Raw genomic sequence first — 72,089 nt, forward strand, 5'->3', positions numbered from 1 at the left:
AAACACTGCAGACAAGGTATGGATGGATGGATGAAGGGAGGGAGGGAGGGATGGATGGATGTCCTATCAACTCCACTTGTGATTACATGGAGCAGCAGCTCTCGCTCTGCAGCCTCCATATGTTCATGTTGCATTAATAGTATCACTTTATTGAAACGAGCCTGTCCTTGACAGCCCCTGTCAATCATCCTGCTCATACACACCCACCCGTTGAACCCTCCTCCTCCTCCTCCCCTACACACTGTTACCCGGGATGTGGGTTTATTTTTGCCCGAGCTGCCATCAGCTCACTCCGGCGTGACAGTTGCAGTCGCTCCGCTGCTTGAAAGTCAATCCCCCGGTTAGACAAAAGCAGCATCCATCCATCCATCCATCCTTACATCCCTCCTCCTCCGCGTGCACCTCCCCGGCCGTGGCCTGATTGGCTGCTATCACCCTCCCTAATCAGGCGGCCGCTGATTGGTCGGCTGCTCTCCTCTCTCCTCCACCGTGGAGAGAGACGCAGAGCAGAGCAGAGGAGGCATCGGCGCAGAGTGGAGCGGACGGAGCGGACGGAGCTCGGCGGAGCTTCAGCAGCCAGGACAGAACAGGACAAGTTGTTGCCGGCAGGACACGGAGGACAGACAGCGGTAGGTGGGCGGACACGGCTTAAAAAAGAAGAATAAAGGGGGAAAAATGTCTGCTTTACCTCGTGTGTCACGCTCAGTCGCTGTTAGTTGCTGCAGCCGCTGCAGCTCGGACGCTGATTTAAGTGAAATTGAGTTAAACGTGTCTGTGTATGTGCGTGTGTTTGTTATCTATGTGTTTAGTTTGTTCATTGTTATGTTTTGGCTCTAACGTGGTGAAGGATGCGTTAATATTAACAGTAAGACGTGAAACTTGATATTGAAGCTTCACTTTGGATATTTCCTTTTTTTTTTTTTTTTTGTGTGTAGCCTATGTGTGTGTGTTAGAGGTGTGTAGTCTCCCCGCTTCACTTCCTCTGTCATGCCATTGGTTTAAATGAGAAGAAGCTCAGTGGTGTGTGTCTGTCTGGGCTTATTGCCATTGAAACGTGTGAGAGAGAGAGCGAGGCAGAGACCAAATAAATCCAGATAAGTAGATGAGGACATTGTGCATTTCATAAAGCTGTGTGCACTTTATGGACTATAACATGGAGCATGGGGGCTACAATGATTTATCTGGCTGCTAATCCACGTCACTTAACATGAGCTAAGTGAAATCCATCAGTCCTCTGTTTCATTGCATAAAGGGGTGATGAGTTCCCCCCCCCCACGCTGGGTTTTTATCACTCTTCCTCCTCCTCCTCCGTGGAAGTGAAAGAGACAGTGGAGATGGATGTAACCCACTGTGGCAAGCTGCTCAATGGGATTTTTACCTTGTAGTCAAGAGGTCATAACAACAACTCACAGCCAGTGTCTCCTGCTCGCTGTGAGCAGTATGGCTAAGCCTCCAGAAATCCATTTCTAGCAATTTATTTTGACAGCTTGCTTTGAAACACGAATGCCACGGATCTGAAAACGCAGGACTGATCCTCTCTTTCTTTTTCTTTCTTTTGCCTTTTTTTTTGGAATTACAGCACCCCCTTGAAGTGGTTACATCAATACTGCTCTACACTGTTTCTTGTCGTGGAGTAATCCCAGAGAAGCCAAGTCCATCTCTTTTGTGAGCAACCGTGGCTTTCAACCTTACAACGCCGCCTATGTCGTTAATACCGGCAGCTCTGCCAAATTCTCTCATTTAAGCCTGTGTGTTGGCGCGCGACCAGGTAGCCTACTGATATTGCACAAACCAGGAAAAAAAAGAGAAAAGAAACTGCTCCATTTAATTTCATAAAATGTCCCACAGTCCTCCGGTCACCTCCCCCATGACACAAAACACAGTGGGTTAATCTCAATTAGGCGATGACACATCAAAATGGGCACCTGGCACACATGGGTGATCTCAGCGGGGAGCGATGGACAGACGCGGCCTTGGACCTCTTCTCTGGTCAATCAATCAATTTTGCTCTTGGCACGTGGCAACGTCACAGCAGTGTCACTGTGGAGGCACTTCCTGTCACTGCAGCTCCACAAAACTGTTCACATGTAGAAACTGTTTACGTCTTAGAAGTTCCTGATTCCTCTCTGGGTTGGCTGAGGTAACTTCAGGGTATGATCTACTTCTCAGACATTGCTATATTTAGACTTTTCCTTTTTAAGAAGTTAGAATGCTGCTAACCATGTATTCGTTAAAGGGATAGTTCATTATTTTGGCAAATTGGCCCATTGCCATAATCCCTATAGTTTTAGGAGTAGGTTTGTTACCTTTAATTGTCGGTGCAAGCTATTTTTAGAACAGTGGAGCAGAGCCACGAGCTGCTCAGAGCTACGCTACAGAGGCTAATGGGATTTCTTGGTTTCCCTCATCAAACTCATCAAATACACAATCCAACAACTCCAAAACGCTCTGGTGGACAAGTTGTGACCTGCACATTCACCACGCTATGAGATAATAACAGAACATTACGAGACAGAGTTGTTTTAGAGGTAAATTCATGCAAAACCGCTGATGCACGTTCCCGTCGGGGGCAGTTTTTCAGCAAGCAGTCTCTGCATTTACCTCTAAAACAACTCTGTCTCGTAACGTTCTGTTATTATCTCATAGCGTGGTGAATGTGCAGCTCACAACTTGTCCACCAGAGCGTTGTGGAGTTGTTGGATTGTGTATTTGATGAGTTTGATGAGGGAAACCAAGAAATCCCATGAGCCTCCATAGCGAAGCTCTGAGCAGCTTGCGGCTCTGCTCCGCCGTTCTAAAGAGAGCTTGCACCGACAATTAAAGCTAACGAACCTACTCCTAATGTATTTTCCCAATTAAAATTTGACCAGAAGCACAATACAGATTGGGATTCAGATGTTGAGTTGTAGTTCTACCCCAAAAGAAAAATTATTATGTGAGCTTTTTGACTGATCGTCCACCGTTAACTCGTCATTACCTGTTAGTTAGGGTTAGGATCAATAATTTACTGTTAAGTCTGAAATGAGACCCTGAGAGTTTCCCCTGTAAGCCCACCCCCCCAAATCAATGCTTTTCACCGCCTCTCTTGAATTCCTCTACACATTAAATCACTATTAAACACATCTAAGTCTTACCACAGCCTTTATACATATAAATAGGCTGTTTACATCTGCTGCGTTGTAAACTACATCTTATTGACATCCTGTGAGAGGAAGCAAGCCCCTGGGTGTGCGACTAATAGTCCTCGTTTTTAACTCATTTAACCCTCGTGTGGGGGTTTTATATGTGAAGGCGTCCCGCCTGTCAGAGTTATTGGCCGAATTTAACACACAGAATTGATCTTTTTAGATGTTGTAAAGTAAATAACTTGATGCCGTTCGCGTTAGTAGCACAGAGGAGGGAACTGAAACAATTTTTTTTTTTTTGCAGGAAGCCCTCAGGCCGGACCGAGCCTCTTAATTATATCATATTTTTGTCCAGGAAGTGATTGGGCTTCGATTTATAGTGTGTCGTGGCGCTCCCTGATGTGATAAACCGCATGTGTCAGTGATGAATGGCGATTATAAAGCACGCGATAGAAAAGTGCATTACAAAGCAGCTTATTAACTCGTCCACTATTTCAATGCACTCACTGCGATTTTGCTTTTCATGTGGACACAGTTCTGAGGAGGGATCGTCTGTCAGTCGCTGGGTCGGTGTTTGGTTCGGCCCTCGGGGAGCAGATTTCTTTCAAGTGCACAACTTGGCTCGTCAAATGTCACTGTTGTTTCATGAGGAGAGGACCTTTACTTAATGTTGAACTTAGCCTTTTTTGTCTACGTTTTTCTCTGTCAAGAAGATCATTGATTTAATTTTATTTTTGGCAAACATTCTGCAGGATTTATCATCATCAGTCCGTCAAAGTCTTTGTGCACTGACTGTCAAACAGAGAGGAGGATGGGATGCCAATCTCTGTTGCTGAGTTAGGGGGCACGACCGCAATCATAGATACATCCAGATGTGCATGGACTAGTTGGCAAGTTAGCAACGATGTGATTGGCGGCACATCAGAGATGAAAGTGAAGCAGAATATCACAACTTATTGGACATACTGTATGTATCTGCACCAAAAGTAATGGTGCAAACATTGAAAGCGCCGTGCTGTGGTGTTTTTTTCACCGCTTTCCCAGACCCTCATCTCCTCTCAGGTGACAGTGAGTGACAGCGATGACATGATAAATATACATTTATGGGAAATGCATTTTCCTTTCTGCAAGGCCCTGAGGCATGTGAGCCAACATGTCAGTAATGTATTCCCTCTTTTCACGCCGTCATTTTAACACTAACTTTGCAAACACAACACTCTTCAGTGTAATCAGTTGTGATTTCTCCTACATAAACACTCCCTGTGGCCACGTGTCAGTCTCCCTCCGCTCTTCAGCAGGTAGCTCAGCAGCTGTTGAGTGCAAACAAGACAGTTTGGGAGCTTAAAAACCATGAGCATCTAATTGTCGGGAGCGTAGATCCTTTAAAAGCCACAAATTCACAACTCAGACCTCTAGGATTCGGCGCCGTGACGCAGCTCATCCCATCGCTCCATGAAACTGATGTTAATGCTGGATTAAGCTGCTGCGCTGCACAGCTGTCAACGGTTTCATTAGGCCTTGCCTCCCAAAAAAAAAAAATCCACTTGTCAGACTTGCCTTAGCGCCATAAGTGGTGGCCTCCACAGCTGTTATCAATAAATATAATGTCTCTTTCTATTGATATGATTGTGTAATATCTGAATCAGGATGAGCGAAACAAGCTGCAGCGTTACTCATAATGACTTGGCCCCATTCTGAGCTCTGTAATGTTTAATATATAAACAGATACAACTTAAATGTTGATTACATCTGACATAGTGATAACAGCTGGAGCCGCCTGATTTCCCTCTAATTATAAATTGATTTTATTATTACCAGACAGGGAGGATAAGGGTGTGATTTTAATTCAATTTCAATTTCAGTTTTTTTTGTCAGGCTTTTTTCATTTGTTATTTGTATCGTATAGAAACGGACAGATGTGATTCCTAAAAAAGAAGATGTGTCACTCGGTTGGAATTGTTGGACACAGTGTTTTTCAGCAGGGTTCAGGAGATTTGACCCACTCCTTGTAGATTTGCCATCTAGTCTGTTTTTAGGGATGCACAATAGCTATCGGTACAGATAATTATCGGCCCGATATTGGATGATAATTAACGGCCAAAATAAACAGATTTTTTTCCATTTTAGAGCCAATCTACGTTGATTTGTTCTGGTCTTTGTTGTGATTACAACTGTAGTGATGTCGGTTATATTATTTGGTAAAGTCGGAGGCAGAGCTGTAATGTAAAACTCATCTTTACTCACTATATCTTAGCTTTTCTTATCCTCAGATGTGAATATAAACTAATAAAAAAGTTATTGGTTATCGTATCGGTGGAAAAAAAAAGAGTTATAGTGCATCCCTATCTGTTTTCTTGTGTGGCATCTTTGCAAATGTTATATTTACAGTACATACGTTGTTTTTTTGCTTTTCTGACTTTGTGAGCTGTTTGGGGTTTCTATGGTAATGCATACTGTATTGGCGTTGTGTAGGTGGAGAATGATCTCTGTGATCGTCAGTGTTCAGTTCGATTACCAATACCTTACACCTTCACCAGCGTCAGGCAGATTCTGGACTCGTTTGTATTGACCTGTGATTGAAGTGCCGTCTGTTGAGTGTGTGTGTGTGTGTGTGTGTGTGAGTTTAACACACTTTAACACACGTCATCCTTGTCTTTTATTCCTGTGACATTGTGAAGCGGTCACAGTCACCTCAGCTGGAGGTCACTGTGATGTTTTTTCAGTTCATACATTAATTATGTCATGACACCGCCTCTCATCCAAAAGGTCAGAGGTCAACATCATCAATAATGTTCTGCTTAAACACATCTGGCTGTTCTGTGGCGCTGTGACCCAGGAGGAGGCTGTCAGACTCAGCACCGCTCGCACATATTGTCTGGTATTTGTTTTTTTAGTTGTTTTGGGTTGCAAATAGAACCTTTGGTCCTAACAGCGACGTGGAGGGACGGTCAACAACACAGAGAGAGGTCTGCCTGACATAAATCTGTTGCTCTAAGGGGAACACGACCCCCTATGAATGTCAGAAAGCATCCCTCAAGGCTAGAAGCTGTTAGCTCCAACTTTGTCCACTTGATAGGAAAGATAACAGACTTGTTCAGGGTCATTTGTGCAACATAATGTCCTTATTGTTGTTAATATTAGATATTTTTTTCCAGTTTGTTGTGGAGCCAGGAGGCAGCGGTAGAGGAAATCCTTGGAGGTCACCGACCTTTCCCGGAGGCGGGGTCAACCAACAAAAAAAAAGCCCATTTCCCTCGGGGGGGCATCAGTAAACTCTTGCATTATTGTTATTCACTTGACCTTTATGAATAATTAATGACTGTATTATTCAATTTAATTGCAGCAGGGGGGAAGCAAAACCCAGTTCCCCGCCGTTTTCACCTAGAATGAATGGTTTCTCTGCAACAACTCATAAATTACGACGCATTAGATTTTTATAACCGTCTGGCTGCGCTGGAGTTCCAGATAGCAAGAGGCTGTAACTTAAAACGCTGTCATCTTTTATAAGGTCTCGAGTTGTGCGCCGCTGTGGGTGTAGTGTACGATTCCTCTCTGATTCTGTTCTTTCTCCGAGGGCGTTCGCTGGTTTTCACATTGATGTGCTCTGGCCTGTGCTCCCCCCTCCTCCCTCCCTCCCCCTCCCTCCCCTCTCCCTCTCTCTCTTGTGTGGGTCTCTGTGGAGAAGGGGTTTGGGAAAGCTACACAGGCGGAGCGGCGCGTTTCATCTGCCGATCTCAGCGCGTTGTGATCATGTCTGTGTCTGCCCGTCCAAACTTTACTGGATCATTTGATGAGCACGTTGGCTGGGGCTCAGCCTTGTGTGCCCCCCCCCCCCCCCCCCCCAACCGCCTCCATCCCCTAGCTGCTACACGGTGGGCACAGATGATCCAACATCAACAGGCTGTGATCATGCTCACCCACCACTCCTCTTTAAACAACATGGCACATGAATAAAACAGGGAGCAACAGCCTGCTTGGTGGTTGTTATCTGGCCACAGTGAAATGACTGTAATAGCAGAGCCAAGCAGGAAATGTGTTGTCATCCATTCTCCTTTTTTTTCTTTTTTGTTTACGAAAATGAGAAATGCTAAGGAATGACAGAGTAATAAGTGGTTGTTAGTCAGACACACACATCCTCATCACTGGTAGATTTCAGGGGTCACAGGTGAATTGCATCGTCCCTGCTGACTTGCGTTTTATTCCCTTTGCGCGCGGCAGCACCGAGGGTCACGGCCGCTCATCTTTCTGATTATTCTAGACAAAAGGAAGCTGCTGCTGCTGCACTCACTTCAGGCACACACACCGAGCCAGGAAGGAAGTTCAAACGATCGCTGAGGATTGTGTTTGGATGTAAGAGAGGAAATGTGTTTTGTGTGTGTTACCTTCAGTTTGTTTCAGAAAGATGAGTGTAACCCACATGTGTTCTGCTCCTTTTAGATTTCTTCTGTCAAGCACCTGGAGCGTCCGGTGTAGCAGCAGCAGCCACCAGGACGGGTGAGTCAAGTCAAGTGTGTGTGTTGTTTGTGTGTTATACTGTATATTCCTGCAGATTCCTTTTGTTGAGCAACGATGAGTTGCTGTGGTTTGTGTCTCAGTAACGCATTAACGCAAATACAATTTTAACGGCATCAATTTTTTAGCGCAAGATTATCGTTCTTTGTGACCTACAGTAGTAAAGTTGTAGTTTTTTCATACAGTAAGCTGTGTTTACGGTTTCATGCAGGGCCGTTGCATAGGGGAGAAAGGCGATGACAATTCTAGGGGCCCACAGCCCAGTAGGGCCCATAAAACCCCCCCAGGAGACTGATTTTTTGTGTGACTAAATTCCTCTTATACACAGTCAATCAAAAAAGTGGTGATGAAAAGTCAGGGGGTGGGGGCCCACATCAGTATTTTTTCAGGGGGCCCAGAATTCCTAGCAACGGCCCTGGTTTCATGTGTCATAGTTCTGATGGTTGGACAGATGAATTAGTCCTCTAACACATCCTACAGAGTTTTTCAGCATAGAAGCAACTCAGGTTTAAGTGTTGGGATGAAAGTAACAGCTGTGATATCGTCCCTCTGCACATGAACAATGAGCCTGCCTGTTACTCTGCTGTTACCGCGGTTATTGATTAAAAAGCACACTATATAGCCTACTCAGTGTATACAGAGCTGGAGCTGTGGGCCTGCTGTCTGTATGTGACTGAACTCTCTCGTCTTTTTTTCATAATCGTTCTCATCAGATGAGTCAAAACTCTCAGCCTCTGCAGCGCCGTCATCCTCCGTTTATTGATACACAGTGTTACATCGTGTGAGATTCTGCTTCAAATGTGAATGACTGCTCAAAGTGAGAGTGTTAGTGTGAAATATAACACTACACGTTGTTGTTTTCAATAGAAAACATTTGCATAAAGCGTATTAAGGGGTATTAAAATGATAATTAAAGGGACATTTAGAAAATGTGCGAGTTGACTATGACATTCTGTTAAATATTTGAATTGATTGACAGCACTAAACCGGATGCAAGTCTCTCCTGTTTATGCTCGTAGTGGTATCACATGGACGGTTGGAGGGAGGGAGGGAGCGCCCCCCACACCCTCTTATCTCCTCTCCTAGTCTACCAGATGTGGTTGCACGTTGGCTGCCGTCGCCCCCTCCCCAACAAACACACACGAGGCACACACAGCCTCCGCCACCGCACTTGGCATGGGATGAGTGCAGAGCTGCGTCTCCTCGCCCTGGGTTTTTTTAATTGGGTTCTGATGATGGGACTTTGCTGGTTTGCCAAGCTGGCCGCTCCGACTGTTGATGCCTCCCAGTTCTCCCCCTCGGTCAAGGAGATGATTGGATTTTCATTGAAATGCTCAAAAATAAGTAAATAAATAAATAAATCAAACTAAAAGGTGGATGGGTGAGCCCTGCTAACTGGTGGAACTACAGGCTGTTTGGCCTCCAGAGCACTGGATATATAGACATGATACAAAGACGCTTTGTCTCCGTCAGGGCCAAGCTGTCGCCTTATCTCTGCTGCCGTATGGAAACCATGTCACTCTAATTTAGAGCTTGTGAATGGAAAGTTTACGTGGCCCATTATGAGGAGCGCGTTTGAAAAAAAACCCTGTGGCTCATGAAACCATCGTTTCCAATATGAAAGCCTTTTTTTTTTTTGCTCAACGTCAGACAGCAGCATTATGCTTCTACTACAGCTTTAAAGCTTCATCATGTTTCTCGGTTTCTGTCTGACCCCTCCCCCTCCTGATGTTAATCCTCTTTATGGAAGCCCAACATGGTTTTGTACTGATATTTATATGATTGTGTGTGTGTTGTGGGGGGTTGCTGTTTTTAGTTTTTCATCAAAATTAATTAAATAGCGAATCGCCACAGAGGAAAGTGTTTAATTTTTATTTTCGGAGGCTGTATGTTTAACATTTTGTTCTGCTTTTGGCACAACTCTGGAGGTGATATTAATATCTTGCTGTATGCACGGTTGATTTCAATCAGCATCTGCTCTGAATGAGCACACATTCCTCTGTGGACCTGACTAACCCATTTGAATAGTTGCTTGTTTGACTCCTAGGCCTAATTATAGAGCATGCACTATTCTATGTACACAAACACCATACAGAGCATCATTAATCTCAGACTGAGCAGATGCAGTGGTAATTATTTCAGGTATGTTTGATACACTTGATGCATGTTTAAGCGTCCTTGTCCTCTGAGGCTTGTATGTAAATTTGACATTTTGCTTCTCAAAATGATGCGAAGCATATTGAGTTTAAGGGCAGGGAGCTTTAATGCAGAGCGGTCTTATCCCCGTCTCATCCCTGTTGGTCTTGTTAACAGTCTCCGCTCTCGGCTGCGAGCAGAGAAATGCATTTTTACGAGACCGACAGACCCAGATAATAAACTTTCCGAGTTGACCTTCTGCTCTGAACAGATGCTTCCTTTCCAAAAGGTAAGAGATTGATCTTGATCTCTTCTGCCTCCACTCCGCTTGATGGAATGAAGGTGCAGTGGGTTGCCATATGCACATTGTGTTAAATGTGGAGCACCACGGGGGCTTTTGTGCTGCTCAGAGCTGTAAAAGCTGTAATTGACAGATTTGTACATGTGAAGTTTCTGGTACTAGCGGAGACAGCGTTGTGCTTCATGTTGGTGGGGCATCACTGGAGAAGTCAATATCCAGCTCTGATTCGCTGCCTCCACTCACATGAGGGCGTTTTGTTCAGCTCAGTATTGATGACTGTGAAAAAGGAGGAATTATTCCCTGAAAAGTTGTGAGGGGGTTGGAAATCAGGCCAGAAAATAGATCCTGGGTCCAATTTTCTGTCTTATCACCCCCAAGAGAGCTCCATTTTCTCCTGGTCTGCAATTTCATCAATTACTAGTTTATGTTTGTTTCATCTAAAAGGCCCATCACGAAATAGTCAGAATTATCCATCATGCTTTTTGTTTGTTCCATCTCCTAAAAACCCAAAATGCTGCAGTCACTGTCAAATAAGAAAAGCAACAAATCTTCACAAATTGGAGGCTTAAATTTTAATTATTATTGGATTACTAATGAAACTGCTGTTTTGCTGTCCATGTAGTAGTGGATAATGTTATACTCTCTAAAGCAAGACCCTTGCTATATAAAAACCAAACAAATTTTATTTTATAACGATTATACACCTATAGAAATACAGTATATTCATGGGTAGTATATTCAGATTTTGCTAATAAACCTAGCCAAATATTACACACTGGACCTTTAAGTCAAAACCTATCCTAAAAAAAACATCATACATCCTGATATTTGAACTGTATTTGCACACTGCACCAGCCTGCTTGGACCTAGATCTGATTACCACCTTGAAATACGACTTGCTCCATTTAAGTGTAATTGATAAAAGCATATCCAACTCCCTCAGGTGCTGCATGGTGATGGGTTCAATCTGGCTGTGGCCTTGCAGTGGGAATAACGTCTTTTCATATAAGAGCATGTTGATGCTGAGTGGCCAGCCCAGCCGGTCTCTGCTTTACATTGCACTATATAATATTTATAGTAGTAAGTCTTGTTTTTACATGTATAGGTGCTCATAGGCTGAAAGATGGAGGGCGGATGTGTGTCTTCCCCTTCTGTGATTGTTGCCTCATTTATTGGTTTCCTTGCCTGGGAACAGCTCGGAGAAAAAAAGCTTCAAAAGGTCAAATCACACAAGTTAGGCTGCCTGAATGATAATGGGAGAAGATTTTTTCATTCAGCGCATGTTTTTGCTCCGGCTCCATTATCTGTACTTTTTCCATTTTGTATTAGACCTAGCTCGTATGTGAAGAGAAGTGGAGCTGCTCGTTCGGTTGTTTATCTATGTATGTATGTGTGAAAATGCTCATCTTCAATCCTTTTTTTTTTCTCATCTGTGAAGTGGTGTAGAGTTTTTTTTTTTTTTTTTAAAGGGAACAAGCCTTTGAAATCATTGGCCTGCTGAAAATCCGTGATAAACCAGTTGAGTAGAAGGTGCTGCGATGGTTTTCAGCATCCACGTCAGGGATCGTACTTTATCTCCATGTGCTGTGAGCCTGGCCGGTTGTTTGTCTCTATATGTCGACTCCATGAGAGAGCGGAGTCTGCTCTGGGCCCTCCTCGACCCTGAAAGGATAAGCGATATAGCTTGTGGCAGACTAACAAAAAAAAAAGAAAAAAAGAAAAGGCAGATATGTGCTGTGATTACATACAGACCACAGAGGCCCGTGTGGTGGAGGCACTGATAAATAAAAAACAATATTGGGAGTATATCCGAGTGCACACAGTCAGTTTTTCTCTTTTATTTATTGCACCAGACGTAGTTTATTTGTTGTTTGACTGTGCTCTTGTGGTGGCACAGGGGTAAAAAAAAAAAAAAAAAAAAAAAAAAGGCTCCCCTCGAGCAACACAAGAATTCATGGGATAGAGGCGAAATACATTTGAGGTGTTTGGTGTAATCATTTCTAGAAGCGTGTTTATTCTCAGTCCTTCAGCGTGCCTCGTTTTTTTTTTTTTTTTGTGTTTGTTATTTCTGTACTCTAGGCAAGCAACACACTTATCTTCCCAGAAAAGCCTGTGAATATGTAGTGTATTGATTTGAATGCTGCATGTTGCACTCCATTAGCCGGCGAATTCTTGCCTTGCGTGCGTGCGCGCTCCACGACACGAATGCTGTGATCTGAAAATGATGAATCACTTGTCTGGAGCTGCGTTTCTCGATAAAAAAAAAAAAAAAAAAAAATCCTTTTATCTGCTTAGATTACCCCAGGAACGCCTACTGTCGCGCGTCGTCCCCTTCACAGAGTAGAACAACGCAACAGGACCGGGCTAATGTGTGTTCTGGTGAGACGTGAGATGTGTCCTCTCTAATATGTGGACTCCATGCATTTTTCACGATGCGGTTGATTACATTCTTCATATTTAATCAGCTCCAGGCACCATGGGTTTTACATGTATAAGAGCGGCCATTAAAATTCAGTATGTTCACATTACATGTATGCATATACAATAAGTCTTTGAGTCTGCCTGGACTTGCACTGCTCTGACACACTCATAGTTGTGCATTTTCCTGATATTATCCCCACCCTCTGTTTACAGACGGATTACGGTTAAGCCTCTCGTCTATCTGTAGCATCTTCATTGTCTGTAATGAGTTTGAACTGATACCTAGCTAGTGATTTATCCTCAAATAACACTGATTTAATCTCATCTCATATTGACAGTTCCCACTAAAAAAACCGCCGAGAGCCGGAATGACAATGAGAGCCGTAATTACACCTGAAAGCAACAAAAACAAGGAATACGGCGACCACGCGGAACAAAGGCTGTCAGTCAGACGGAGAATACTTTCTTGTTAATTTGCCGGATTTATGCAGAAGCACAGAATAATGTCACGCTCGGGATCTTTGCCCGCTCACAAGCTCAGCAGGTAATCGTACTGTTCAGATCATCTTTCATTGATTGGAGGCTGCTGTCATCCATCTTGCCTGAGGGGGACAGCAGCTCCGGCTCAATCATGGACGCCCCCCCCTGACCTTTTCCGGCTGGAATCCACTTTGGAGGAAACGGACAGTTGACGTGTCCCCGCCGTGGACGTTTTGCAGTGTCACCCTTAGCAACACAGTTTCTCAGAGTTATTCACCTGTTATGATACACAGAGGAAAAAGGTGGAAAGCGTGTCACCACCATCCGTTCGCCGCTGCCCCGACAGCTCCCAACATTCATTCACGCTGACATATAAACAGCCTATGTGTAATGAAGCGGAGGGTTGGTTTGCAGGATTGCAGCTCTGACTCCCCACAGCCTTTTGCAAAAAAGCGTTTGATGTGCCGTGGCGCCTAAAGACTCCACAACAGTCCTGCAGGTTCAAAGCACGAAACGCACGCAGCTGTCCCCGCGCATCGCAAAATAGGACACAGACGAGTTTCACGGCAGCGAGTCGCCCAGTTTACCCCGTCACTTTGTTCAACACGGGTGATGAAAAGCTCGTCTGTTAATCCATCATGTTAGATGAAGGTGTGTCGGCTGCAGCTGCCCTCTAAATTTCCCTGATTGAAATCATCAGTCAAAGTGAGCCGTGATTCATTCTCATGTGGCCTTTCAGTCATTTGGAGCGCAGCATGGCAGGCTGTAAACTGTAGCTGGGCCCAAGCAATGCAGAAAAGCATAATAGCATGTCAGCGTGCTACTGTATGCTAATTTGCACTATATATATATAGTATATGAATTGCAGCTGACATTGTGGAGCGCTGCAGGGTCGACATACAGTAGTCTGTGGGCAAATGTGGACGTTAGCATCAACCTGAGCAGTGAAGGTGGACTGGTGAACAGATGGGTTTGTATCTTCTGCAGATGTGGTGTAATGATGAATAGCATCCCTGATAAACACTGTAGTCTATTCTAAGAGACATATAATCTCATTTTCTCTCATTAGCTTGCGTTTACCATGGGCTTGAATTAAACCATCTCATCAAAAAGCCCATTCCAAAACAATTAGACCCTTCCAACAGGAAGTGCTAAAAGCTAGTCTCCAGATTCAGGACTCATTCCTGCAGCTCTGTCTTCAGTATTAGTCATTCAGGTGCTTGTTCATAAAGTAAATTATAGAAAAGATATAAATGTTGACCCACTGATGACTCCCTGGAGTCACAAATGGCTCGACTTCGTCCTCTGGGGTCCACGTCTGTGCAAAACGTCATTTCAGTCCATTCAGTAGACGTGACAGGGACATATCATGGAAATATCACTTTTTAAATGCTCTTTAACATATATTTGGATGTTTGTCTTGCCTTCTGGCCCCCAAAATGTGAGAATTGACAAAAAACATCTGTAATGTGCAGGCTCCCGAGGTTGAAATCCATGTGGTTTTACGAGCTGTTCCCTCAGAATACCACCCCTACCTGGGACCGTTGGAAGGGGCGGGGCAAGTGGTGGCTCATTTGCATTTAAAGGGACAGGCACTGAAACCAGCCGAGCTGTGATGTTTGATCCTTGGGGTGTTTTGTCTGTAAGACAACTGGGAACTATTTTAATTCATGGAAAAGTGGCATGTGTCTCCTTTAAGATCTGGATACAGGCCTGGATGTTGTAGCTTGTGACTTTTTCATTCTGGTGTCTCATTACAGTCGGTGTAACCAATAGTTTTAGGGCTTGTTTACCCACTTGACCTTTAGAAAAAAGCTTCCAGGCTCCAATCATCACTTAGCTGCGAAATCTGTCATCAGACTTTTTTTTGTTGACAAATAGTGTGGAGTGAGAATCTGTGCAGTGAAGTCAACCTTCTAAAATGCGACTCACCTGGGATCTACATTTCTAATACGTCGTAATTTCGCCTCAGGCTGTGTGTTGGCTCCCAGATAGATGATTTTGTGTGTCAGTTAATAAACTCTGCAGCTTCTCAAGAACCAAGAATAGTCGCATTTTGTTTGCTTCTCCAACTCAGGGAAGTAAAACAGAAGCGAACAAGCTCGGGCTAAATTTGCATTTTTACCTGAGGGTGAGCTGAGGTCAGTAACGCTGGGTGGAGAATGGATACAAACTAGTCAGCTAATTAGAAGTTCCTGTTGGATTTACATGTAGCCTACATTTGTCTGATCAGATTGGAGTCAATAGAAGTGGCTAAGTGCTAAAGTGTGTTACAGATAAACTTGTTAGTGCAGGTGAGGCAGGAAAGAGAAGAGAGAATGTGGTGGTCGGATAGATTTAACTCATGAATATGCAGCACAGAGGAAAAAAGGCACAGATTTATATAAATATATAGCAAAACATCCAGGTGTCGACTTGAAATCGACCTGCAACACATTTATGTACATTTTCTGCAATTTGAACTGTATTACATATATTATAAATGCATATAATAATAATGTGGCTTTATTTTAGTTTGTGATCACAACATCACAGAGTTACAAATGCACCATTGGCTTGTTGTTTTGCTGTTGCTGGCTGCTTTACAGTGAGAGTGACGAGTGAGGACGGCCTCTGATCTTGTTGTTGTCGTTTCGTGGCGGCAGGTGTCTCGTCTTTCAACATGACACGAAATGGAAGAAAAATAAATAAAGAAATGTGAAAAATATTCCCTCTGTCTGTGGAGCCTCGCATATATACATAAATATACCGTCCTAATTATGAGCACATCCTTTCTACTGGACTGTCGTTACTTACTTTAGTGTTTCCATGATGGCAGTGTGCTCTTTGTGTGACGTCCTGGCTGCACACAGGCCCATGATGTAGAGTTATTACTCCCCTCCATCACAGCATCTGTGGCAGTAGGCATCCCATTTCCTGTGCATTCATCACCATTACCACGGCAATCAGCGGCTGCTGGAGACCGGCTCAGGCTGTAGGAAACGCACTACGTTGCTACGGCTGGTCCAGATTCACCCACCACCACCACCACCGCCGCCACCACCCCCTCCCTCCCCTCCCTCCCCATCACTTTTATCGAGCGCTGTGATCTATTGAAGGAGAAAGCTGGAGCGGTCTTCAAATAAAAGCTATAACTCTGCGGCTGTGGAGAAGGAAATCAGGACGCAGGCATGTCCTCGCAAGACAGACACCGTCCCGCCCCCACCCTCGGCTCGGATGTGTATAGTATACGTAGACATGCGTTCCTCCACCCTCCACCCTCCACCCTCCTTCTGTTGCTGCCTTCTCACTCAAGTTTATCATCAGCTGCTCCCTGTAGATGGCTTATTGCCTTTTCCACCCTCATCTGTCCGCCTGGCTGAAAAGGCCTCCCAGGAAGAGATTAGCAATCCAATAACTTGTGGAGCATCCACCTCAGCAGCAGGTGCTCCCCAGAGTGAATGCTGATGAGAGCAGCCAGGACTCTATAATAATAACAGGCCAGCCAGTATTTGCTAACAGCCAGCAGGCTCCCTCAAGCCGCGGCCTGCTGCTCTTTAACTTGCTGTAAAGTTAGAGCAGAGCAGGCGTCAGTGGCGTTTTGTACAGTATGTGTGTTTTTTTACCCCCACGTCACTCATATGAATCAGGAATCAGAGATTTTCAAATGTACATCATGTTACAGATGTGGTTGAGATTCATTTAGAACGACACTGGTCACTTCTCACTTCACTGTGATTATCAGTAATTGACCTGTGTTTAATTTTGTTTTGGACTCTTGACTCTAAGCTTTCATTTTAGCTTTTGCCTTCTTCTCCATTCACAAACATCTGCAGGTCACAGTATTTACAACCACTTAACCTTGGATTACACTGTCTATGTCATCACCAGTAGCTGCACATCCTGACTTTGCTCGCTGCACATCGTCCGTCGTCATGTGACAAAACCTTCAGGTGCTGAAACTTACAGCAGTACTAAAGAACTTTCAGTTTTGGTTGAGTTTGGCGGCGCCGGTGGCCCAAAGCGGCAGTGTTTTGCCTGAAGGAAGACTCCATTTCCCATGAGCACTAGCGCGTAGCACCGTAAACATCCTGATCTCCCGGTGCATGGAAATGAACAGAAGACGTCCAAACTAAGTTTCTGTTACCAGCGGATCATTTCACAGTAAACACACATACGCAATCCGACGCAAAGGTGCCGCATTGCTGCTCCCTCCTCGTCGTGACTTGCGAAAGTGAAAGTGAAACTTAAGTGAGAGCCGGGTTCCTACCATGCTCCTCAAAGCTGCTTAGTGCCAGTGAAGGCGATACAGACCCCCTCAGGCCATGACAGAGGTGTCATTCAACTTGTTTTAAGTCGATGTACCATCACAAAAGTTATGAAAATATTATATGAAGGTTGAAAAGTTCCTTAGTGTTGCTTTAAGATTAATCCACAGTGTGCATCTCTTTTCCCTTTTGATTTTATTGTGAAAATCCAGTATATATATTTTTATAATATACAGTATATCATCTATAACATATGAATGTGACATTAACAGTATAAGATTTCCAAGCACCGGCAAATAAAATGCAATAATAGGATTATATTTTAAGACTGCAACAACAAATAGTATAGTTATGTTATTATCTGGGTTGAGATGTTATATTGCAGATAAAACCAAACCTCCTTCTTACTCTGCTTTGTTCATTAATTAACTTCAGTTTTATGACTTGCAGTTGCACACTTTAATGCTTGTTGTTTTTTTTTTTAAACCACTCTGAGTGTCTCCTGTTTATCTTCCCTCACTCTGTGGCTCAGCACCGGTAGTTAAGTGTCACCTGCGGATTTACGGAGCTGTACTACACCTTTTACTGTGCTGTTTTGTTTGCCCCGTTATTATAAAAAGCCCATGGGTGTACGACAAAAAACACTTCTTTTGAAATTTTAAATACTGGTTAGAAGCCAGGTAATGAACTGTGAAAGGTTAATCATGTAGTCAGGGAAACTGTGCAGTCAATAAACAAGTCGAAGGCCTGTGCAGATTTTACAATCTTCATAGACAATGCAGGGTAAGTACAGTAAATAAGATGGAGACATTAATGTCAGTGGAGTGATGTTGCCTGGTATATTTCACACACACAAGAAGAAGCTAATCAGTGAGGGTTATTTATGTGCTGTGTAGAGCTGCATTTCAATGAGCAAAGGGCAAGATATGCACAATAGTGTGTCTGCAGCTCCACAGGCTGGGCGAACTCCTTCCTTTATTATCCCGTACCTGCTCCAGAGCCTCCTGCACAAACACCAACTCAGCACAAAACAAACTCAGGGAGGGGTGTGTGTGTGTGTTTTCTCTTTCAAAGGGGGGAAAACACAAAAGGGCTTAAACACCCTATAGCGTCTCTGCAAGTCATCTCCCTCGTCTATAAATCCCCTCCGGCTCTCTGCTGCCGGGTGTGCATGCAGTGAATTTATGCGCTCTGCTTGTGTTATCTGTAGTTTGTGTTTTCTTCAATTTCATGGGGACTTGTGTTTCATGATAAAGAGCCGGTCGGAGTCTGTTCCTTAAGGCCAGCTACACGTGATAAGACACTGTAGTGTTGTTATAATATATGAATCACAGTGGTGACTAACTCTTTTTGTCGGCTCCCCACATCTGGGCTTCTTTTCATGCAGCGTTTGCAGGGGTCAACGGGGATTATTTTTAGTTTGCAAACATGAAATGTCACTCAAACCGCTGAGAGAAGACTTCCCTGTGATGTTCATCACAGCTCAGTGTCGTTGGCAAGCTGAGATCATGTTTTTCTTCTTTTTTTTCCCCCCAGATGCTGCAGACATCATTCACAGTATCTATTTTTGATAACTAACTATTTGCATTGCGAAAGAGACAATGATGAAAGGATTGTGTGTTGGATGTTCGCCGTATTCAGCGAGTGGAAAGAGCACAGACTGGTGAACAGGAGGCACAGGTGCAATAAAGGATCTTAACTAACTGAGTGAAGTACAGAGGCCCAGGAGGGACATAGCAGGTGCACAGATACTAGTCAGGAGAGTGAACCCATAGGTCCACAACAAACAAAGACAATCCTCCCCTTCACTGTTCTCCTGTAATTGCCGTTGGCCTAATCTGTCCCCACGGCTTCCTGTCTGTGGAAAAAAAATAAAGAAATAAAAATACACATAGTGCTGAGCAGTCATCTGGCACGAGAGTCGCTGCCTCGGCTTGGCGTTCTCCAGCCGGCAAGATGAGGAACAAATGAAAACTGAATCACCAGGCTGGGAGATTAATGGAGGAAAATGAAACAGGATGGATCGGATGGTGCGGAGAGGAGACGCCGGTGTTACAGGTGTCTGGAGACCAAAGACGGATGCCAGGCTTCAGATTCTGGCACCCAGAGGTTCCTCGTGTTCCAGCAAATGATAGGCCTGTGTCATAATAAAATGGGCCGCTGAAAAGCAGCGTGATGTTAATTGGGACGGGCATTCCCTCCTCCTTCATCTGCAGGACTCCTTAAGGAGAGTTTTGTCTTCTTCGGACACACGTACATCTAATTCAGCTTCATTTCACTGTGAGATTAATAGCGGAGTTGCACTGAAGAGTCGTTTTCCGAACAAAACTACCCTGAATTTCTTCCTCAGCCGAAGTTGCTCTTCCGTTCATCATTAGCGAGCGGCTTCTCCTCCGCTGACATCTTGGCCTTTTTATTTTTCCAATTGCACGATTGAATAGAGAGCTTTATCTTCACAGGATTAGTATGAAATTGAACTTTAATGCCACGGGGATGACATTTGGTTCAGTTTTATTGACGACACACAGGTGTTCTTTTTCTCTGCTTCTTTTTCCCCCGCTGCTCTAATGAATATAGATTGTGTAGCCTGAAGTTCATCCACTACAGTCCTCACTGTGTGTCGATACCATAAGCATGTTTTTAAATGTCACTCATACTGTAGATATTGGCTGTATTGAAGGATAAGAACTTAAAGAGGCTGAACAATCCGATGTGTTTGTTATGAATTCCTACAAATGACTTAAAGGTCTCATATTATATTAGGTGAGATTTTATGTTTGTTTTTTTTATTAATGAAGGTCTGAGTTCAACAGTCAACAGAGAAATACACATAACAGCCTGTGTCAGAAACTGAGCCTTAAAACCAGCTGTTTTGTAACTTTGTGATGTCACAACGAAGCTAAAATCTGATATTTGTCTATTAAGAAACCAGCCAGCCAATCGGAAGAGACGCTCAGAGCATCCTGACTTACCTGTTGTAACTAGAGCTCCAGAGAGAAGCCAAGAGTAAAATGTAAAATATAGGACTATTAAAGCAGAAGTAAGCGATCCGGTCGTTTTGGCTAATGCTGCGTTCCAGGCAGGCTTTTGAAACCGTAAATTACAGCTTCAAGTCACGACTTACGACTTTGTAGCGTTCCAGACAACCCACTCGTGTTTTTCCGACCTGTTTTACCTGTGAAAGTCACTATAACGGCCACTCGTAACTTCTGACCCGTGAACTCGTACCAGATCGAACTGGTACCACTTCACAGGTCGGAAAATCACGAGTTACGGGTTGCCTTGAACGCACCATAACGTCTTGTCAGCCGATGGAGTTAGCAGCCCCCGCCCTCGTCATGGATCTATTGGTCCTCGTCCCTACGTCACCACATTCACGCGCATCCCTTGGCTGCACACACAGCCCTTCATGCCGTTCTCTCTCCTCATTGGATAAAACTTGTAGGATACGAGAAAAGTTTTCTCCTCGGCTCAGAGCAGAGCAGAGTGACTGAGAGACCCGTGTTTCGGTCCAAACACTCTATGTAAGTGATTGCTGTCGGAAGATAGAACTATTTAAGACTTATATTAACACAAAAATATCGCTTACTTCTGCTTTAATATTACTATTTAATTATATCAACCATTTACATTTGCAGTATACATAACAAACTTGTTATCAGCTGTCACAGCTTGTCATCCTTTGTTTGAAGACTCCGGATAATGAATGAATAAATGCTTACAGAAGCTTTTTTTTTTTTTTTTTGCAGTGAGCTGTCCCTGCTCTGCGCCTCTGGATTATAGATTGGGCCTTTAACAATCAATGACAGTGTGGTTGTCAGAACAGATTAGTGGCATAAGCTCCAGTGTATGCCTTTATAATACTCTTCACACTGTAACTCTCAGAAGCAATAAGACGCGGCAGCTTAGTGCAGCTACAGCTAATGTTTGTCACCTTATTGGTTCCCATCGAAACGTCGTCGCCTTTGAGTTCATTTCCAACCCGCCGGCGTCAGAGTCAGAGTTGCGCGCTTTGAGGATTTCATTTGAGGTTATTTTTTCAAGTGACATTTTTGTGAAGAACTTGACATTTTGATCAGATTGATAAAAAAAAAGAAGATTATTTTGACAGCCGAGTTCTCAAATCAGGCCGGGGGGAGACGAGCCTCAGCAAAGGGAATACAAACAATGTTTTAACTCACCCTTGTTCTTTCAACACCAATCATCCATCCATCCTGCATGTTTTCCACGGCAGGGGGCTCACCATCTGTTGTAATCACGCCAGAGCGATGCCCTTCCATTTACATTTTCCGTGTTTATTGAGGTGTGAGGCGCTGGCATGCAGATGCCATTATTCTGCCTCTCGCTGGCTGATTTCCCAGCCCGCTCTGCTGATAGAGGTGAGCCGACGACAGCCCCCGTGCAAGACGAGCGTGGGCTTGTGGGCAACAAGTGTAACACAGTAATTATGAGGAACGGACAGCAATCAAGCCCGGACTTGGATGTTCAGGCTGCACGCCGTGTGACATCCCGCTTTCTATTTAGAGAATCGATGGGGAATGTGGCGTTTTATGTAAAAAAGCTCTGGGTGGATCGGCAGCCAGGATTTAGAGGCTGAGGTTCACAGGAAGATTTCTTTTGTTTTATTTTCCGAGTCTGACTCAGCTCTGCTCTCTTTAGTTTTAATCAAAGGATTAAAAATAAGTTGGAAGTTGTTCTTCTCCTGCCAGAGCACGCTGACGTGAACGCTCGGCGGGGAGCGGCTCTTTCATGTCGCCCCTGTGTGACCTGCTTGTTTCAATTTGCTGCTCAGTGTGAAGCTCTTTTTAATGTGGCTTTAGAAAAGTGCTTAATGCATAAAAATGATTATTGTTGTTATGAATATAATAATCTCGGTTTATTTTCTTTATACAGCTATTTTGCCATCAGTTTCATCTTTTTATCTCCATGTTCTGCTGAAGTTGAAAGTCTGCTTTCACTGTTTCACCTGCAGTATGTAGGGACTGGAATGACAGGCTTATTGATACTAGTGCTACTACCTATTGGTATCATATTAGTCCTATAATCAGTAATCCAGATTTTGAAAGGATTCATTCACAGGTGTCTAACCCATCAATATCTGGCTATAAGTTTGCCTATTTATCTGAAAAATGAGCTGTTATGTTGGGTTTGAGCTCTTGATACATATTTTTATAGTGGTTTTATGAAACATGTCCACATTGCAGTTTGGTTCTGATCCATAGTTGTATATAAAACTGCTGGTAACCAACCAGAATGGCCAGAAAAGTAAAAACCTGAGCCAGTCACTCACTGTTGCACCACCTGCAGAGATTAGTTAGGTAACGGTTGTGTAATAATGAGGTGTCACGTCATACATTGTAGTTTAGTTTAATCCTCATGAGAGGAAATGTTTAATACAGCCCTATCTGACAGGAGTTTTCACCGAGTTATGTAAATGCAGGTAGCACAACGACACGGTTTCTGGCCCTGATCTGTCGCTGGTTGTATGTAACTGTAGCTGATCATGATTTGACATCATTTGTCATGTTATTCCTGGAATCGGAGCCATGGAGGGTGAAAATATCATTACATCAGAGGTCAGACCACAGGACAGGTGTTATCAGATATACTGACAGTGCAGCCGGTGTCAGTGGTAAAGTGTGAGAGTATTGTATGAGTTTGGGAGGACTCTTGTCTAAACATGTTATTTTCCAGGTGAACTGACCACACAGGCTGGTGCTCGAGGGAGAGGGCCTGTTTTTTTTGTTTTTTTGTCTGTGTTGTATAAGAGCAGTGAAGCTCAAATCCTGTTGTGTCACAGCTTTTTGCATAACTCACACTTTGCACTCTGGTGCATTGGAAACACAAGCTTGGAAAATATTGATTTGAACCCATCTCGGTCTGCTGAGGATCCATGCAAGCATGCACGCAGGCGATTAGAGTTCAAGATCTGACACATGCCTGGGCAAAAAAATGGGCCAATCAAACCGCACATGGGCGCGTGGAATTAAATCCATCTCGGGTAATTTAATGAAATTCAAGCGTCTCGTCCTCACAATTCTCACCCCAATTAAAGATGGAAAAAACGGAGGGAGGGAATTATTAAAAGAACAGTTGGGCATAAGTGGAAATCAAAGAAAGCCCCCGTTTCCTGGCTCCCTTTTGAAAAATGGATGTCAGTGGAACTTTGTTAGCAAAGGTTAACGCGGTCATTAGGATTCAGTCGGCAGCACCTTTAATTTATTCCTGGAGTGGTGTCATTCATTTATGGATCGGTTCCATATTGAGGGTAATGGTGGTGGCCAGATTCCCACTGCTGAATTATCATTTAGGACAATGGTGTGTCTTAAGACCAGACACTTAACTCAGCGTCTTTGTCTCTGACTCACAGGACAGGTCTGGGATCAGCAGCAGCAGCAGCAGCAGCAGCATCTACTCTCTCACAGATGCACAAACTGAATCTATGCAGTAGGCCTGCAGGATATCTGATGTGCAATGACACTGTTCAGTATCACGATGGAGATATGACTTGCTATAAATGAATAAGCAAATATTCAGGTGTGCATGAATAACCATACAGTTCCTGTGTCAGTAATCGAGGTGCACTGCAGACGAGTGAGTTTGGAGCTGATGGAAACGCACCTAAACCGAGTCGAGTAGAGCTGTAACTGTGTAGTGGAAAAGGATGCAAAGTAATAGTAACTGGTAGATTATGTTGATTTATGTTGCAAGAGTGCATTTTATCACAGTATGTTTACTTGCACATGTTGGCAAAACTGCAACTATTTAAATGGGCTCTATGCACAGCTCCACTACTTCCTGAATTTCTGAAAGGCAGCTCCCAAACTGATGAATCCAGGTGTGTCTGACCTATGTGACTACTCAGACACACCTGGATTAATCAGTTGGTCCAATAATGTAAGACGGGAAATAAAGGAGCTGCCTTAAAGCAGATATCAGTGGAATGTTTTTGTTAATATAAGTCCTAAATAGTCCTATTTTCCGTCAGCAATCACTTACATGAAGTATTTCAGCCTAAACACGAGTCTCTCCGTCACTCTGCTCTGCTGTAACCCGAGGAGAAAATTTTCCTTGTGGGATACAAGTGTTATCCAATGAGGAGAGAGAACGGCATGAAGGGCTGTGTGTGCAGCCAAGGGATGCGCGTGAATGTGGTGACGTAGCACGAGGACCAATTGATGCCTGACAAGGGCGGGGGCTGCTAACTCATGGTGCGTTCAAAGAAACTCGTACTTTGTGTTTTTCCTTCCTGTGAAGTCATACCAGTTCGATCTGGTACGAGTTCACGGGTCGGAAGTTACGAGTGGCCGTTATAGGGAACTTTCACAGACAACAGGATGGTAAAAACACGAGCTACGGGTTACCTGGAACGCTACCAAGTCGTAGTTGTGACTTGAAGCTGTAACTTACGGTTTCAAAAGCCTGCCTTGAACGCAGCATTAGCCGAAACGGCCGTGAAGCTGATATCTGCTTTAAGTTCAGGAAGTAGTGGAGCTGTGCATAGAGCCCATTAAAATTGGTCTAGAAAGGCTCTTTGACCTAAATTGTCTGTTTTTCAATTTTAGATTTAAGATCGTGATAAAATCGAGATCGTTATTTTATTTTTCAAAAACCGTGATATGATATTTTTGCCATATCGCCCACCCCTATGTCAGAGCAAATACAATATATCGATTGTTGGATGTCTCTTGTTGTTGTTGTTACGTTACATTTAGGCCTTGCGGTGTAGCTGTAGGTTACAGGCATGTAAATAAAATGCACTCATCAGTGATGAAACCTAAATGTAACGTAGTCATCACATTTCAGGCAACCTTTATGATGTGTTTATCCTGCATGTAGACACGGCCATGGCGATGACCAAAGGATTAATTGTGCAGCCCGACTCTGCAGTCAGTAAAACCTTATGTCTGGAGGTTTAACACACCTGACTCTTTGACGACGCTGCTCACTCTTCATTTTCACTTTCCTCCCGCAGTAAAAAACCAAGAAACAACAACAACCACACGTCGTCGGCCCCGGCTGGTTGACGCTCAGGAAAATGCAAAGGCGTTTTTGTTGATGCCCACGTCTCTCCTACTGATTAATGGCTGGAGGTGGAGGACCCATGTTGTGGCTTTGATGAGGCAATTTGTACAGTTCTGCAAGAAAACAATGGCAGTTCATTTTATTGCAATGCGTCTCCAGGGAGACATCAGCGCGGCTGCTACTGCGTACAGTGAGGAGTTTAGCCCAACAATAAATCAAAAGATGCTGGTGTGCCAGGGAGGGGCGGCGTTACATCTCACTCTTTAATGGCCTATTTGCTGCTTGTAGCTCCATTTGGATGCAGAGTTTGAAGCCGTCGTCTTACAGTATTCAGTTATGAATACAAAGCCGGGGACTGTTAACGCTGCTGCTTTTCATGCCTCCCTCTGGGGCGTGCAGGAAGCCAGCAGTGGATCATTTAACCGTCGTGTTTCTAAACATCACATTTTCCAGATGAACAAAACAGCAGCGGCGAAGCCCGGGAGTTACAATTACAAGAGTAAAAGGCTTGATGCTCGTCAATAACAAAAAACTTATCAATAAAGCACAATCATGTTCATTCCAGTAGCAATTACACCGCATGAGCCATTTGTTAGCCTGATAGACACAACCAACCAAGACACACTGTGGTTACTCCCTCTCTCTCTAATATAATAGAAACAATGGACTTCCTGTGCTGTCTTTACATTTTATAAAGTTGTAGGTGGATCAACTAGTTGTAAAAGAATCAGTTTGAATGTTCAAAGTCAGTTCTCTGAGCAAAAAATTGTAAAGAAAATCAGCTTTTTCAACCGTTTTGACTTCGGTTCAGACAAAATAAAAACATGTATTTATTAGAAAAGGCTCAATATTTAGCAGATAGTTTGGTTTCATAAGTTTTATAAGTCATCAGGGTCGTCATGAGAACAGACAATTGGTATTTGTTTTTTTTTCACAGTACAGTAAGTCGTAGCTGCCGGAGATGTAATTCCTCCAGGACTGACGAAGGCGGTGCAATAAAGCATCCCAGTCCGACATCAGGAGGCAGACACGGTAAACAATAACCACAGAATGATTAATAGCAGCTGCGGCAGCGAGTGCCAGAGCAGCAACAGGTCCACTGTGACATCACGTCAGGGGGGGAAAAACTAAACAAATGCACCAAGACTGCTGCTGCTGTGTGTGTGTGTGGAGGCATTTTGAATTTGGTACAGATCAGCAGACAACCAGGAATGTAAAATGAAAACATTGTGCTAGTTTTTATTTGCTGTTGTGTTATCAAATTTGATATAAAGAATTGTAAAACTTAAGTGCGGAATAGAAAATATTTTTTATATAGTGACATCAAGTTCCCAGAGAAGACATGACATCACATTTTGTGTTCATTTAAAAGTTACATAAAACTAAATAGAATCAAACACTGACAGTGACATTTCTGTTTCATAAATACAATTCACTGACAGTTGAATAATCAATCAATCAATGAATCAATCAATCGATAGAGTTGTTATTTCATTTGCTTATATAGCATTAATGTAATTAGGTATTTTGCTTGACTGAACCACACAGCATCAGTCAACAATCGCCAACAATATTAAATAGATTCATAGTGGAAAAAGTCTAAAATTGCCCAGTGGAGTTTGATAATCTGCTGTAATTAATTCCATTAATAAAGTGCAAAGTGGTTCTTCAAAGTTCAGTGTTTACCTGAGGGGTAAGCAGCCTCCAGTGAGCAGTGGGTTTAAACTTGAAAGGAGAAGTGATGCAGGAGGAGTGCGTTATAAAGAAACTGATGGACTGAAGCTCTTTTATTGTTGCTGGTGAGGAACAAATTTTTTTCTATATAGATATACTATATATAGATATATACAGTATAATAAGAATATCTTCTCAGGAGAGTGTAAAATATGTGTATTTTAAGTCATGTGTAACGTTGGGCGTCTCTCTGTCAGTAACATTAAGTGTTGGGATGGCAGGCAGATGCACACTGTATACGTTCCTGTCAGCCCTCATTGCAGACACAGAGGCGCAGTGTAATCTTGGAATAGCACGAGTTGAAGAGGAGCCAAACGCACAAGAGTCGATGTCACCCACATAAAAATATATGACATATAAAATTATATGGCAACCATCAATCAGTGTTACTAGTTTTTTTCTTGCCTTGGGGCTCCTACTTGAAACGGCACCGTGTGTCACGTTGACACGGAGCAAATGAAAGGCAAATTCAACATAAAGTGTTGGTGCGGTTGTTGCTCCACGAAGCCTCCAGAGCAGCTTCAGTTCGGCGCTCCTGGATATGGATCCACATGCGACCTGCAGAGGAGGAACACCTGCACTCACTTACTCAGGTGTTTCCTTTCATCCGTCACCGGTTTCGATTCTACACTTCCCGTCATTACTATCATGATCATCATTTGGTGAGTTAATGACGGGCGGTGGGAGACTTGGCGTGCTGTAGCAGCCGGCGCGATAGTGAATTAACTACAGCAGCCAGGAGTTTGGAGGTAGGGCTGTGTGTCGCTTTGGCCCACATTATGAAGATCAGTTGGCACCATCAGCGCCAGATAACCAGCGTCTGCAGCCTGATGAATATTGATTATGTAAATGCGACTCCGGAGCGGCAGTATTTCATAGCCTCGTACTGTAGGTGGTTTGATTAAAGCTTCCAGGAGTCAACAAGGTGAGGGAGCTGCTGCTGATGCTGAGTTTGCATATCTGTATGTGTTATTCTCCAAATGCACATTGCGGTGACAGATTCAGCTGCTAATGTTTCCATGTAAAAAAAAAAGAAGAAAAAAAAGGAAGGGGGGCAGCGAGCAAGCATTAGTGCTTGTGCCAGGGCCATCATTACCGTGTTAGTGCAGGATATATGAGCAGCAGCCATCAGCACAGTGTACAGCAGGTCCACTTGATTGACTTCTTGGACTTTCCATGTTTTCGGGGGCTGTGCGAGCCGACAGGAGTCAGCAGCCCGGCTGAACCCAGGCATCTGATTGGAGATGTGCAGAAAGGCCCAAAGAAAGAATCAAAGCTTTACATGTGTTAAAAAAAGAGGTCTGGGTTATGTCTTATTTCTTCTTCATAAAGACCCAAAACATGTCCAGTTCATTTCTCTACATAAACAGTGTTGCTTGTAGTTGTCAAAGCATAAGTACAGACAATTAGCACATTTGCAAACACGTCCTAATCACCATTAAAAGCTCTGAGCTGGGACCCTCAGTGCTCCGCTGTGCAGCAGTTCATCCCTTCAGCTGTGATGCTCATATTAAGGGAAACAACTCCAGAGCAGTGTGAAGCCTTACCAGAGGAGGAAAAAGGCTGTTTATTTCTTTTGATGGACATTTAAATGAGATATTGTGTACGGTATTTATGTTTCAGAAATACTTGAACCTGAGCCCTGCTGTACCATGATGACAGCTGTCACATCACATCTATAAAGGGTGAGTATTAGAGGCCTACCTACTGCTGTGTGTTTATTTCGTCTTCTTCTTTTAACGCAGTGTATTAGTTGTGTGTTGGTGCTGATTCAGCTTGGAGGATGCAGTAGCAGTAATGTATTACATTGAACAGAGAAGTGAGGGTAGCCTCCACTAAATGATATACAATCATACACACTGTAAACATCAGAAACTCATCTGTGTCTCTGCAGAATAAGCCGATACCAGTGTGTGTTACAGTATTAAAGCTACTACTATGCCTGCATGGATGTGATATGATTATTATTGTTGTTGTAAGGTCTGGTTCATGTTAAACCCTTTGAAAAAGATGAATGAATAGTAGAGTTGTGGGTAGGTAGTTGCGCTGGCTGCTATTTTTCAATCTTTTTATAATATTTATTGGCTGCAATCTCTCTATTATGCACTTTATGCACTATCTATCTACTATCTATCTATCTATCTATCTATCTATCTATCTATCTATCTATCTATCTATCTATCTATCTATCTATCTATCTATCTATCTATCTATCTATCTATCTATCTATCTATCTATCTATCTATCTATCTATCTATCTATCTATCTATCTATCTATCTATCTATTCTATCTACACTGCAAAACTCAAAATCTTTCCAAGAATATTTGTCTTATTTCTTGTAAAAAATGTCTCATTTCTAGTCAAAACTAATCTCTTTCCACTTAAAATAAGACTCATCACCTAAAAATTAACTTGTTTTTAGATCATTTCACTTGTTTCAAAGAAATTTTCACTTGAAATAAGTAGAAAAATCTGCCAGTGAAAGGAAGTTTTTGTGCTCGTAATAAGGAAGAAAAACTTGCTCACTAGCAGATTTTTCTACTTATTTCAAGTGAAAATTAGTTTGAAACAAGTGAAAATGATCTAAAAACAAGTTCATTTTTAGGTGATGAGTCTTATTTTAAGTATAATGAGATTGTTTTGACTAGAAATAAGACAAATATTCTTGGTACAATATTTGAATTTTTGCAGTGTATCTATCTATCTATCTATCTATCTATCTATCTATCTATCTATCTATCTATCTATCTATCTATCTATCTATCTATCTATCTATCTATCTATCTATCTATCTATCTATCTATCTATCTATCTATCTATCTATCTATCTATCTATCTATCTATCTATCTATCTATCTATCTATCTATCTATCTATGATTGGTGGAGAGAATTATAAGAGGGAGCGGTAACAGACATCTTATCTAAGCATCATTAAAAAAAGAAAAGGCAGGTTTTCTGTAGAATCATAGGTGGGTTTAGCTCCTTTAGTTGATAGAAAATAAATGAAATATCAAAACTGGACAGATACATCATAATTAGAATGTTTTCCTCCAGTGGCTGTCTCCTTGTGTCTGATCAGTTTCACCAATTCCAGACTGCAGATCTAGATGAGGACGTGTTGTTGTGTTTTTCTTTTCTTTTCCTCTTCCAAAGCGGGCTCATGATGGAAGTGACAGGGGAGTGAGGCTGCGAGCCAGACCAATGTGTGTGGTTTGTTTTCACTCAGAGATGCTGTTTCTCCCTCTCAGTCATTAGTTGTTATTCTCAGTGAGGCTGCCTCTGAATGGTCGCTGACAGCATAGTAGTAGCAGGCTAACCTTTTATAGAAATAACAAAAAAATCCAAAGTAACAATGTACTCATTTAGTTCACAGACCTACACAAAAGGACGTCAAAATGAGAATCTGGAAGTGCGATTTTTCACAACATTGAACCCCGAGCAGCAAAGGGAATGAGTGTCGCAGGAGTGAAGGGGTGAATACTGAAGAGAAACAGAGACGCTGTGAAGAATAATATTCTGTTTTTGCACCCCACTCATCCTCCGTGTCGCTCTATGCATAAATGAATACAGATAGCTGGGTGGAAATCAGTACAGCTAAGAAGTTGCTTGGCAAAAGATGTTGCTGCTATCAGTCCCCTCAGCCACCGTCCAACCCTGCATACAAAACCTCCCCCCACACACACACACACACACACACACACACACACATACTCATCACTGTGTCTCGCCTAAACAATCACTTTGGCTGATATTTCCTCTCGCAATTGCTTTTCTCCATCCATTCATCACCCATACAATTTTTTGCTGGAAATATGTTATTACTGCATGCAGATTCCTGGGTGTTGTTGGGTTTGCATATTGACCAAACTTGCGTACGTCATCATGAAATCACAAAGTTTTTTTGCGAATGAACAGACTTTATTTCTACGTATAATGCGGCGGCGGAGAGATTATAGTCCGGCTGACAGGCTGTCAGGATCCACCGCGTAGCGCCGTAAACCCCTTTCCAGGAAGGTGAAAAACTAAAAAAAAAAAAGAAGAGAGTTCACCTGTCATTTTCATCAAAATGAAAAATCTGCGGTGGCTCCTGAGAGAATACATTAGGAGGGATAATAAAGGTGTCGGAGAGCACCCTGGGGGATTTTCTGGGGATAACGGTATATTTTCTGGTCCATAAATTCTAACGCCGCCCCATAGATGAGCATGGTTTTTGGGATATAGAGTACGTGTACAGAAAAAAACACCTTTATATAAATAAATAACATTATAAATGCAGATATAAAACAGATTTTTCAAAGCTGTTAAACGCCTCCGTGAATATGACAACAGCAGGTTTGTCTCTAATTTAGCCTGGATGATTAAAACTATAAAATAAAGCAGCATCTGTTCCTATTTAAAGTTCTTCCTCAGGCTTCAGTGTTAAAAAGTGTAAAACAATATACTCTGTAAGTTTCCTCCCATCTTGTCAGCTCTCTTGTCATTTCAATCCTTAACTGGAAACCCAGAGTGCTTGACTGAAACATCTCATTTTCACTTTCAACCGGAGTCGTCGCTCACCTGAGTTCTTGATTGGTTTGGCTGAACCGTCCCCAAAGTGTGATGACCCACAGGAAGCTCCCACAAGGTGTTAGTGAGGTCAGGTTACCTGAAAACAAAACACCTCAGGTGTTACAGAGGCATAAAGCATCTTTTAAACCAGTGTTTCTCAACCAGCAGTACTTGGACCCCTAGTGGTACATGGTGTAAATGCAACTGGTACTTAAAACAACCTTTACCTTTACAGACATTTATCATTTACTTAAACAGTGACTGGAGCCATCATTATTACCTAAAACTGTAGAAGCTAAGCTAAGCTAATTGGCATTTTTTCCCCAATCCCATATGTTTAAATGGGAAATCGGTCGTATTTTGATAAGAAACCACTTGTTGATGGTTTTGATTCACTCTCCTTTTGCATTACGCCGTTACTGCAAACTCAACACTTCCTGTGTTCTTTTTAAAGCATTAACCAATCAAATCATTAAAACTCACAAAACTTGCAATGTTCAGTGTACAGCGATATGCAATTAATGATGCAGTTAAAAATGATACTTCTATTTCTGTTGTATTGGGACTTTGTGGTAGTGGTGGGGCGATGGAGGGGTCTGAAGGGTTGCTAAGCGTTTTTAGATTTAGAAGAAGACATTTAACATTGATGCAAAATTATAAAACAGATCAAAGTCTGAATATATGAAATCAATGAGACTCTAAAGCAGCATTAAAACAGCACTAGACGCATAATGAAACATTAAAAGCTCATTAAAAAAGGTGCGTTTTAAGCAGGGACTTGAAGGTTGGGAGGTGTGTGTGTGTGTTTGAAGTCTCTGATGGGTGAGAGTGAGCTCCAGAGGGTGGATAAGCAGATGTGAGGATGTATTGAGGTTTACTGAGAGTTGCTGTTGCAGTAGATTAGTCTGGATGTGATAAAAAAAGTCTTCATGACTGTATCACCCTTCAACAATAGACCGAGTGAGTCAGTTTGATGTCATTGAAAGGTGAAGAATGTCTTCTCATATCCATAGCTACGGAGTAAATGAGTAAATCATCTGTATGCTTGGACCAAGGTCTTGTAATGCTGCTGATATTCTGTTTGTTCAAATGGGTTTCAAAGGAACTGATCCAAAAAGAAAAGCCCTTGTGTGCAATATTTATCATTTAGAGTAAAAGCTACTTGATTTAAAGCTGGAATCCAGGGTGTGAACAGACTGACCCATCTGAATTTCCCTGTTCAGAGCGTACTGAACGAGTAAAATACTACTAATAACAATAATGATATAATATAATAAATCCTGAAATAGAATTTCTAACCAGGATTAGATGCATCGTTCATGCGTTCACTTAAATAGATTAAAATCTGGATTATCCCAGTGGTCACCCACGTTTATCTTGTTCATGCTTCAAGTTTAGCAAAGTAAACATCGCTCTGACAGAATAGTTAATTCATATCCGAACCCAGTAGCATAAATGATCATAGCTACATTAAATTATGTTAATGTAGGAGGTTTAAAGACTGTGTTGCATCAGACAGACCCACCACAGCATCGTATTCTGGTCTGTCTGAGTGTCCCATGTGTGTTTTCATCTGCAGCTTCACAAACCTCAGGATTTGTGCTTTTTTTTCCCACACTGCACTACATTAAAAAAAAAAGATCTTGTATTCAAAACACAAGTGAATAATGTGCCGCACAATGCTTTCCTTAGATTTTGAAGGCGACTGTCGAAATACTGTCTGATGATTATGGGATAATATGTTCAAAGCTGCTAACACAGTTTTATATATTATCACAACAACAGATTGGAGACTCTTTATTACCTCTGTATCATTCTGCTGCTTTGTGATTATGCATACGTCGACTAAAAACAAATGTTTGCCCATCTTTTTGATTAGCTCTCAATTGTTTGTGATGAGATTCTGTCAGGGAGTCAGTTACAAGGAGGAGGCTCACAATGCAATCACAACCCATGTCTAATAAGCAGCTTTGTCTCAAAGCTCCAAAGCCAGAGTGCGCCGCGCCCGCATGCAGCTGCTGCAGCGACACAACCGAACCCATGTTGGATTTAGTCAATAGCTCATTTACTGAGCAAGGCCAAATAACTGTGTGGACACTTGAAAGTCAATGGCCTGCAGCCTTCACCTCCTGCGTCAGGCTCCTCCGCAGCAGATGCCTGTCCAACCTGGCTGCAGTGATTCAGCACATTCACTCACAGGAGCGTCGGTGTCGAAGGCCGACGCTGATGTTGCGTGACAAGGTCTGTGGCTCAGAGTCAGCGTTTTCAGTTTCTACCAAAAGGTGTCGGATGGAGGTTGAGGTGTAGGGTCAGTCAGACCTGTCAGGCTCACACCACACCACACATCGGGTCTGGAAAGAGCTGCACTTCCATTACTGCAGGATCTTTGTCATGTTGAAAGTTGAAACTGACCGCTGAGTTAAAGGTGTACCGTCTAAAAATACTCTAGAATCTAGATTTCAAATCGTATGAGCCCCAAAAACTGTCCATTAAAGGAGAATTCCAGTCATTTTCTAAATAACGCTCTACAGCTCCAGGTCCCCGAGTGCAACCATAGGAAAAGACTCGAGAAAAATATGTGCAGCCAGGACCTATAGCTCTCCTCCTGCTAGCTGCTCTACACTGCAGTTAAACAGCAAAGTAATGGGGGCAGCTCTTCTTACTGTGCCTCTATAATGCTCAAAATATCACTACACATGCTTTGCAACATCCACCAGTTCCTTACCACACAACACTGACTGTATATAAACTAAAGAGCAGTGCTACATGTGCTACATCTCTTCAACATCTTAGAATCTAGATTAAAAAGCGCTTTAAATAAATAAAAGCCCTGCTGTTGGTGATTGTAGTCCTGCAAATCATCTGAGAAATTATTTAGTCTTTCTTCTTCCTATAAGTGTTTATAAATCCTGCTAAGTGAAACTCCTCGGGGTGCCATGTCATTTTGCATCGGTTGTGTTTGTCTGTCGAATTATCTTTTTGTGTGCCTGTGAAATTGACTGACTGTTACTCAAGTTTTATATTTTCTATCTCTCTTTGTCCTCTGCTGTTTTCATTGTGTCATCTTTGGTGTGCAATTAGGAGCAAACAAGATGTGTTGAAGGTAGACATCTGTAGACATTTAGGTATTTTGCACTGATTTGAGATTGTGTAGTCCCCATGAGTCATTGATGAACTCGCTTTAATCAACCATGGAAACTATTGTTATCTGGAGCTCCAATCAGCAGCGTGTGTGTGTGGTGGAGCTATTTTTAGAGCGCTGCTGATTGTTCTACGGGACGGGTGTAATTACTGGTGATCAGGTGACCAATCAGCTCCAACCTGCACCTTGATGTTGCTTATTGGCTGGTCTGTATGGAGATATCCATGTGTTTGTGTCGATATCGCCTTCTGCCTTTTTCTTTCACCACAAAGCTTTCTTGAAACGCTGTCTCTCTTTTGTCTGAGTAGAGTGTGTGTTGATAGAGGGAAGGATGGAGGACAGAAGCTAATGTGCTCTGAGTGACGTTGGGTTAAATAAACTAGATTGACTTGTTTGAAAAACAGATTTTTAAGCTGTTGCTCTGCCTCCGAGGAAACGCACTCGCCACTCGTCTCTGACAGCTGGATGCTTCCGCTTGCACATCACAACGTACACTTAGTGTCAACGCACAGCGAGAGGATGGAGGATGCAGGTTGGACCGGGTGGTGGAAACGTAGAGCTGAAGGTTTCCATCGATTATCCTTCACACTTTGAACACAGCTCTCTCTGCTGAACACCAACTTCATGGCATCCGTGTTCCTCCTCCATTTTCTATCTTCTTCATTTCTTCCTGGTAGTCCGACTCTACTCAGTAAGCATTTAAGCACATTCGAAATGAGTTGTGCTGATGAAACAGTGACAGTATGAGAGGAGGAGACACTTTGATTCATTCATTACAGTATTAGCTGCTCTGTGCACATCGAATCAGAGACGGATCATTCACACTGACGTGTTCTTTGGAACAAGAGTTAAAAAAAACAACTAATAGCTGATTGACGCCTTCCTCGTCAGCTCTCCGTCTCATGAACACGTGTGTTGTGCACATTTCATTTCGTTTCATTGCAGCGACGCATCAACCACCTAGAGGTTGTGTGTGTGTGTGTGTGTGTGTGCGTGGCATTTTGATGTGCTGTTTCCCGCCGACAGGTTCGGGATAATCACTTCACGACTCCCATGAAATTTCCTAATGAGCCTTTCGTTGAATGTCAATCCGCCTTTACCTGGGTGGAGCGCAGCTGCATGGATTCATCCAGACTCTTCCCCCCTCCCTCACCCCCTCCTTCCTCCTCCTCCTCTTTCTACTTCTCCTTCTTCTTCAGCTTCTTCTCCTTCTTCTATTTTTTCACTTCGCTTGCTGATTTGACAGATGTTTTTTCTTAATTTTATCCCAGGCTATTTCCCGAGGTTCCATCTGGTGCTGCTGAGAAACAGGGGCTGATGGGAGCAGCCAGTCAGACACAAACACAACACACACACACATACACATATACACATGCAAATCAAATACTTGCAATACACCTGGGCCCAGCCAGCGTTCTGTTTTCTGCGACTCCCCCTGAAGGTTTATGTACACGTTGTGCGTGCGGATACATTTCTACAGAGCTGAAGAAGCATCAAATAATAATAGTAATACACACTTCTGCTCCACTGGTGGAACCAATGAGCAGAGAGCGTGTTTGTCCTTGCATGTGAACGAACACATCAGCTGCTGCGTGACCCAGCTAAGAGGACGCGTCACCGGAGGATTCACCTTCCTAACCGCAAAAAAAAGCCAGACGGAGGATTTTCCCCTCCAGCCATCAGCTGTGTCTGATCAGCTGCAGTGGTTGGAAATGATAAACATGTGCTAATATGTGATCACATTCACCTCTCGCACTGGAGGGGACAGGATCAAATCCACCACAGGTCCGGTCCGGTCTGGTCTGGTCTGGTTTTGAAGCTCCTTGGTTTTCTTGTTGCATCCACAGACTGGAAATGAGGATGGATGTCATGTCACCCACAGGTTTCTGAAGCTCAGAGTGAGCTGTTCCTGCCGCTGACATCGTGCTCACACCTGACACTCACTCAGCTAATCCAAAAATAGGAGGAGGCTGGCGTGTGTGTGTGTGTATGTGTGTGTGAAGCTGAGACAGTGGTTGTGACAAGTCGTTGTCAGCCTTAAAACTCAGAATGTGTAACTTTTCCATGAGAAATGAGCAGACCCACGTTAAATATTTAGGGGCGTCGTATGGCAGACACCACATATACAGAGTGCATGTCATTCTCCCTCCTCATTAACTTGTCTCTTCTGACTATCCTATCATTAAAGGGATAGTTCAACATTTTGGCAAATTGGCCCATTGCCATAATCCCTATAGTTTTAGCAGTAGGTTTAATTGTGGGTGCAAGATATTTTTAGAACGGCAAGCAGAGCCGTGAGCTGCTCAGAGCTACGCTACGGAGGCTAATGGGATTTCTTGGTTTCCCTCAAAAACACAAACACATCAAATACACAACCAACAACTCCAAAACACTCTGGTGGACAAGTTGTGACCTGCACATTCACCACGCTATGAGATAATAACACAACGTTATGAGACAGAGTTGTTTTAGAGGCAATGCAGAGACTGCTTGCTGAAAAAAAGCCTGGTTTTTGGAGTTGGTTTCATCCTTCAGCCTTGGGCTTTACCACTTTCACACAGCACTCACATAAAAACCAGCGTCCTCTGGCTCTCTGTCGCCGTCGTCTGCCGGCACATGATCGTCACTGCCGATGCACAATGAATCCTTGGAATAGACGATGAAGGACTAACCTGCTGGTGGACGACCTCCTTTTTGAAGGAGTCTAGCCACTGTTACGCAAATGTTTTTTTTAAAATCACCCCCTGAAGTGTGTTGTGACCTCTGGTTTGGGACAAAGCTGCAGAGGACGACGTTCCTGCTTCAATTCAATGGGTTTGTGTGTTAGAGCGAGGGGAGCAGATAAAAGATCGTTGCACAGTTGTGTGATTTAGCTGTAAGTTTTAAATTGCCTCCCCCTCACTGGACATAATAAGTTGAAAGCAGCTCAAAGTGGATGTTAATGGTAGGTGCATGCGCCCTGAAAAACTAGACAATTATTGTGCATGTCTTAGAAGACACGTCTTTCCCTTTCTCTCCGCACATATTCAAGAGTGTTTCTTTTTTTCCCCTCTCACTCCTAGTGGTAGAAAGAGAAGAAAGGCAGACCAATTACAGTGAGTGATTTTTCTATTTGGGCTCTTCCAAGAGTAAGAGCTTTCTTTTCTTCTCCAGCGTGTTTTTGTTAATGTTGTGCCGTGGGCAGTTTGGTTTTTGTCCTCCTCCAAGTACAGATTATTCCTGCTTTGGGATAACTTGTTAGTTTTCGCTGTGCAGAGCTTGTCCTCCTTCCACCCCGCAACAGACGTTTTATTTCTATTTTATTTGCACATCCCTTTATGATCTGTAGGTTGCGTTGCTCTTCAACTGTTGGTGGTGGTGGTGGTGGTGGTGAGGGAGGGGGGTTAACGACAGCTTTAATCCTATTGATCCAGAAAACCGATCCTTCCTAATCCTGTGAACATGAAAGTTGGCCATTGTGATGAAGGAGCAGCAGCAGCTTTAGAAGTTCCCCGCCAACAGCCACGAGCCGCCACGTCAGGTTCGACCGGCGTTTTAGCAGTCAGTTCTCTAAGAATCTATTATTTGTCTCCTCCTATTCTTTTTTTTGAACGTGCTGTTGTTGCAGACTCAGACAGAGAAAAGAGATGAAAGAGCATTTTCAGATGAGCCTCAGGGAAACAGTCTGACGGTCCGACTTCACTCGCCTGCTTCCCACTCTGCCTCTCACTTACCCACCTTGTGTTGTTGCCTCTTACTCTCCGTCTCTCTGTTGCACTCTGCACACTTACACCCTCCTTTAAAGCGATAGTTCAACATTTTGACAAATTGGCCCATTGCCTTAATCCCTATAGTTTTAGGAGTAGGTTCGTTACCTTTAATTGTCGGTGCAAGCTGTTTTTAGATTGGCGGGGCAGAGACGTGAGCTGCTCAGCTTATGCAATGGAAGCGCATGGTACTTTCGCCTTTCCCTCATCAAATACACAATCCAACAACTCCAAAATGCTCTTGTGGGCACGTTGTGACCTGCACATTGATGAATTTGCTAAGGGAAAGGTGAAAGTACTACACGCCTTGCAGAGCTCACGTCTCTGCCCCGCTGATCATGCACCGACAATTAAAGGTAACGAACCTACTCCTAAAACTATAGGGATTAAGGCAATGGGCCAATTTGTCAAAATGTTGAACTATCGCTTTAAAGGAGGGTGTAAGTGTGCAGAGTGCAACAGAGAGACGGAGAGTAAGAGGCAACAACACAAGGTGGGTAAGTGAGAGGCAGAGTGGGAAGCAGGCGAGTGAAGTCGGACCGTCAGACTGTTTCCCTGAGGCTCATCTGAAAATGCTCTTTCATCTCTTTTCTCTGTCTGAGTCTGCAACAACAGCACGTTCAAAAAAAAGAATAGGAGGAGACAAATAATAGATTCTTAGAGAACTGACTGCTAAAACGCCGGTCGAACCTGACGTGGCGGCTCGTGGCTGTTGGCGGGGAACTTCTAAAGCTGCTGCTGCTCCTTCATCACAATGGCCAACTTTCATGTTCACAGGATTAGGAAGGATCGGTTTTCTGGATCAATAGGATTAAAGCTGTCGTTAACCCCCCTCCCTCACCACCACCACCACCACCACCACCAACAGTTGAAGAGCAACGCAACCTACAGATCATAAAGGGATGTGCAAATAAAATAGAAATAAAACGTCTGTTGCGGGGTGGAAGGAGGACAAGCTCTGCACAGCAAAAACTAACAAGTTATCCCAAAGCAGGAATAATCTGTACTTGGAGGAGGACAAAAACCAAACTGCCCACGGCACAACATTAACAAAAACACGCTGGAGAAGAAAAGAAAGCTCTTACTCTTGGAAGAGCCCAAATAGAAAAATCACTCACTGTAATTGGTCTGCCTTTCTTCTCTTTCTACCACTAGGAGTGAGAGGGGAAAAAAAGAAACACTCTTGAATATGTGCGGAGAGAAAGGGAAAGACGTGTCTTCTAAGACATGCACAATAATTGTCTAGTTTTTCAGGGCGCATGCACCTACCATTAACATCCACTTTGAGCTGCTTTCAACTTATTATGTCCAGTGAGGGGGAGGCAATTTAAAACTTACAGCTAAATCACACAACTGTGCAACGATCTTTTATCTGCTCCCCTCGCTCTAACACACAAACCCATTGAATTGAAGCAGGAACGTCGTCCTCTGCAGCTGTGTCCCAAACCAGAGGTCACAACACACTTCAGGGGGTGATTTTAAAAAAACATTTGCGTAACAGTGGCTAGACTCCTTCAAAAAGGAGGTCGTCCAGCAGGTAGTCCTTCATCGTCTATTCCAAGGATTCATTGTGCATCGGCAGTGACGATCATGTGCCGGCAGACGACGGCGACAGAGAGCCAGAGGACGCTGGTTTTTAGTGTGAGTGCTGTGTGAAAGTGGTAAAGCCCAAGGCTGAAGGATGAAACCAAAACTCCAAAAACCAGGCTTTTTTTCAGCAAGCAGTCTCTGCATTTGCCTCTAAAACAACTCTGTCTCATAACGTTGTGATTATCTCATAGCGTGGTGAATGTGCAGGTCACAACTTGTCCACCAGAGTGTTTTGGAGTTGTTGGATTGTGTATTTGATGTGTTTGTGTTTTTGAGGGAAACCAAGAAATCCCATTAGCCTCCGTAGCGTGGCTCTGAGCAGCTCACGGCTCTGCTCTGCCGTTCTAAAAATATCTTGCACCGACAATTAAACACTACTGCTAAAACTATAGGGATTATGGCAATGGGCCAATTTGCCAAAATGTTGAACTATCCCTTTAATGATAGGATAGTCAGACAGAGACAAGTTAATGAGGAGGGAGAATGACATGCACTCTGTATATGTGGTGTCTGCCATACGACGCCCCTAAATATTTAACGTGGGTCTGTCATTTCTCATGGAAAAGTTACACATTCTGAGTTTTAAGGCTGACAACGACTTGTCACAACCACTGTCTCAGCTTCACACACACATACACACACACACACACGCCAGCCTCCTCCTATTTTTGGATTAGCTGAGTGAGTGTCAGGTGTGAGCACGATGTCAGCGGCAGGAACAGCTCACTCTGAGCTTCAGAAACCTGTGGGTGACATGACATCCATCCTCATTTCCAGTCTGTGGATGCAACAAGAAAACCAAGGAGCTTCAAAACCAACCAGACCAGGACCGGACCGGACCTGTGGCGGATTTGATCCTGTTCCCTCCAGTGCGAGAGGTGAATGTGATCACATATTAGCACATGTTTATCATTTCCAACCACTGCAGCTGATCAGACACAGCTGATGGCTGGAGGGGAAAATCCTCCGTCTGGCTTTTTTTTTGCGGTTAGAAGGTGAATCCTCCGGTGACGCGTCCTCTTAGCTGGGTCACGCAGCAGCTGATGTGTTCGTTCACATGCAAGGACAAACACGCTCTCTGCTCATTGGTTCCACCAGTGGAGCAGAAGTGTGTATTACTATTATTATTTGATGCTTCTTCAGCTCTGTAGAAATGTATCCGCACGCACAACGTGTACATAAACCTTCAGGGGGAGTCGCAGAAAACAGAACGCTGGCTGGGCCCAGGTGTATTGCAAGTATTTGATTTGCATGTGTATATGTGTATGTGTGTGTTGTGTGTGTTTGTGTATGACTGGCTGCTCCCATCAGCCCCTGTTTCTCAGCAGCACCAGATGGAACCTCGGGAAATAGCCTGGGATAAAATTAAGAAAAAACATCTGTCAAATCAGCAAGCGAAGTGAAAAAATAGAAGAAGGAGAAGAAGCTGAAGAAGAAGGAGAAGTAGAAAGAGGAGGAGGAGGAGGAGGGGTGAGGGAGGGGGGAAGAGTCTGGATGAATCCATGCAGCTGCGCTCCACCCAGGTAAAGGCGGATTGACATTCAACGAAAGGCTCATTAGGAAATTTCATGGGAGTCGTGAAGTGATTATCCCGAACCTGTCGGCGGGAAACAGCACATCAAAATGCCACGCACACACACACACACACACACACACACACACACACAACCTCTAGGTGGTTGATGCGTCGCTGCAATGAAACGAAATGAAATGTGCACAACACACGTGTTCATGAGACGGAGAGCTGACGAGGAAGGCGTCAATCAGCTATTAGTTGGGTTTTTTTAACTCTTGTTCCAAAGAACACGTCAGTGTGAATGATCCGTCTCTGATTCGATGTGCACAGAGCAGCTAATACTGTAATGAATGAATCAAAGTCTCCTCCTCTCATACTGTCACTGTTTCATCAGCACAACTCATTTCGAATGTGCTTAAATGCTTCGTGAGTAGAGTCGGACTACCAGGAAGAAATGAAGAAGATGAAGAAAATGGAGGAGGAACACGGATGCCATGAAGTTGGTGTTCAGCAGAGAGAGCTGTGTTCAAAGTGTGAAGGATAATCAATGGAAACCTTCAGCTCTACGTTTCCCCATACCTGGTCCAACCTGCATCCTCCATCCTCTCGCTGTGCGTTGACACTAAGTGTACGTTGTGATGTGCAAGCGGAAGCATCCAGCTGTCAGAGACGAGTGGCGAGTGCGTTTCCTCGGAGGCAGAGCAACAGCTTAAAAATCTGTTTTTCAAACAAGTCAATCTAGTTTATTTAACCCAACGTCACTCAGAGCACATTAGCTTCTGTCCTCCATCCTTCCCTCTATCAACACACACTCTACTCGGACAAAAGAGAGACAGCGCTTCAAGAAAGCTTTGAGTGGTGAAAGAAAAAGGCAGAAGGATATCGACACAAACACATGGATATCTCCATACAGACCAGCCAATAAGCAACATCAAGATGCAGGTTGGAGCTGATTGGTCACCTGATCACCAGTAATTACACCCGTCCCGTAGAACAATCAGCAGCGCTCTAAAAATAGATCCACCACACACACACGCTGCTGATTGGAGCTCCAGATAACAATAGTTTCCATGGTTGATTAAAGCGAGTTCATCAATGACTCATGGGGACTATACAATCTCACAAATCAGTGCAAAATACCTAAATGTCTAAAGACGTCTACCTTCAACACATCTTGTTTGCTCCTAATTGCACACCAAAGATGACACAATGAAAACAGCAGAGGACAAAAAGATAAGAAGAAAATAAAAACTAGTGAAATGACTTGAGTACGAACAGTCAGTCAATTTCACAGCGCACACAAAAAGATAATTCGACAGACAAACATAACCGATGCAAAATGACATGGCACCCCGAGGAGTTTCACTTAGCAGGATTTATAAACACTTATAGGAAGAAGAAAGACTAAATAATTTCTCAGATGATTTGCAGGACTACAATCACCAACAGCAGGGCTTTTATTTATTTAAAGCGCTTTTTAATCTAGATTCTAAGATGTTGAAGAGATGTAGCACATGTAGCACTGCTCTTTAGTTTATATACAGTCAGTGTTGTGTGGTAAGGAACTGGTGGATGTTGCAAAGCATGTGTAGTGATATTTTGAGCATTATAGAGGCACAGTTAGAAGAGCTGCCCCCATTACTTTGCTGTTTAACTGCAGTGTAGAGCAGCTAGCAGGAGGAGAGCTAGGTCCGGGCTGCACATATTTTTCTCGGGTCTTTTCCTATGGTTGCACTCGGGGACCTGGAGCTGTAGAGCGTTATTTAGAAAATGACTGGAATTCTCCTTTAATGGACAGTTTTTGGGGCTCATACGATTTGAAATCTAGATTCTAGAGTATTTTTAGACGGTACACCTTTAACTCAGCGGTCAGTTTCAACTTTCAACATGACAAAGATCCTGCAGTAATGGAAGTGCAGCTGTTTCCAGACCCGATGTGTGGTGTGGTGTGAGCCTGACAGGTCTGACTGACCCTACACCTCAACCTCCATCCGACACCTTTTGGTAGAAACTGAAAACGCTGACTCTGAGCCAGACCTTGTCACGCAACATCAGCGTCGGCCTTCGACACCGACGCTCCTGTGAGTGAATGTGCTGAATCACTGCAGCCAGGTTGGACAGACATCTGCTGCGGAGGAGCCTGACGCAGGAGGTGAAGGCTGCAGGCCATTGACTTTCAAGTGTCCACACAGTTATTTGGCCTTGCTCAGTAAATGAGCTATTGACTAAATCCAACATGGGTTCGGTTGTGTCGCTGCAGCAGCTGCATGCGGGCGCGGCGCACTCTGGCTTTGGAGCTTTGAGACAAAGCTGCTTATTAGACATGGGTTGTGATTGCATTGTGAGCCTCCTCCTTGTAACCGACTCCCTGACAGAATCTCATCACAAACAATTCAGAGAGCTAATCAAAAAGATGGGCAAACATTTGTTTTTAAGTCGACGTATGCATAATCACAAAGCAGCAGAATGATACAGAGGTAATAAAGAGTCTCCAATCTGTTGTTGTGATAATATATAAAACTGTGTTAGCAGCTTTGAACATATTATCCCATAATCATCAGACAGTATTTCGACAGTCGCCTTCAAAATCTAAAGGAAAGCATCGTGCGGCACATTATTCACTTGTGTTTTGAATACTAGATCTTTTTTTTTTAATGTAGTGCAGTGTGGGGAAAAAAAGCACAAATCCTGAGGTTTGTGAAGCTGCAGATGAAAACACACATGGGACACTCAGACAGACCAGAATACGATGCTGTGGTGGGTCTGTCTGATGCAACACAGTCTTTAAACCTCCCACATTAACATAATTTAATGTAGCTATGATCATTTATGCTACTGGGTTCGGATATGAATTAACTATTCTGTCAGAGCGATGTTTACTTTGCTAAACTTGAAGCATGAACAAGATAAACGTGGGTGACCACTGGGATAATCCAGATTTTAATCTATTTAAGTGAACGCATGAACGATGCATCTAATCCTGGTTAGAAATTCTATTTCAGGATTTATTATATTATCATGATTATTGTTATTAGTAGTATTTTACTCCAGTACGACTCTGAACAGGGAAATACAGATGGGTCAGTCTGTTCACACCCTGGATTCCAGCTTTAAATCAAGTAGCTTTTACTCTAAATGATAAATATTGCACACAAGGGCTTTTCTTTTTGGATCAGTTCCTTTGAAACCCATTTGAACCAACAGAATATCAGCAGCATTACAAGACCTTGGTCCAAGCATACAGATGATTTACTCATTTACTCCGTAGCTATGGATATGAGAAGACATTCTTCACCTTTCAATGACATCAAACTGACTCACTCGGTCTATTGTTGAAGGGTGATACAGTCATGAAGACTTTTTTTATCACATCCAGACTAATCTACTGCAACAGCAACTCCTCAGTAAACCTCAATACATCCTCACATCTGCTTATCCACCCTCTGGAGCTCACTCTCACCCATCAGAGACTTCAAACACACACACACACACACCTCCCAACCTTCAAGTCCCTGCTTAAAACGCACCTTTTTTAATGAGCTTTTAATGTTTCATTATGCGTCTAGTGCTGTTTTAATGCTGCTTTAGAGTCTCATTGATTTCATATATTCAGACTTTGATCTGTTTTATAAATTTTGCATCAATGTAATGTCTTTGAAATCTCTAAAACGCTTAGCAACCCTTCGAGACCACTCCATCGCCCCACCCACTACCACAAAGTCCCAATACAACAGAACTAGAGTAGTATCATTTTTAACTGCATCATTAATTGCATATCGCTGTACACTGACATTGGCAAGTTTTGTGAGTTTTAATGATTTGATTGGTTAATGATTAAAAAGAACCCAGGAAGTGTTGAGTTTGCAGTAACGGCGTAATGCAAAAGGAGAGTGATCAAAACCAGCAACAAGTGGTTTCTTATCAAAATACGACCGATTTCCCATTTAAACATATGGGATTGGGGAAAAAAATGCCAATTAGCTTAGCTTAGCTTCTACAGTTTTAGGTAATAATGATGGCTCCAGTCACTGTTTAAGTAAAATGATAAATGTCTGTAAAGGTAAAAGGTTGTTTTAAGTACCAGTTGCATTTACAGCATGTACCACTAGGGGTCCAAGTACTGCTGGTTGAGAAACACTGGTTTAAAAGATGCTTTATGCCTCTGTAAACACCTGAGGTGTTTTGTTTTCAGGTAACCTGACCTCACTAACACCTTGTGGGAGCTTCCTGTGGGTCATCACACTTTGGGGACGGTTCAGCCAAACCAATCAAGAACTCAGGTGAGCGACGACTCCGGTTGAAAGTGAAAATGAGATGTTTCAGTCAAGCACTCTGGGTTTCCAGTTAAGGATTGAAATGACAAGAGAGCTGACAAGATGGGAGGAAAACTTACAAACAGAGTATATTGTTTTACACTTTTTAACACTGAAGCCTGAGGAAGAACTTTAAATAGGAACAGATGCTGCTTTATTTTATAGTTTTAATCATCCAGGCTAAATTAGAGACAAACCTGCTGTTGTCATATTCACGGAGGCGTTTAACAGCTTTGAAAAATCTGTTTTATATCTGCATTTATAATGTTATTTATTTATATAAAGGTGTTTTTTTCTGCACACGTACTCTATATCCCAAAAACCTGCTCATCTATGGGGCAGCGTTAGAATTTATGGACCAGAAAATATACCGTTATCCCCAGAAAATCCCCCAGGGTGCTCTCCGACACCTTTATTATCCCTCCTAATGTATTCTCTCAGGAGCCACCGCAGATTTTTCATTTTGATGAAAATGACAGGTTGAACTCTCTCTTTTTTTTTTTTTTTAGTTTTCACCTTCCTGGAAAGGGGTTTACGGCGCTACGCGGTGGATCCTGACAGCCTGTCAGCCGGACTATAATCTCTCCGCCGCCGCATTATACGTAGAAATAAAGTCTGTTCATTCGCAAAAAAAACTTGTGATTTCATGATGACGTACGCAAGTTTGGTCAATATGCAAACCAACAACACCCAGGAATCTGCATGCAGTAATAACATATTTCCAGCAAAAAATTGTATGGGTGATGAATGGATGGAGAAAAGCAATTGCGAGAGGAAATATCAGCCAAAGTGATTGTTTAGGCGAGACACAGTGATGAGTATGTGTGTGTGTGTGTGTGTGGGGGGAGGTTTTGTATGCAGGGTTGGACGGTGGCTGAGGGGACTGATTAGCAGCAACATCTTTTGCCAAGCAACTTCTTAGCTGTACTGATTTCCACCCAGCTATCTGTATTCATTTATGCATAGAGCGACCACGGAGGATGAGTGGGGTGCAAAAACAGAATATTATTCTTCACAGCGTCTCTGTTTCTCTTTCAGTATTCACCCCTTCACTCCTGCGACACTCATTCCCTTTGCTGCTCGGGGTTCAATGTTGTGAAAAATCACACTTCCAGATTCTCATTTTGACGTCCTTTTGTGTAGGTCTGTGAACTAAATGAGTACATTGTTACTTTGGATTTTTTTGTTATTTCTATAAAAGGTTAGCCTACTACTGCTATGCTGTCAGCGACCATTCAGAGGCAGCCTCACTGAGAATAACAACTAAATGACTGAGAGGGAGAAACAGCATCTCTGAGTGAAAACAAACCACACACATTGGTCTGGCTCGCAGCCTCACTCCCCTGTCACTTCCATCATGAGCCCGCTTTGGAAGAGGAAGAAACACAACAACACGTCCTCATCTAGATCTGCAGTCTGGAATTGGTGAAACTGATCAGACACAAGGAGACAGCCACTGGAGGAAAACATCTAATTATGATTTATCTGTCCAGTTTTGATATTTCATTTATTTTCTATCAACTAAAGGAGCTAAACCCACCTATGATTCTACAGAAAACCTGCCTTTTCTTTTTTTTAATGATGCTTAGAATAAGATATCTGTACTGCTCCCTCTTATAATTCTCTCCACCAATCATAGATAGATAGATAGATAGATAGATGGATAGATGGATAGATGGATAGATGGATAGATGGATAGATGGATAGATGGATAGATGGATAGATGGATAGATAGATAGATAGATAGATAGATAGATAGATAGATAGATAGATAGATAGATAGATAGATAGATAGATAGATAGATAGATACACTGCAAAAATTCAAATATTATACCAAGAATATTTGTCTTATTTCTAGTCAAAACAAATCTCATTATACTTAAAATAAGACTCATCACCTAAAAACTAACTTGTTTTTAGATCATTTTCACTTGTTTCAAACAAATTTTCACTTGAAATAAGTAGAAAAATCTGATAGTGAGCAAGTTTTTCTTCCTTATTACGAGCACAAAAAACTTCCTTTCACTGGCAGATTTTCTACTTGTTTCAAGTGAAAATTTCTTTGAAACAAGTGAAATGATCTAAAAACAAGTTAATTTTTAGGTGATGAGTCTTATTTTAAGTGGAAAGAGATTAGTTTTGACTAGAAATGAGACATTTTTACAAGAAATAAGACAAACATTCTTGGAAAGATTTTGAGTTTTTGCAGTATAGATAGATAGATAGATAGATAGATAGATAGATAGATAGATAGATAGATAGATAGATAGATAGATAGATAGATAGATAGATAGATAGATAGATAGATAGATAGATAGATAGATAGATAGATAGATAGATAGATAGATAGATAGATAGATAGATAGATAGTGCATAAAGTGCATAATAGAGAGATAGCAGCCAATAAATATTATAAAAAGATTGAAAAATAGCAGCCAGCGCAACTACCTACCCACAACTCTACTATTCATTCATCTTTTTCAAAGGGTTTAACATGAACCAGACCTTACAACAACAATAATAATCATATCACATCCATGCAGGCATAGTAGTAGCTTTAATACTGTAACACACACTGGTATCGGCTTAATTCTGCAGAGACACAGATGAGTTTCTGATGTTTACAGTGTGTATGATTGTATATCATTTAGTGGAGGCTACCCTCACTTCTCTGTTCAATGTAATACATTACTGCTACTGCATCCTCCAAGCTGAATCAGCACCAACACACAACTAATAACACTGCCGTTAAAAGAAGAAGACGAAATAAACACACAGCAGTAGGTAGGCCTCTAATACTCACCCTTTATAGATGTGATGTGACAGCTGTCATCGTGGTACAGCAGGGCTCAGGTTCACGTATTTCTGAAACATAAATACCGTACACAATATCTCATTAAAATGTCCATCAAAGAAATAAACAGCCTTTCCTCCTCTGGTAAGGCTTTACACTGCTCTGTAGTTGTTTTCCTTAATATGAGCATCACAGACTGAAGGGATGAACTGCTGCACAGCGGAGCACTGAGGGTCCCAGCTCAGAGCTTTTAATGGTGATTAGGACGTGTTTGCAAATGTGCTAATTGTCTGTACTTATGCTTTGACAACTACAAGCAACACTGTTTATGTAGAGAAATGAACTGGACATGTTTTGGGTCTTTATGAAGAAGAAATAAGACATAACCCAGACCTCTTTTTTTAACACATGTAAAGCTTTGATTCTTTCTTTGGGCCTTTCTGCACATCTCCAATCAGACGCCTGGGTTCAGCCGGGCTGCTGACTCCTGTCGGCTCGCACAGCCCCCGAAAACATGGAAAGTCCAAGAAGTCAATCAAGTGGACCTGCTGTACACGGTGCTGATGGCTGCTGCTCATATATCCTGCACTAACACGGTAATGATGGCCCTGGCACAAGCACTAATGCTTGCTCGCTGCCCCCCCTTCCTTTTTTTTCTTCTTTTTTTTTTTTAAACATGGAAACATTAGCAGCTGAATCTGTCACCGCAATGTGCATTTGGAGAAATAACACATACAGATATGCAAACTCAGCAGCAGCAGCAGCAGCAGCAGCTCCCTCACCTTGTTGACTCCTGGAAGCTTTAATCAAACTACCTACAGTACGAGGCTATGAAATACTGCCGCTCCGGAGTCGCATTTACATAATCAATATTCATCAGGCTGCAGACGCTGGTTATCTGGCGCTGATGGTGCCAACTGATCTTCATAATGTGGGCCAAAGCGACACACAGCCCTACCTCCAAACTCCTGGCTGCTGTAGTTAATTCACTATCGCGCCGGCTGCTACAGCACGCCAAGTCTCCCACCGCCCGTCATTAACTCACCAAATGATGATCATGATAGTAATGACAGGACGTGTAGAATCGAAACCGGTGACGGATGAAAGGAAACACCTGAGTAAGTGAGTGCAGGTGTTCCTCCTCTGCAGGTCGCATGTGGATCCATATCCAGGAGCGCCGAAGCTGCTCTGGAGGCTTCGTGGAGCAACAACCGCACCAACACTTTATGTTGAATTTGCCTTTCATTTGCTCCGTGTCAACGTGACACACGGTGCCGTTTCAAGTAGGAGCCCCAAGGCAAAAAAAAAAACTAGTAACACTGATTGATGGTTGCCATATAATTTTATATGTCATATATTTTTATGTGGGTGACATCGACTCTTGTGCGTTTGGCTCCTCTTCAACTCGTGCTATTCCAAGATTACACTGCGCCTCTGTGTCTGCAATGAAGGCTGACAGGAACGTATACAGTGTGCATCTGCCTGCCGTCCCAACACTTAATGTTACTGACAGAGAGGCCCAACGTTACACATGACTTAAAATACACATATTTTACACTCTCCTGAGAAGATATTCTTATTATACTGTATATATATAGATATATACACACACACAGCAACAATAAAAGAGCTTCAGTCCATCAGTTTTCTTTATAACTGCATCACTTCTCTTTTCTAGTTTAAACCCACTGCTCACTGGAGGCTGCTTACCCCTCAGGTAAACACTGAACTTTGAAGAACCACTTTGCACTTTATTAATGGAATTAATTACAGCAGATTATCAAACTCCACTGGGCAATTTTAGACTTTTTTCCACTATGAATCTATTTAATAACGTTGGCGATTGTTGACTGATGCTATGTGTGGTTCAGTCAAGCAAAAGACCTAATTACATTAATGCTATATAAGCAAATGAAATAACAACTCTATCAATTGATTGATTGATTATTCAACTGTCAGTGAATTGTATTTATGAAGCAGAAATGTCACTGTCAGTGTTTGATTCTATTTAGTTTTATGTAACTTTTAAATTAACACAAAATGTGATGTCATGTCTTCTCTGGGAACTTGATGTCACTATATAAAAAATATTTTCTATTCCGCACTTAAGTTTTACAATTCTTTATATTAAATTTGATACCACAACAGCAAATAAAAACTAGCACAATGTTTTCATTTTACATTTCTGGTTGTCTGCTGATCTGTACCAAATTCAAAATGCCTCCACACACACAGCAGCAGCAGCAGCAGTCTCGGTGCATTTGTTTAGTTTTTTCCCCCCTGACGTGATGTCACAGTGGACCTGTTGCTGCTCTGGCACTCGCTGCCGCAGCTGCTATTAATCATTCTGTGGTTATTGTTTACCGTGTCTGCCTCCTGATGTCGGACTGGGATGCTTTATTGCACCGCCTTCGTCAGTCCTGGAGGAATTACATCTCGGTAGCTACGACTTACTGTACTGTGAAAAAACCAAAAAAAAAACAATTGTCTGTTCTCATGACGACCCTGATGACTTATAAAACTTATGAAACCAAACCATCTGCTAAATATTGAGCCTTTTCTAATAAATAAATGTTTTTATTTTGTCTGAACCGAAGTCAAAACGGTTGAAAAAGCTGATTTTCTTTACAATTTTTTGCTCAGAGAACTGAATTTGAACATTCAAACTGATCACCGATTCTTTTACAACTAGTTGATCCACCTACAACTTTATAAAATGTAAAGACAGCACAGGAAGTCCATTATTTCTATTATATTAGAGAGAGAGGGAGTAACCACAGTGTGTCTTGGTTGGTTGTGTCTATCAGGCTAACAAATGGCTCATGCGGTGTAATTGCTACTGGAATGAACATGATTGTGCTTTATTGATAAGTTTTTTGTTATTGACGAGCATCAAGCCTTTTACTCTTGTAATTGTAACTCCGGGCTTCGCCGCTGCTGTTTTGTTCATCTGGAAAATGTGATGTTTAGAAACACGACGGTTTAAATGATCCACTGCTGGCTTCCTGCACGCCCCAGAGGGAGGCATGAAAAGCAGCAGCGTTAACAGTCCCGGCTTTGTATTCATAACTGAATACTGTAAGACGACGGCTTCAAACTCTGCATCCAAATGGAGCTACAAGCAGCAAATAGGCCATTAAAGAGTGAGATGTAACGCCGCCCCTCCCTGGCACACCAGCATCTTTTGATTTATTGTTGGGCTAAACTCCTCACTGTACGCAGTAGCAGCCGCGCTGATGTCTCCCTGGAGACGCATTGCAATAAAATGAACTGCCATTGTTTTCTTGCAGAACTGTACAAATTGCCTCATCAAAGCCACAACATGGGTCCTCCACCTCCAGCCATTAATCAGTAGGAGAGACGTGGGCATCACAAAAACGCCTTTGCATTTTCCTGAGCGTCAACCAGCCGGGGCCGACGACGTGTGGTTGTTGTTGTTTCTTGGTTTTTACTGTGGGAGGAAAGTGAAAATGAAGAGTGAGCAGCGTCGTCAAAGAGTCAGGTGTGTTAAACCTCCAGACATAAGGTTTTACTGACTGCAGAGTCGGCCTGCACAATTAATCCTTTGGTCATCGTCATGGCCGTGTCTACATGGATAAACACATCATAAAGGTTGCCTGAAATGTGATGAGTGCGTTTTATTTACATGCCTGTAACCTACAGCGACACCGCTAGACCTAAATGTAACGTAACAACAACAAGAGACATCCAACAATTGATATAATGTATTTTCTCTGACATAGGGGTGGGCGATATGGCAAAAATATCATATCACGGTTTTTGAAAAATAAAATAACGATCTTGATTTTATCACGATCTTAAATCTAAAATTGAAAAACAGACAATTTAGGTTAAAAGAGCCTTTCTAACAAATTTTAATGGGCTCTATGCACAGCTCCACTACTTCCTGAACTTAAGGCAGCTCCTTTATTTCCTGTCTTACATTATTGGACCAACTGATTAATCCAGGTGTGTCTGAGTAGTCACATTGGTCAGACACACCTGGATTAATCAGTTTGGGAGCTGCCTTTCAGAAATTCAGGAAGTAGTGGAGCTGTGCATAGAGCCCATTTAAATAGTTGCAGTTTTGCCAACATGTGCAAGTAAACATACTCTGATAAAATGCACTCTTGCACATAAAAGGTGCCCCAGACGATCCTACGATCTCTGCACTTTGCAGGTCGAATTATAATGTTAGTTGTGGAGTTTGTTTACAGCGCTGCAAGCTTTCCACTCTTCTAGCTCTGCAGCACCACTACAGGCCTGGTGTATGTACTACAGCGGATTGACAGGGTTTCCACTACATGCATTTTTTCTAAATTATTCTAAACTAAATTACTGCTTCAGTGTTGGGGCAGATGCACGATAATAATCTACCAGTTACTATTACTTTGCATCCTTTTCCACTACACAGTTACAGCTCTCGACTCGGTTTAGTTGCGTTTCCCATCAGCTCCAAACTCACTCGTCTGCAGTGCACCTCGATTACTGACACAGGAACTGCATATGGTTATTCATGCACAGTAGTATTTGCTTATTCATTTATAGCAAGTCATATCGCCATCGTGATACTGAACAGTGTCATTGCACATCTGACATTTTGCTGATATCCTACAGGCCTACTGCATAGACTCAGTTTGTGCATCTGTGAGCGAGTAGATGCTGCTGCTGCTGCTGCTGCTGCTGCTGCTGATCCCAGACCTGTCCTGTGAGTCAGAGACAAAGACGCTGAGTTAAGTGTCTGGTCTTAAGACACACCATTGTCCTAAATGATAATTCAGCAGTGGGAATCTGGCCACCACCATTACCCTCAATATGGAACCGATCCATAAATGAATGACACCACTCCAGGAATAAATTAAAGGTGCTGCCGACTGAATCCTAATGACCGCGTTAACCTTTGCTAACAAAGTTCCACTGACATCCATTTTTCAAAAGGGAGCCAGGAAACGGGGGCTTTCTTTGATTTCCACTTATGCCCAACTGTTCTTTTAATAATTCCCTCCCTCCGTTTTTTCCATCTTTAATTGGGGTGAGAATTGTGAGGACGAGACGCTTGAATTTCATTAAATTACCCGAGATGGATTTAATTCCACGCGCCCATGTGCGGTTTGATTGGCCCATTCTTTTGCCCAGGCATGTGTCAGATCTTGAACTCTAATCGCCTGCGTGCATGCTTGCATGGATCCTCAGCAGACCGAGATGGGTTCAAATCAATATTATTTTCCAAGCTTGTGTTTCCAATGCACCAGAGTGCAAAGTGTGAGTTATGCAAAAAGCTGTGACACAACAGGATTTGAGCTTCACTGCTCTTATACAACACAGAAAAAAACACAAAAAAACAGGCCCTCTCCCTCGAGCCTGTGTGGTCAGTTCACCTGGAAAATAACATGTTTAGACAAGAGTCCTCCCAAACTCATACAATACTCTCACACTTTACCACTGACACCGGCTGCACTGTCAGTATATCTGATAACACCTGTCCTGTGGTCTGACCTCTAATGTAATGATATTTTCACTCTCCATGGCTCCAGTTCCAGGGATAACATGACAAATGATGTAAAGTCATGATCAGCTACAGTTACATACAACCAGCGACAGATCAGGGCGAGAAACCGTGTCGTTGTGCTACCTGCATTTACATAACTCGGTGAAAACTCCTGTCAGATAGGGCTGTATTAAACATTTCCTCTCATGAGGATTAAACTAAACTACAATGTATGACGTGACACCTCATTATTACACAACCGTTACCTAACTAATCTCTGCAGGTGGTGCAACAGTGAGTGACTGGCTCAGGTTTTTACTTTTCTGGCCATTCTGGTTTGTTACCAGCAGTTTTATATACGACTATGGATCAGAACCAAACTGCAATGTGGACATGTTTCATAAAACCACTATAAAAATATGTATCAAGAGCTCACAACCCAACATAACAGCTCATTTTTCAGATAAATAGGCAAACTTATAGCCAGATATTGAAGGGTTAGACAGCCGTGAATGAATCCTTTCAAAATCAAGGAGGATTACCGATTATAGGACTAATATGATACCAATAGGTAGTAGCACTAGTATCAATAAGCCTGTCATTCCAGTCCCTACATACTGCAGGTGAAACAGTGAAAGCAGACTTTCAACTTCAGCAGAACATGGAGATAAAAAGATGAAACTGATGGCAAAAGAGCTGTATAAAGAAATAAACTCGGATTATTATATTCATGACAACAATAATCATCTTTATGCATTAAGCACTTTTCTAAAGCCACATTAAAAAGAGCTTCACACTGAGCAGCAAATTGAAACAAGCAGGTCACACAGGGGCGACATGAAAGAGCCGCTCCCCGCCGAGCGTTCACGTCAGCGTGCTCTGGCAGGAGAAGAACAACTTCCAACTTATTTTTAATCCTTTGATTAAAACTAAAGAGAGCAGAGCTGAGTCAGACTCGGAAAAGAAAACAAAAGAAATCTTCCTGTGAACCTCAGCCTCTAAATCCTGGCTGCCGATCCACCCAGAGCTTTTTTACATAAAACGCCACATTCCCCATCGATTCTCTAAATAGAAAGCGGGATGTCACACGGCGTGCAGCCTGAACATCCAAGTCCGGGCTTGATTGCTGTCCGTTCCTCATAATTACTGTGTTACACTTGTTGCCCACAAGCCCACGCTCGTCTTGCACGGGGGCCGTCGCCGGCTCACCTCTATCAGCAGAGCGGGCTGGGAAATCAGCCAGCGGAGAGGCAGAATAATGGCATCTGCATGCCAGCGCCTCACACCTCAATAAACACGGAAAATGTAAATGGAAGGGCATCGCTCTGGCGTGATTACAACAGATGGTGAGCCCCCCTGCCGTGGAAAACATGCAGGATGGATGGATGATTGGTGTTGAAAGAACAAGGGTGAGTTAAAACATTGTTTGTATTCCCTTTGCTGAGGCTCGTCTCCCCCCGGCCTGATTTGAGAACTCGGCTGTCAAAATAATCTTTTTTTTTTTTTTATCAATCTGATCAAAATGTCAAGTTCTTCACAAAAATGTCACTTGAAAAAATAACCTCAAATGAAATCCTCAAAGCGCGCGACTCTGACGCCGCCGGGTTGGAAACGAACTCAAAGGCGACGACGTTTCGATGGGAACCAATAAGGTGACAAACATTAGCTGTAGCTGCACTAAGCTGCCGCGTCTTATTGCTTCTGAGAGTTACAGTGTGAAGAGTATTATAAAGGCATACACTGGAGCTTATGCCACTAATCTGTTCTGACAACCACACTGTCATTGATTGTTAAAGGCCCAATCTATAATCCAGAGGCGCAGAGCAGGGACAGCTCACTGCAAAAAAAAAAAAAAAAAAAAAGCTTCTGTAAGCATTTATTCATTCATTATCCGGAGTCTTCAAACAAAGGATGACAAGCTGTGACAGCTGATAACAAGTTTGTTATGTATACTGCAAATGTAAATGGTTGATATAATTAAATAGTAATATTAAAGCAGAAGTAAGCAATATTTTTGTGTTAATATAAGTCTTAAATAGTTCTATCTTCCGACAGCAATCACTTACATAGAGTCTTTGGACCGAAACACGGGTCTGTCAGTCACTCTGCTCTGCTCTGAGCCGAGGAGAAAACTTTTCTCGTATCCTACAAGTTTTATCCAATGAGGAGAGAGAACGGCATGAAGGGCTGTGTGTGCAGCCAAGGGATGCGCCTGAATGTGGTGACCTAGGGACGAGGACCAATAGATCCATGACGAGGGCGGGGGCTGCTAACTCCATCGACTGACAAGACGTTATGGTGCGTTCAAGGCAACTCGTAACTCGTGTTTTTCCGACCTGTGAAGTCGTACCAGTTCGATCTGGTACGAGTTCACGGGTCGGAAGTTACGAGTGGCCGTTATAGTGACTTTCACAGGTAAAACAGGTCGGAAAAACACGAGTGGGTTGCCTGGAACGCTACAAAGTCATAAGTCGTGACTTGAAGCTGTAACTTACGGTTTCAAAAGCCTGCCTGGAACGCAGCATTAGCCAAAACAACCGGATCGCTTACTTCTGCTTTAAATAGGTTAATAGTCCTATATTTTACATTTTACTCTTGGCTTCTCTCTGGATCTCTAGTTACAACAGGTACGTCAGGATGCTCTGAGCGTCTCTTCTGATTGGCTGGCTGGTTTCTTAATAGTCAAATATCAGATTTTAGCTTCGTTGTGACATCACAAAGTTACAAAACAGCTGGTTTTAAGGCTCAGTTTCTGACACAGGCTAGGCACAGGTTATGTGTATTTCTCTGTGGACTGTTGAACTCAGACCTTTATTAATAAAAAAAACAAACATAAAATCTCACCTAATATGATATGAGACCTTTAAGTCATTTGTAGGAATTCATAACAAACACATCGGATTGTTCAGCCTCTTTAAGTTCTTATCCTTCAATACAGCCAATATCTACAGTATGAGTGACATTTAAAAACATGCTTATGGTATCGACACACAGTGAGGACTGTAGTGGATGAACTTCAGGCTACACAATCTATATTCATTAGAGCAGTGGGGGAAAAAGAAGCAGAGAAAAAGAACACCTGTGTGTCGTCAATAAAACTGAACCAAATGTCATCCCCGTGGCATTAAAGTTCAATTTCATACTAATCCGGTGAAGATAAAGCTCTCTATTCAATCGTGCAATTGGAAAAATAAAAAGGCCAAGATGTCAGCGGAGGAGAAGCCGCTCGCTAATGATGAACGGAAGAGCAACTTCGGCTGAGGAAGAAATTCAGGGTAGTTTTGTTCAGAAAACGACTCTCAGTGCAACTCCGCTATTAATCTCACAGTGAAATGAAGCGGAATTAGATGTACGCGTGTCCGAAGAAGACAAAACTCTCCTTAAGGAGTCCTGCAGATGAAGGAGGAGGGGAATGCCCGTCCCAATTAACATCACGCTGCTTTTCAGCGGCCCATTTTATTATGACACAGGCCTATCATTTGCTGGAACACGAGGAACCTCTGGGTGCCAGAATCTGAAGCCTGGCATCCGTCTTTGGTCTCCAGACACCTGTAACACCGGCGTCTCCGCACCATCCGATCCATCCTGTTTCATTTTCCTCCATTAATCTCCCAGCCCGGTGATTCAGTTTCATTTGTTCCTCATCTCGCCGCTGGAGAATGCCAAGCCGAGGCAGCGACTCTCGTGCCAGATGACTGCTCAGCACTATGTGTATTTTTATTTATTTTTTTTTTTTTTCCACAGACAGGAAGCCGTGGGGACAGATTAGGCCAACGGCAATTACAGGAGAACAGTGAAGGGGAGGATTGTCTTTGTTTGTTATGGACCTGGGTTCACTCTCCTGACTAGTATCTGTGCACCTGCTATGTCCCTCCTGGGCCTCTGTACTTCACTCAGTTAGTTAAGATCCTTTATTGCACCTGTGCCTCCTGTTCACCAGTCTGTGCTCTTTCCACTCGCTGAATACGGCGAACATCCAACAGACAATCCTTTCATCATTGTCTCTTTCGCAATGCAAATAGTTAGTTATCAAAAATAGATACTGTGAATGATGTCTGCAGCATCTGGGGGGAAAAAAAAGAAGAAAAACATGATCTCAGCTTGCCAACGACACTGAGCTGTGATGAACATCACAGGGAAGTCTTCTCTCAGCGGTTTGAGTGACATTTCATGTTTCCAAACTAAAAATAATCCCCGTTGACCCCTGCAAACGCTGCATGAAAAGAAGCCCGGATGTGGGGAGCCGACAAAAAAGAGTTAGTCGCCGCTGTGATTCATATATTATAACAACACTACAGTGTCTTATCACGTTTAGCTGGCCTTAAGGAACAGACTCCGACCGGCTCTTTATCATGAAACACAAGTCCCCATGAAATTGAAGAAAACACAAACTACAGATAACACAAGCAGAGCGCATAAATTCACTGCATGCACACCCGGCAGCAGAGAGCCGGAGGGGATTTATAGACGAGGGAGATGACTTGCAGAGACGCTATAGGGTGTTTAAGCCCTTTTGTGTTTCCCCCCTTTGAAAGAGAAAACACACACACACACACCCCTCCCTGAGTTTGTTTTGTGCTGAGTTGGTGTTTGTGCAGGAGGCTCTGGAGCAGGTACGGGATAATAAAGGAAGGAGTTCGCCCGGCCTGTGGAGCTGCAGACACACTATTGTGCATATCTTGCCCTTTGCTCATTGAAATGCAGCGCTACACAGCACATAAATAACCCTCACTGATTAGCTTCTTCTTGTGTGTTTGAAATATACCAGGCAACATCACTCCACTGACATTAATGTCTCCATCTTATTTACTGTACTTACCCTGCATTGTCTATGAAGATTGTAAAATCTGCACAGGCCTTCGACTTGTTTATTGACTGCACAGTTTCCCTGACTACATGATTAACCTTTCACAGTTCATTACCTGGCTTCTAACCAGTATTTAAAATTTCAAAAGAAGTGTTTTTTGTCGTACACCCATGGGCTTTTTATAATAACGGGGCAAACAAAACAGCACAGTAAAAGGTGTAGTACAGCTCCGTAAAACCGCAGGTGACACTTAACTACCGGTGCTGAGCCACAGAGTGAGGGAAGATAAACAGGAGACACTCAGAGTGTTTAAAAAAACAAAAAAACAAGCATTAAAGTGTGCAACTGCAAGTCATAAAACTGAAGTTAATTAATGAACAAAGCAGAGTAAGAAGGAGGTTTGGTTTTATCTGCAATATAACATCTCAGCCCAGATAATAACATAACTATACTATTTGTTGTTGCAGTCTTAAAATATAATCCTATTATTGCATTTTATTTGCCGGTGCTTGGAAATCTTATACTGTTAATGTCACATTCATATGTTATAGATGATATACTGTATATTATAAAAATATATATACTGGATTTTCACAATAAAATCAAAAGGGAAAAGAGATGCACACTGTGGATTCATCTTAAAGCAACACTAAGGAACTTTTCAACCTTCATATAATATTTTCATAACTTCTGTGATGGTACATTGACTTACAACAGGTTGAATGACACCTCTGTCATGGCCTGAGGGGGTCTGTATCGCCTTCACTGGCACTAAGCAGCTTTGAGGAGCATGGTAGGAACCCGGCTCTCACTTAAGTTTCACTTTCACTTTCGCAAGTCACGACGAGGAGGGAGCAGGCAATGCGGCACCTTTGCGTCGGATTGCGTACGTGTGTTTACTGTGAAATGATCCGCTGGTAACAGAAACTTAGTTTGGACGTCTTCTGTTCATTTCCATGCACCGGGAGATCAGGATGTTTACGGTGCTACGCGCTAGTGCTAATGGGAAATGGAGTCTTCCTTCAGGCAAAACACTACCGCTTTGGGCCACTGGCGCCGCCAAACTCAACCAAAACTGAAAGATCTTTAGTACTGCTTTAAGTTTCAGCACCTGAAGGTTTTGTCATATGACGAAGGACGATGTGCAACGAGCAAAGTCAGGATGTGCAGATACTGGTGGTGACACAGACAGTGTAATCCAAGGTTAAGTGGTTGTAAATACTGTGACCTGCAGATGTTTGTGAATGGAGAAGAAAGCAAAAGCTAAAATAAAAGCTTAGAGTCAAGAGTCCAAAACAAAATTAAACACAGGTCAATTACTGATAATCACAGTAAAGTGAGAAGTGTCGTTCTAAATGAATCTCATCTAGAGTGAGTCTAAATGGGTTTTAGTGGGTTTCATCACCTGTTGCTGGTTCTGCTGCTAATCATTAATTATCAATCACAACCACATCTGTAACATGATGTACTGTACATTTGAAATATCTAATTCCTGATTCGTACGAGTGACGTGGGGGAAAAAAACACACATACTGTACAAAACGCCACTGACGCCTGCTCTGCTCTAACTTTACAGCAAGTTAAAGAGCAGCAGGCCGCGGCGGCTTGAGGGAGCCTGCTGGCTGTTAGCAAATACTGGCTGGCCTGTTATTATTATAGAGTCCTGGCTGCTCTCATCAGCATTCACTCTGGGGAGCACCTGCTGCTGAGGTGGATGCTCCACAAGTTATTGGATTGCTAATCTCTTCCTGGGAGGCCTTTTCAGCCAGGCGGACAGATGAGGGTGGAAAAGGCAATAAGCCATCTACAGGGAGCAGCTGATGATAAACTTGAGTGAGAAGGCAGCAACAGAAGGAGGGTGGGGTGGAGGGTGGAGGGTGGAGAAACGCATGTCTACGTACACATCCGAGCCGAGGGTGGGGGCGGGGTCGGTGTCTGTCTTGCGAGGACATGCCTGCGTCCTGATTTCCTTCTCCACAGCCACAGAGTTATAGCTTTTATTTGAAGACCGCTCCAGCTTTCTCCTTCAATAGATCACAGCGCTCGATAAAAGTGATGGGGAGGGAGGGGGCGGTGGTGGTGGAGGTGGTGGTGGTGGGTGAATCTGGACCAGCCGTAGCAACGTAGTGCGTTTCCTACAGCCTGAGCCGGTCTCCAGCAGCCGCTGATTGCCGTGGTAATGGTGATGAATGCACAGGAAATGGGATGCCTACTGCCACAGATGCTGTGATGGAGGGGAGTAATAACTCTACATCATCATGGGCCTGTGTGCAGCCAGGACGTCACACAAAGAGCACACTGCCATCATGGAAACACTAAAGTAAGTAACGACAGTCCAGTAGAAGGGATGTGCTCGTAATTAGGACGGTATACGGTATATTTATGTATATATGCGAGGCTCCACAGACAGAGGGAATATTTTTCACATTTTCTTTATTTATTTTTCTTCCATTTCGTGTCATGTTGAAAGACGAGACACCTGCCGCCACGAAACGACAACAACAAGATCAGAGGCCGTCCTCACCTCGTCACTCTCACTGTAAAGCAGCCAGCAACAGCAAAACAACAAGCCAATGGTGCATTTGTAACTCTGTGATGTTGTGATCATAAACTAAAATAAAGCCAGATTATTACTATATGCATTTATAATATATGTAATACAGTTCAAATACAGAAAATGTACATAAATGTGTTGCAGGTCGATTTCAAGTCGACACCTGGATGTTTTGCTATATATTTATATAAATCTGTGCCTTTTTTCCTCTGTGCTGCATATTCATGAGTTAAATCTGACCGACCACCACACTCTCTCTTCTCTTTCCTGCCTCACCTGCACTAACAAGTTTATCTGTAACACACTTTAGCACTTCGGCACTTCTATTGACTCCAATCTGATCAGACAAATGTAGGCTACATGTAAATCCAACAGGAACTTCTAATTAGCTGACGAGTTTGTATCCCCACCCAGCGTTACTGACCTCAGCTCACCCTCAGGTAAAAATGCTAATGTAGCCCGAGCTTGTTCGCTTCTGTTTTACTTCCCTGAGTTGGAGAAGCAAACAAAATGCGACTATTCTTGGTTCTTGAGAAGCTGCGGAGTTTATTAACTGACACACAAAATCATCCATCTGGGAGCCAACACACAGCCTGAGGCACAATTACGACGTATTAGAAATGTAGATCCCAGGTGAGTCGCATTTCAGAAGGTTGACTTCACTGCACAGATTCTCACTCCACACTTTTTGTCAACAAAAAAGTCTGATGACAGATTTCACAGCTAAGTGATGATTGGAGCCCGAAAGCTTTTTTCTAAAGGTCAAGTGGGTAAACAAGCCCTAAAACTATTAGTTACACCGACTGTAATCAGACACCAGAATGAAAAAGTCACAAGCTACAACATCTAGGCCTGTATCCAGATCTTAAAGGAGACATATTATGCCACTTTTCCATGAATTAAAATAGTTCCCAGGTGTCTTACAGACAAAACACCCCAAGGATCAAACATCACAGCTCGGCTGGTTTCAGTGCCTGTCCCTTTAAATGCAAATGAGCCACTACTTGCCCCGCCCCTTCTACTGGTCCCAGGTAGGGGTGGGATTATGCAAATTTGAAAACTAATGACATCATTGTCAGACAATTTAGGGAGCAGCTCCTAAAACCACTGGATTTCAACCTCGGGAGCCTGCACATTACAGATTTTTTTAGTAAATTCTCACATTTTGGGGGCCAGAAGGCAAGACAGACACCCAAATATATGTTAAAGAGCATTTAAAAAGTGATAGTTCCATGATACGTCCCTGTCACGTCTACTGAATGGACTGAAATGACGTTTTGCACAGACGTGGTCCCCAGAGGACGAAGCCGAGGCATTTGTGACTCCTTCTGCTTTACTTTGGTGTCATCAGTGGGTCAACATTTCTATCTTTTCTATAATTTACTTTATGAACAAGCACCTGAATGACTAATACTGAAGACAGAGCTGCAGGAATGAGTCCTGAATCTGGAGACTATAGCTTTTAGCACTTCCAGTTGGAAGGGTCTAATGGTTTTGGAATGGGCTTTTTGATAAGATTGGTTTAATTCAAGCCCATGGTAAACGCAAGCTAATGAGAGAAAATGAGATTATATGTCTCTTAGAAAAGACTACGGTGTTTATCAGGGATGCTATTCATCATTACGCCACATCTGCAGAAGATACAAACCCATCTGTTCACCAGTCCACCTTCACTGCTCAGGTTGATGCTAATGTCCACATTTGCCCACAGACTACTGTATGTCGACCCTGCAGCGCTCCACAATGTCAGCTGCAATTCATATACTGTATATATATATATATAGCACAAATTAGCATACAGTAGCACGCTGACATGCTATTATGCTTTTCTGCATTGCTTGGGCCCAGCTACAGTTACAGCCTGCCATGCTGCGCTCCAAATGACTGAAAGGCCACATGAGAATGGAATCACGGCTCACTTTGACTGATGATTTCAATCAGGGAAATTTAGAGGGCAGCTGCAGCCGACACACCTTCATCTACATGATGGATTAACAGACGAGCTTTTCATCACCCGTGTTGAACAAAGTGACGGGTAAACTGGGCGGACTCGCTGCGTGAAACTCGTCTGTGTCCTATTTTGCGATGCGCGGGGACAGCTGCGTGCGTTCGTGCTTTGAACCTGCAGGACTGTTGTGGAGTCTTTAGGCGCCACGGCACATCAAACGCTTTTTGCAAAAGGCTGTGGGGAGTCAAAGCTGCAATCCTGCAAACCAACCCTCCGCTTCATTACACATAGGCTGTTTATATGTCAGCGTGAATGAATGTTGGAGCTGTCGGGGCAGCGGAGAACGGATGGTGGTGGTGACACGCTTTCCACCTTTTCCTCTGTGTATCATAACAGGTGAATAACTCTGAGAGCTTTGTGTTGCTAAGGGTGACACTGCAAAACGTCCACGGCGGGGACACGTCAAGTTTCCTCCAAAGTGGATTCCAGCCGGAAAAGGTCAGGGGGGCGTCCATGATTGAGCCGGAGCTGCTGTCCCCTCAGGCAAGATGGATGACAGCAGCCTCCAATCAATGAAAGATGTCTGAACAGTACGATTACCTGCTGAGCTTGTGAGCGGGCAAAGATCCCGAGCGTGACATTATTCTGTGCTTCTGCATAAATCCGGCAAATTAACGAGAAAGTATTCTCCGTCTGACTGACAGCCTTTGTTCCGCGTGGTCGCCGTATTCCTTGTTTTTGTTGCTTTCAGGTGTAATTACGGCTCTCATTGTCCATTCCGGCTCTCGGCGTTTTTTTTAGTGGGAACTGTCAATATGAGATGAGATTAAATCAGTGTTATTTGAGGATAAATCACTAGCTAGGTATCAGTTCTAACTCATTACAGCAATGAAGATGCTACAGATAGATGAGAGGCTTAACCGTAATCCGTCTGTAAACAGAGGGTGGGGATAATATCAGGAAAATGCACAACTATGAGTGTGTCAGAGCAGTTGCAAGTCCAGGCAGACTCAAAGACTTATTGTATATGCATACATGTAATGTGAACATACTGAATTTTAATGGCCGCTCTTATACATGTAAAACCCATGGTGCCTGCAGCTGATTAAATATGAAGAATGTAATCAACCGCATCGTGAAAAATGCATGGAGTCCACATATTAGAGAGGACACATCTCACGTCTCACCAGCCTGGTCCTGTTGCGTTGTTCTACTCGGTGAAGGGGACGACGCGCGACAGTAGGCGTTCCTGGGGTAATCTAAGCAGATAAAAGGATTTTTTTTTTTTTTTTTTTTATCGAGAAACGCAGCTCCAGACAAGTGATTCATCATTTTCAGATCACAGCATTCGTGTCGCGGAGCGCGCACGCACGCAAGGCAAGAATTCGCCGGCTAATGGAGTGCAACATGCAGCATTCAAATCAATACACTACATATTCACAGGCTTTTTCTGGAAGATAAGTGTGTTGCTTGCCTAGAGTACAGAAATAACAAACAGAAAAAAAAAAAAAAAACGAGGCGCGCTGAAGGACTGAGAATAAACACGCTTCTAGAAATGATTACACCAAACACCTCAAATGTATTTCGCCTCTATCCCATGAATTCTTGTGTTGCTCGAGGGGAGCCTTTTTTTTTTTTTTTTTTTTTTTTACCCCTGTGCCACCACAAGAGCAGAGTCAAACAACAAATAAACTACGTCTGGTGCAATAAATAAAAGAGAAAAACTGACTGTGTGCACTCGGATATACTCCCAATATTGTTTTTTATTTATCAGTGCCTCCACCACACGGGCCTCTGTGGTCTGTATGTAATCACAGCACATATCTGCCTTTTTTTTTTTTTTTTTTTTTTTTAGTCTGCCACAAGCTATATCGCTTATCCTTTCAGGTCGAGGAGGGCCCAGAGCAGACTCCGCTCTCTCATGGAGTCGACATATAGAGACAAACAACCGGCCAGGCTCACAGCACATGGAGATAAAGTACGATCCCGACGTGGATGCTGAAACCATCGCAGCACCTTCTACTCAACTGGTTTATCACAAATGTTCAGCTGGCCAATGATTTCAAAGGCTTGTTCCCTTAAAAAAAAAAAAAACTCTACACCACTTCACAGATGAGAAAAAAAAAAGGATTTGAAGATGAGCATTTTACACCATACATACATAGATAAACAACCGAACGAGCAGGCTCCACTTCTCTTCACATACGAGCTGGGTCTAATACAAAATTGAAAAAGTACAGATAATGGAGCCGGAGCAAAAAACATGCGCTGAATGAAAAAATCTTCTCCCATTATCATTCAGGCAGCCTAACTTGTGTGATTTGACCTTTTGAAGCTTTTTTCTCCGAGCTGTTCCCAGGCAAGGAAACCAATAAATGAGGCAACAATCACAGAAGGGGAAGACACACATCCGCCCTCTATCTTTCAGCCTATAAGCACCTACACATGTAAAAACAAGACTTTCTACTATAAATATTATATAGTGCAATGTAAAGCAGAGGCCGGCTGGGCTGGCCACTCAGCATCAACATGCTCTTATATGAAAAGATGTTATTCCCACTGCAGTGCCACAGCCAGATTGAACCCATCACCATGCAGCACCTGAGGGAGTTGGAATATGCTTTTATCAATTACACTTAAATGGAGCAAGTCGTATTTCAAGGTGGTAATCAGATCTAGGTCCAAGCAGGCTGGTGCAGTGTGCAAATACAGTTCAAATATCAGGATGTATGATGACTTAAAGGTCCAGTGTGTAATATTTGGCGAGGTTTATTAGCAAAATCTGAATATACTGCCGATGAATATATTTCTATAGGTGTATAATCGTTATAAAATAAAATTTGTTTGGTTTTTTATATAGCAAGGGTCTTGCTTTAGAGAGTATAACATTATCCACTACTACATGGACAGCAAAACAGCAGTTTCATTAGTAATCCAATAATAATTAAAATTTAAGCCTCCAATTTGTGAAGATTTGTTGCTTTTCTTATTTGACAGTGACTGCAGCATTTTTGGGTTTTTAGGAGATGGAACAAACAAAAAGCATGATGGATAATTCTGACTATTTCGTGATGGGCCTTTTAGATGAAACAAACATAAACTAGTAATTGATGAAATTGCAGACCAGGAGAAAATGGAGCTCTCTTGGGGGTGATAAGACAGAAAATTGGACCCAGGATCTATTTTCTGGCCTGATTTCCAACCCCCTCCAAACTTTTCAGGGAATAATTCCTCCTTTTTCACAGTCATCAATACTGAGCTGAACAAAACGCCCTCATGTGAGTGGAGGCAGCGAATCAGAGCTGGATATTGACTTCTCCAGTGGTGCTCCACCAACATGAAGCACAACGCTGTCTCCGCTAGTTCCAGAAACTTCACATGTACAAATCTGTCAATTACAGCTTTTACAGCTCTGAGCAGCACAAAAGCCCCCGTGGTGCTCCACATTTAACACAATGTGCATATGGCAACCCACTGCACCTTCATTTCATCAAGCGGAGTGGAGGCAGAAGAGATCAAGATCAATCTCTTACCTTTTTGAAAGGAAGCATCTGTTCAGAGCAGAAGGTCAACTCGGAAAGTTTATTATCTGGGTCTGTCGTCTCGTAAAAATGCATTTCTCTGCTCGCAGACGAGAGCGGAGACTGTTAACAAGACCAACAGGGATGAGACGGGGATAAGACCGCTCTGCATTAAAGCTCCTGCCCTTAAACTCAATATGCTTCGCATCATTTGAGAAGCAAAATGTCAAATTTACATACAAGCCTCAGAGGACTCTGGACGCTTAAAACATGCATCAAGTGTATCAAACATACCTGAAATAAATTACCGCTGCATCTGCTCAGTCTGATAGATTAATTGATGCTCTGATGGTGTTTGTGTACATAGAATAGTGCATGCTCTTAATTAGGCCTAGGAGTCAAACAAGCAACTATTCAAATGGGTTAGTCAGTCCACAGAGGAATGTGTGCTCATTCAGAGCAGATGCTGATTGAAATCAACCGTGCATACAGCAAGATATTAATATCACCTCCAGAGTTGTGCCAAAAGCAGAACAAAATGTTAAACATACAGCCTCCGAAAATAAAAATTAAACACTTTCCTCTGTGGCGATTCGCTATTTAATTAATTTTGATGAAAAACTAAAAACAGCCAACCCCCCACCACACGCACAAACAATCATATAAATATCAGTACAAAACCATGTTGGGCTTCCATAAAGAGGATTAACATCAGGAGGGGGAGGGGTCAGACAGAAACAGAGAAACATGATGATGCTTTAAAGCTGTAGTAGAAGCATAATGCTGCTGTCTGACGTTGAGCAAAAAAAAAAAAGGCTTTCATATTGGAAACGATGGTTTCATGAGCCACAGGGTTTTTTTTTCAAACGCGCTCCTCATAATGGGCCACGTAAACTTTCCATTCACAAGCTCTAAATTAGAGTGACATGGTTTCCATACGGCAGCAGAGATAAGGCGACAGCTTGGCCCTGACGGAGACAAAGCGTCTTTGTATCATGTCTATATATCCAGGGCTCTGGAGGCCAAACAGCCTGTAGTACCACCAGTTAGCAGGGCTCACCCATCCACCTTTTAGCTTGATTTATTTATTTATTTATTTATTTTTGAGCATTTCAATGAAAATCCAATCATCTCCTTGACCGAGGGGGAGAACTGGGAGGCATCAACAGTCGGAGCGGCCAGCTTGGCAAACCAGCAAAGTCCCATCATCAGAACCCAATTAAAAAAACCCAGGGCGAGGAGACGCAGCTCTGCACTCATCCCATGCCAAGTGCGGTGGCGGAGGTTGTGTGTGCCTCGTGTGTGTTTGTTGGGGAGGGGGCGACGGCAGCCAACGTGCAACCACATCTGGTAGACTAGGAGAGGAGATAGAGGGTGTGGGGGGCGCTCCCTCCCTCCCTCCCTCCCTCCCTCCCTCCCTCAACCGTCCACTGTGACACCATACGAGCATAAACAGGAGAGTCTTGATCCGGTTTAGTGCTGTCAATCAATTCAAATATTTAACAGAATGTCATAGTCAACTCGCACATTTTCTAAATGTCCCTATAATTATCATTTTACTACCCTTAATCGCTTTATGCAAATGTTTCTATTGAAAACAAACAACGTGTAGTGTTATATTTCACACTAACACTCTCACTTTGAGCAGTCATTCACATTTGAAGCAAAATCTCACACAGATTGTAACACTGTGTATCAATAAACGGAGGATGGCGGCGCTGCAGAGGCTGAGAGTTTTGATCATCTGATGAGAACGATCTATGAAAACAAGACGAGAGAGTTCAGTCACAGTCAGACAGCAGGGCCACAGCTCCCAGCTCTGTATACATAGGCTATAGTGTGCGTTTTAATCAATAACCGCGGGTACCGGCAGAGTGATTGACAGGCTCATTGTTCATGTGCAGAGGGACGATATTACAGCTGTTACTTTCATCCCAACACTTAAACCTGAGTTGCTTCTATGCTGAAAAACTCTGTAGGATGTGTTAGAGGACTATTCATCTGTCCAACCAATCAGAACTATGGACACATGAAACCAGGGCCGTTGTAGGAATTCTGGCCCCCTGAAAAATACTGATGTGGGCCCCCACCCCTGACTTTTCATCACCACTTTTTTGATTGACTGTGTATAAGAGGAATTTAGTCACACAAAAAAATCAGTCTCTGGGGGGGTTTATGGGGCCCCCTACTGGGCTGTGGGCCCCTAGAATTGTCATCGCCTTTTCTCCCCTATGCAACGGCCCTGCATGAAACCGTAAACACAGCTTACTGTATGAAAAAACTACAACTTTACTACTGTAGGTCACAAAGAACGATAATCTTGTGATAAAAAATGGATGCCGTTAAAATTGATTTGCGTTAATGCGTTACTGAGACACAAACCACAGCAGCTCATCGTTGCTCAACAAAAGGAATCTGCAGGAATGTAACACACAAACACACACACTTGACTCGACTCACCTGTCCTGGTGGCTGCTGCTGCTACACCGGACGCTCCAGGTGCTTGACAGGAGAAATCTAAAAGGAGCAGAACACATGTGGATTACACTCATCTTTCTGAAACAAACTGAAGGTAACACACACAAACACATTTCCTCTCTTACATCCAAACACAATCCTCAGCGATCGTTTGAACTTCCTTCCTGGCTCGGTGTGTGTGCCTGAAGTGAGTGCAGCAGCAGCAGCTTCCTTTTGTCTAGAATAATCAGAAAGATGAGCGGCCGTGACCCTCGGTGCTGCCGCGCGCAAAGGGAATAAAACGCAAGTCAGCAGGGACGATGCAATTCACCTGTGACCCCTGAAATCTACCAGTGATGAGGATGTGTGTGTGTCTGACTAACAACCACTTATTACTCTGTCATTCCTTAGCATTTCCTCATTTTCGTAAACAAAAAAGAAAAAAAAGGAGAATGGATGACAACACATTTCCTGCTTGGCTCTGCTATTACAGTCATTTCACTGTGGCCAGATAACAACCACCAAGCAGGCTGTTGCTCCCTGTTTTATTCATGTGCCATGTTGTTTAAAGAGGAGTGGTGGGTGAGCATGATCACAGCCTGTTGATGTTGGATCATCTGTGCCCACCGTGTCGTATTCAGAAGCAGCTAGGGGATAGGAGGGGGAGGTTGGGGGGGGGGGGGGCACACGAGGCTGAGCCCCAGCCAACGTGCTCATCAAATGATCCAGTAAAGTTTGGACGGGCAGACACAGACATGATCACAACGCGGCAGATGAAACGCGCCGCTCCGCCTGTGTAGCTTTCCCAAACCCCTTCTCCACAGAGACCCACACAAGAGAGGGAGAGGGGAGGGAGGGGGAGGGGGGAGGGAGGGAGGAGAGGGAGGGAGGGGGGAGCACAGGCCAGAGCACATCAATGTGAAAACCAGCGAACGCCCTCGGAGAAAGAACAGAATCAGAGAGGAATCGTACACTACACCCACAGCGGCGCACAACTCGAGACCTTATAAAAGATGACAGCGTTTTAAGTTACAGCCTCTTGCTATCTGGAACTCCAGCGCAGCCAGACGGTTATAAAATCTAATGCGTCGTAATTTATGAGTTGTTGCAGAGAAACCATTCATTCTAGGTGAAAACGGCGGGGAACTGGGTTTTGCTTCCCACTGCTGCAATTAAATTGAATAATTCACTCATTAATTATTCATAAAGGTCAAGTGAATAACAATAATGCAAGAGTTTACTGATGCCCCCCGAGGGAAATGGGCTTTTTTTTTGTTGGTTGACCCCGCCTTCCGGGAAAGGTCGGTGACCTCCAAGGATTTCCTCTACCGCTGCCTCCTGGCAACACAACAAACTGGAAAAAAATATATCTAATACAAACAACAATAAGGGCATTATGTTGCGCAAATGACCTGAACACGTCTGTTATCTTTCCTATCAAGCGGACAAGTTAGAGCTAACAGCTTCTAGCCTTGAGTGATGCTTTCTGACATTCATAGGGGGTCGTGTTCCCCTTAGAGCAACAGATTTATGTCAGGCAGACCCTCTCTCTTGTTGTTGACCGTCCCTCCACGTCGCTGTTAGGACCAAAGGTTCTATTTGCAACCCAAAACAACTAAAAAAACAAATACCAGACAATATGTGCGAGCGGTGCTGAGTCTGACAGCCTCCTCCTGGGTCACAGCGCCACAGAACAGCCAGATGTGTTTAAGCAGAACCATTATTGATGACGTTGACCTCTGACCTTTTGGATGAGAGGCGGTTGTCATGACATAATTAATGTATGAACTGAAAAAACATCACAGTGACCTCCAGCTGAGGTGACTGTGACCGCTTCACAATGTCACAGGAATAAAAGACAAGGATGACGTGTTAAGTGTGTTAAACTCACACACACACACACTCAACAGACGGCACTTCAATCACAGGTCAATACAAACGAGTCCAGAATCTGCCTGATGCTGGTGAAGGTGTAAGGTATTGGTAATCGAACTGAACACTGACGATCACAGAGATCATTCTCCACCTGCACAACGCCAATACAGTATGCATTACCATAGAAACCCCAAACAGCTCACAAAGTCAGAAAAGCAAAAAAAACAACGTTGCAAAGATGCCACACAAGAAAATAGATAGGGATGCACCATAACTCTTTTTTTCCCCCACCGATACGATAACAATAACTTTTTTATTAGTTTATATTCACATCTGAGGTTAAGAAAGACTAAGATATAGTGAGTAAAGATGAGTTTAACATTACAGCTCTGCCTCCGACTTGTAATCACAACAGAACCAGAACAAATTAATGTAGATTGGCTCTAAAATGGGAAAAATCTGTTTATTTTGGTCGATAATTATCATCCAATATCGGGCCGATAATTATCTGTACCGATAGCTATTGTGCATCCCTAAAAACAGACTAGATGGCAAATCTACAAGGAGTGGGTCAAATCTCCTGAACCCTGCTGAAAAACACAGTGTCCAACAATTCCAACAGAGTGACACATCTTCTTTTTTAGGAATCACATCTGTCCGTTTCTATATGATACAAATAACAAATGAAAAAAGCCTGACAAACAAAACTGCAATTGAAATTGAATTAAAAATCACACCCTTATCCCCCCTGTCTGGTAATATAAAATCAATTTATAATTAGAGGAAATCAGGCGGCTCCAGCTGT

The 72,089-nt window shown here is 43.0% G+C and overlaps 1 long non-coding RNA gene across 1 annotated transcript; it reads left to right on the plus strand.

Moving 5' to 3' along the window:
• Positions 1-500: 500 nt before the first annotated feature.
• LOC310999392 lies at positions 501-28,723 on the plus strand. Its single transcript, XR_014596044.1, has 3 exons — positions 501-629; positions 7,563-7,619; positions 28,605-28,723. It is a non-coding gene; the product is annotated as an uncharacterized lncRNA (long non-coding RNA).
• The last annotated feature ends 43,366 nt before the right edge of the window (positions 28,724-72,089 follow it).

This window comes from Trachurus trachurus (genome assembly GCF_905171665.1).
Source record: "Trachurus trachurus genome assembly, chromosome: 2".
In the NCBI taxonomy this organism is placed as follows: Eukaryota; Metazoa; Chordata; class Actinopteri; order Carangiformes; family Carangidae; genus Trachurus; species Trachurus trachurus.